We start from the raw sequence: 72,089 nt of genomic DNA, 5'->3' as shown, positions 1-72,089 counted from the left end.
GGCGGCTTGTGTTATTTTGACAGCCGAGAGCTGTCACTCGTGCGCATGCGCGAGTCCGGAGTTTTGACAGCTGTCAAAACTCCCTCGTGTTCCGCTGTCAGCGTTTTACCTCATGTACCGTTTGTTAATTGTTTAACCATTGACGTTAACATATTAACTGCCCCCCCATAACTGTGTTCTGTATACATATAATACACTACGTATTTTAAAACTGGGTTCGTGTGTCTATGGTTGTATGCCCGCAACTGTATCTGTGTGACTTCAGAAAGCATGCGGAACAGCATGTGTTCCCTCACACGTAACCCAGCTAGGTCAGAGTAGAGTTAAAAATTGCTTTCCCCTCTCTGGAGTAATTTCATGCCAGTGTTTGATTTATAATCATTGCATTAACCACTTCAGAATTTCTTTGAATGGGAATGAGAAGGAGGGCAGATAGTACTTGACTTATAGCTGTAATGGAACCTGCCCATTACCGGCATAGGTCATGACAGTTGTAAAGGAGCGGGTCATATGAGCAGACCCAGTTTTATGACCTTTTTTGTGGTGGTCATAAAGCAAACCTATTGTTCACTATGGGCTGAAAAGGTAATCAACAGGTAATCCTCAATTTACAATCATTCATTTAGTGACCATTCAAAGTTACAACAGTACTGAAAATGGTGACTTATGACCATTTTTTACACTTAAGATCATTGCAGCATCTCCATGGTCATGTGATCAAAATTCGGATGCTTGGCAACTGGTTCATATTTAGGACAGTTGTATTGTCCCGAGATCATGTGAACAAACCCCTTTTGCGTTCTTCTGACAAGCAAAGTCAATGGGGAAGCCAGCTTCACTTAACCATGAACTTAACAACTTAAGTGATTCATTTAACATCTGTGGCAAGGAGGTCAAAAAAATGGGGCAAAATTCACTTAACAACTGTCTCACTTAGCAACAGAAATTTGTGGCTCAGTTGTGGTCATAAGTCAAGGACTAACTTTAATTGGGGGAAATAGTATTAAGTACTAGATTAAATTAGATTAGATAACCTTTATTGTCTTTTTTCCTGTGGGCACATCAGCACACATTAAGAATGAAACTTAGTTGCTTGCTCTCAGAGTGTACACATACATAACACACATTTAAAACATACTATATGCAACATATGTATAGACCTACACCCTTACATATAAGTAACATATAAATATTAATCACTGTCCATTTTGAATACGTAATGGAAGGAGGAAGCTTTAGAGTTGACAAGATTAATACTGTATGGAACTAAGCTGTGACTGAATCTGGATGTTCTGCTTCGGATACCACGGAGCCTCCTCCCAGAAGGTAACAAGGAAAACAGGTTGTGAAGAGGGAGTGTAGCATCCCAGACAATCTTGTGGACCCTGCTCAAGCAACACTTATAGGCTATGTCCTGGATGGAAGGGAGGGAACTGCCAATGATCTTTTTGGCCATCCTCACCATTCTCTGCACCGCCTTCCTGTCCGAAGCAGGGATGCTTCTAAACCAGACTGTGATGCTGTATGACAGGATGCTCTTGATTGTCCCTCTGTAGAAAGTGGTAAGGACAGGGGAAGGAAGATGTGCTTTTCTCATGCACTGCAGAAAATGCAGGTGCTGCTGTGCCCGCTTCACCAGTGTCTCACTGTTGAGTGACCAAGCCAGCCTACTTTTTAACTGGACACCCACACCTTGTTAACCATCTCCACAGGTAAATCATTAATGCACAGAGTAGAGTGGCTGTGCCTGCCTTTTCTAAAATCAACAATGATCTCTTTGGTTTTTCCAATGTTTAAAACTAGGCTGTTTTCCTTACACCAGTTCACCAAATTCTCAACCTCCTTGCGGTAAGCACCCTCATTGTCATCGTGAATAAGGCCCACTACTAGACATAGGACTGGGGTTAAAGGGCATCTAGAAGAACATGATAAGATTTCTTATGTTATCCCTACTCTCTGTCTATGAAGATGAGGCATTCTTGGTCAAAAATGTTGTGATACCATCTTCTACCACCTCCGATGATAGGATGTGAGACCTCACCAAAGTCAGTGCTGTTTTCTGTGAGACCAAGAATACTGTAAATGTGGTTAGAGATAACATAAGAAATGTGGACAAAGGTGCTATTGGATGCTTTGGCCCTATCATATTGTACATCAAACTCATTCTACATGTAACCTTAGCTGTGGCTTTTTCCCCCCTCTAAACCCAGCATAAATAAAACATGAATGGAGAGCCTACAATAAACCATTATCAGCAACTATTTGTTTCCCGAGCAGAAACTGTTAGCTGGGGAGAGCTAAGTAAGGGACTGGAAACAGTCTGGAAATATCAAATTTATAACCTCTCTGTATGGGCCAAAGATGTCACTAATGCTGTAAATTGAATTCATTGACCATAAAGAGAATAATTGCTTCTGGAGCCACCAAATTATTCAAAGGCGATAAACCTTTTATAAGGTGCATGGTTTTGCACACACAAAATCACATCTGCATCAGAGGAAAGCATACAAACAGGAGGCAAATGTGTTTGCTATCATCACACGCATTTGCACCGCTGTACTTTCTTTTTTAAGAAGTGGCTATAGGCGGAAAGTTGTGTTCAGCTATGGAAGCCCAAAATTAGGAATCTGCCCCCCCCCAACTTTTTAATCCTGTCCATATAATTGCCTTTCCTTCTCCTGTCTCTTCACCCTGTCTCATCCCAGCTTAAATCCTAGTAACTACTCCATATACAGTACCTCAAGAGAGCTTGTGATTTTTAATCAAAGTCATTGGTCTTTAGCTTTTTGATTCTGACTAACAAAATTTGGAAAAGATGCACCAAGCTCCTTCTAATTTAAGTGCAATAGGTATGAAAATATTTAAATTTTTGGCAGTGCAATTGTAACTTTGTTTTGCATGCAAACTAGTAGCATGTAAACTAGTACACTAGTAGCAATTTACTGAGATGTTGCAATTGTGCAATATAATTGAACTGGAATTTTTGGGGTGTGTGCAGGTCTAAGCTGAAACTCTTCCTTTTGTAAACAAACTCACATTGCTAAATGGCTAGTTTTGAATTTAGAGAATAGGCTTTTTTGAAAGTTTGTGAGCTGTTTTCTTCTGTCTTTCAGATTTAATGTGATTTATTGCAAACATTATATTGGTATATTTTGTTGTTGTTAGCTGCGAAGTTGTGTCCGACCCATCACGACCCTATGGACAATGTTCCTCCAGGCCTTCCTGTCCTCTACCATCTTCTGGAGTCCATTTAAGCTCACGCCTACTGCTTCAGTGACTCCATCCAGCCACCTCATTCTCTGTCATCCCATTCTTCTCTTGCCCTCAATCTTTCCCAGCATTAGCCTCTTCTCCAGTGAGCCCTTCCTTCTCATTAGGTGGCCAAAGTATTTGAGTGTTAGATTCAGGATCTGGCCTTCTAAAGAGCAGTCAGGGTTGATCTCCTCTAGGACTGACCGGTTTGATCACCTTGTAGTCCAAGGGACTCGCAGGAGTCTTCTCCAGCACCAGAGTTCAAAGGCCTCAATTCTTTGGCGCTCAGCCTTTTTTATGGTCCAACTTTCACTGCCATACATTGCAACTGGGAAGACCATAGCCTTGACTATACGCACTTTTGTTGACAGGGTGATGTCTCTGCTTTTCAGTGTGCTGTCTAGATTTGCCATGGCTTTCCTCCCCAGGAGCAAGCATATTTTAATTTCTTGGCTACAGTCCCCATCTGCAGTGATTTTGGAGCCCAGGAAAATAAAATCTGTTACTACCTCCATTTCTTCCCCATCTATTTGCCAGGAATTGAGAGGGCCGGATGCCATGATCTTGGTTTTTTTAATGTTAAGTTTCAACCCAAGTTTTGCACTCTCCTTCTTTACCCGCAACAAGAGGCTCTTTAGTTCCTCCTCACCTTCTGCCATTAGAGTGGTATCATCTGCATATCTTAGGTTGTTGATATTTCTTCCGGCAATCTTAATTCCAACTTTTGATTCATCTAGCCCTGCCTTTTTCATGATGTGCTCTGCATATAAGTTAAATAGGCAAGGCGACAGTATACAGCCTTGCCGGACTCCTTTCCCAATTTTGAACCAATCAGTGGTTCTGTGTCCAGTTCTCATTGTTGCTTCTTGGCCCACTTATAGGTTTCTCAAGAGACAAATAAGATAGTCTGGTATGCCCATCTCTTTAAGAACTTGCCACAGTTTGTTATGATCCACACAATCAAAGGCTTTAGCATAGTCAATAAAGCAGAAGTAGATGTTTTTCTGGAACTCTCTAGCTTTCTCCATGATCCAGCATATGTTGGCAATTTGATCTCTAGTTCATTTGCTTTTTTGAAATCCTGCCTGTACTTCTGGTAGTTCTTGAGCCACATACTGCTGGAGTGTAGCTTGTAGGATTTTAAGCATAACTTTACTAGCATGAGAAATGAGTGCAATGGTGCAATAGTTTGAACATTCTTTGGAACTGCCTTTTTTTGGAATTGGAATGTAAACTGATTTTTTCCAATCCTGTGGCCACTGTTGAGTTTTCCAAATTTGATGGCAAATTGAGTGTAGCACTTTTACTGCATCGTATTTTAAGATTTTGAATAGCTCAGCTGGAATACTGTCACCTCCACTAGCTTTGTTGTTGCTCAGTTTTTCTAAGGCCCACTTCACTTCACATTCTAGGATGTCTGGCTCAAGGTCAGTGACCACCTCATTGTGATTATCAGGGACGTTAAGCTCATTCTTGTATAGTTCTTCTGTGTAATTTTACCATCTCTTCTTAATCTCGTCTGCCTCTGTTAGGTCCCTGCCGTTTTGGTCCTTTATCATGCCCATTTTTGCATTAAACATTCCCTTCATCTCTCCAATTTTCTTGAAAAGATCTCTGGTCCTCCCTATTCTATTGTTTTCTTTTATTTCTTTGCACTGTTCATTTAAGAAGGCATTCTTATCTCTTCTAGCTATTCTCTGGAATTCTGCATTCAATTGGGCGTATCTTTCTTTTTCTCCCTTGCCTTTCACTTCCCTCCTTTCCTCAGCTATTTGCAAAGCTTCCTCAGACAACCATTTTGCTTTCTTGCATTTCTTTTTCATTGGGATGATTTTAGTTGCTACCTCTTGTACAATGTTGCGAACCTCTGTCCATAGTTCTTCAGGCACTCTGTCTATCAGATCTAATTCCTTAAATCTATTTGTAACCTCTACTGTATATTCAACAGGGATATGATTTAATTCATACCTGAGTGGCCTAGTGCTTTTCCCTACTTTCTTCAGGTTAAGCCTAAACTTTGCAAGGAGAAGCTCATGGTCTGAGCCACAGTCAGCTCCTGGTCTTGTTTTTACTGACTGTATGGAGCTTCTCCATCTTTGGCTGCAGAGCATATAGTCAATCTGATTTCTGTGTGACCGTCTGGTGATGTCCATGTGTAAAGCCGTCTCTTGGGTTGTTGGAAAAGAGTGTTTGCTATCACCATCGTATTCTCTTGACAAAATTCTATCATCCTGTGCCCTGCTTCATTTTGTACTCCAAGGCCAAACTTGCCTGTTATTCCGGTTATCTTTTGGCTTCCTACTTTAGCATTCCAATCCCCCATGATGATAAAGACATCATTTTTTGGTGTTAGTTCTATAAGGTGCTGTAGGGCTTCATAGAACTGGTCAATTTCATCCTCTTCAACATTGGTGGTTGACTTGGACTACTGTGATATTGAATGGTTTGCCTTGGATTCGAACTGAGATCATTCTGTCATTTTGAGGATTGTATCCCAGTATTGCTTTTCCTACTCTTATTGACTATGAAGGCTACTCCATTTCTTCTGAGGGATTCTTGCCCGCAGTAGTATACCTGATGGTCATCTGAATTAAATTCACCCATTCCTGTCCATTTTAGTTCGCTGATACCTAAGATGTCGATGTTCAGTCTTGTCATCTCTTGTTTGACCACGTCCAGCTTTCCTTGATTCATGGATCTTACATTCCAGGTTCCTATGGAAAAAAAATCTTTACAGCATCGGACTTTCCTTTCATCACCAGACACATCCACAGCTGAGCGTCCTTTCAGCTTTGGCCCAGTCGCTTCATTCTTTCTGGCGCTACTAGTACTAGCCCTCTGCTCTTCCCCAGTAGCATATTGGACGCCTTCCGACCTGAGGGGCTCATCTTCCAGCGTCATATCGTTTTGCCTTTTGGTACTGTCCATAGGGTTTTCATGGCAAAGATACTGGAGTGGGTTGCCATTTCCTTCTCCAGTGGATCACGTTTTGTCAGAACTCTCTGCTATGACCTGTCCGTCTTGGGTCGCCGTGCATGGCATAGTTCATAGCTTCATTGAATTACGCAAGCCCCTTCGCCACAACAAGGCAGTAATCCATGAAGGGGTTGGTATATTTAGGCAAGTACAAAAACTCATTTATTTGTAGAATGTTAAAAGAAACTATAGTTCATTAACCAAATGACAGGCTCGTTTCATTGTAAAGAATATGAGTTTCACTTTGGTTTATCTGTGCATTATGTTTTTTTAAAATATGGTTTATTGAATAAAACACAATTGGCTTAGTTACACAGCACTCTAAACCAAGCCTAGAGAAGCCACCTTATGGCTTAGCATGATGTATGAACCTTGTCGTACATAAATATATGCATTTGCAAAAAGCAATTTAAAACATGTTCTGCCACCATAACCTTTAACAGCTTTTAATAATACTGCTGCCTGTTGTGTGTTAATTGCTCTTAGGGGCTCTGATTACATTTTGAGAATGCCAAGTCAATAATACATTTACATTTCAATACTTTGTTGTTATAAAGCACCTTTGGTTCAATATAAGCAGAAACCATGAAAGGTTTCTCCTGCTATAGGCAAAAAAAAAAAATCTTGTGAAGAAAGCACACAGCTGTCTTTGTTAAAATTCACATTCCAGAAAGAAGGCAATGATCACAGTCAGGATTAAGTAGGCTAAATACGAAATGGAAGAGATAAATCATCCCAGTGCACTAAAACTTGCAATGTGTAACTCTTCTGTTTCTTAGCTCCTTCTCTGGAGCAACATTGCATGTTGCCTAGCCTTCTGTCTCCTGAGGCATGTGGTTGCCTGTCTTTTGCCAATCAATTTTTTTCACTAGTCTCCATCCTTTATGTACCAAACTGATTCTAATAATCTGCAGAAAGTGTTGCCCTGTGGATAAAATGGCCCTCATGACCTCTGTTCCCTAGAGGCGCTACTTATTTCTGATAGGAAAGGCCTACTTCATTTATAATCTTCATTTCTGCCTGGTTCCCACTTTAGCCATATTGGCACTTCCTTGTGTGAATTTATTCAGCCCTTGCTTGTTACTCATTATTACATGAGTAGTTTATTATTTATGGTTTGTAGCATTGTACAATGGTTCTCAAGTTTTTGGTATCTTTGGTATCTTTCAAGGAAGTTTTCCAAATTCTCACATTTGTTCCCTAAATGTGTGTGCATTTGGTACCTTTTTTCACTCATTTTAATATCATCCATTGGGGAACTTTTACAGACCTCTCTGCAAACCCCTTAAAGACTGGGTATTAAACTTGTTCGCACCACGACGTATCACATTTTTTTTCCCTTTGGGGAGCTGGGGTGGGCGTGGCCTGCGTGTGATGCATCCCGCCCATGGGCCACCGGTTTGACACCCTTGCCTTAAAACCTCATTCGGCACTCTGGGTGTGTTGTCACGCCCGATTAGAAACATCAAGTTAAGTGGACCGTGGCAGTTTCCAACAACGATTTAATGAACAATGTCTAAACAAATCCTCTCTGAAACTTGACTGTATGACATTGTCAACTGCTGCATTGTCCATAGTTCATGAAACTGTGTGGTTCTAACATAGGAAAATTATCATAGTAGAAAGAGTGCTCTGATTTGGAACTGTTCCGCTATAATGGAATCGATCACGACATTGTAGTTTCCTTGAGTTGCATTAAGAGAATTGCATTTACAACACCCAGAGGGATTTCTTTAATAAACAAATTTCTTTAATTGGCGTGTTTGGAAGTATGCACATGACAAAATAACCACAATCATGTTCACTCTACCAGTTTGTTTGGTTTGAAATGAACATTGCTAAGTAAGGATCTTTAAACTCCATGGTGACACAGCATTTGATTCTACTCCATCAATGTTCAGAAGATTGTATTGGGTTTAACAAATTATCACTGCAATAACACTTTAGCCCTGGAGTTTCAAAATGATCCGTTCTCTCCAAATGCCATTTAAAAATATATCAAGCTGTTAGGAGTCATCTCATGCAAAGCCTCAAGTAAAGGACACAAGAATGGCCTTGAAGGCCAGTGGCAAGATCTGTTACCAAGGCAACGATCTGATAAGTGCAACTTCAGTCCATTCCCCAAACCTAACTTAATCTACATACCTCAGACAGGCCCTCCTTAATTCCCCTGAAGATAAAGTGAAGGAGGAGGGAAACACATTGGTTTTACACCTATATGGTATTGGTTTATTAGTTTAGTCTACTTTACAGGGTGACACTTAATTTGTATGCTGATGAAATATTTTTTTCTATATTATCTGAGTCAGGAAAGGTTATGCAAACCCTGGACTGGGATCTGAACATTGTAATGGATTGGAGGAACATCATAAACTGAGACTGGATCCCAGTAAGATAGAGACATAGGCAATTCCCTGGGGTATGGATTTGGAAGTTTCAGATGAAGTTTCGTTTGAAGGAACAGATGCAAGACCAAAGATGTTCCTATATCCAACATTACTTATGGAAGTACCAACAGTTCCTTTTTCTGCCTCTAGTTGGTTTTCCACCTGGAGCTATGGGATAGCCAATGTAGTACAGCAGTTAAGGTATTTACCTTTAAGGATTTCACATATCCAGTGAGAGATTATTCCACGAGGGCTTTCCCAAGACCAAAATCCTTCAATTTCTTCTTCATTTCAGATAGAAGGTATGGCATCACTTTATTTGTATCTGTTCAGTTAAGTATTTAGCTCATTTCCTTTTCTGGTATAGTGCTGGATTTGAGTTGGAGGGGGTTTTATTTATTTATTTATTAAAATTGTTCACTTCAGTTTAGTTGTATATTACTCTTCATTGTTCTCCCACCTTTAAGAGATTTTTTGTGATATTAGAGGTATTTTGAATTAATAAAAATAAATGAATTGTAAACCATAGTAGAAATTGGTCCTAAATTATTCTAAGCTTACCCTCTTTCAGAGCCCTGGCGACGCAGTGATCAAAATGCAGTATTGCAAGCAAACTCTGCCCACAGCCTGGAATTCGATCCTGACGGGGCTCAAGTTTGACTCAGCCTTGCATCCTTCCAAGGTTGGCAAAATGAGGTCCCAGATTGTTGAGGGCAAAATGCAAGTAATGCTTCTTCATTGTAAACTGCCCGGTGAATGCTATAAAGTGCTATAGGGTGATATATAAGTCTAACTGCTATTGCTATTGCTATTGTTATATAGAATCAACATTTCCAATTTTCCCTAAACATTTATTGCTTTGGATCTAAAACCTTTGTTTTTTATATATATTGCTTAATATAAAGAGAAGCATGTTTTGAGATGGGCAGCTATAGCAATCAAATAAAAATTACAGTATTAATGTAACACTGTCCTTAATCTTTCAGAAAAAAGTCAGCATAAAAAATACCTACTTATGAGGAACACAAATGTCATAATGATATAAACTGTTAATCATTTATTTAAGATTCCCTGATACTTTTCAATACATCTAATATAAGCAGAGAAAAGCACCGTTCTTTACTTCAGAGCTTCTTTAGCATAGCAGTTATTATGCTTTGGAATGGAAAATGAATAATCATGAAAGGGCTATTGCTTCCTTTAAATACAAACGATTAGTCTGTTGCCCCAAATCTGTAAACATTCCTCAACTTATTGTGGAAAGGTTTTTTAAAAAAATCTAAGCCAGTGTATTGCAATGTATGGCAGTGAAAGTTGGACCATAAGAAAGGCTGAGCGCCAAAGAATTGAAGCCTTTGAACTCTGGTGCTGGAGAAGACTCCTGCGAGTCCCTTGGACTGCAAGGCGATCAAACCGGTCAGTCCTAGAGGAGATCAACCCTGACTGCTCTTTAGAAGGCCAGATCCTGAAGCTAAAACTCAAATACTTTGGCCACCTAATGAGAAGGAAGGACTCACTGGAGAAGAGCCTAATGCTGGGAAAGATTGAGGGCAATAGAAGAAGGGGACGACAGAGAATGAGGTGGCTGGATGGAGTCACTGAAGCAGTAGGCGTGAGCTTAAATGGACTCCAGCAGATGGTAGAGGACAGGAAGGCCTGGAGGAACGTTGTCCATAGGGTCGCGATGGGTCGGACACGACTTCGCAGCTAACAATAACAACAACAAAATCTGGTGCTGTGGCTGGCAATCATTTTTGTGCAAAAAAACCTTGTTTTGGTCTTAGGTAGTTTTCTTGTCAGGTTGCTTCTCTTGTTTTTGCTTTTAAATGCGGAGAATTTTAATTTTTTTAATAAAAATATGTATGTTTTGCACTGTACTCCCACCTAGAAAAGGTATTCATTCAATTGATCAAATACCAGCATTTATATTTATTTACATTAGACCACACTTCAGTCTCACTTTCATGAAAAAATACATTAGCAAGGTTACATGCAATAGCCTCTCTCTAACTCACGTCTCTAACATTGTGCTTAGTAGTGTTCAAACGCTGTTTCCCTCCACCACCCACCCCAGACACTTTTATAATCACAAAAAGTTTCCACTGAGTTTTCTTCTGGCTTTGATCTATTTAACTTTAGCAGCTCCTTGAAAATTCTGAAGATATTTGTGGCAAGGAAATCATGTTCATCATATTCCCCTCCCGGTTTCAGCTTCTGATCTGCAGCATTTTGGAAGCACAGCCATTATAATTGTGGTCGACTTCTCTGGCTTTTGCTGGCAGAAATGTTACTTTTTGCAGGCAGAGGCACAGCGAATCCAGTTCAAGCTAATTCATAGCCTACAAAAGTCTCCAGTTATTTTATTAATAAGTTAAATTAACCTTAATAAGTGTTGAGGTTAGGCAAATTTCCACTTATTTTACAGGGTTATTGCCTTATCTACCTACAATTTATTTTTTACCATTTAGAAACCGCCAACTCCAGATGAGTTTGGGAAATGTAACAATTTTTAAGACTTGCTGGAGGGAGGATGCCTCAAAGGAGGTGTTGATTCTTGACAAGATTTGGCGGAGGCAAGGTTGAGGAGGGCAGTGCCAAAACAGTTTTCTTGGCAAGATTTTCAGAATTGTTTTGCCCTTGTATTCTTCCTAGGGCTGAGAGAGAATGACTGGACCAAGGCTACTAGATCAAAAATTACCAGGCTGGTCTTTATGTCTAAGGCAGGACTAGAACTCACGATCTCCCAGTTTCTAGGCTGATGCCTTAACCACACCAAACGTACAATTTTAAAAAAAAACCTCTGGATCATAAGCACCCAAAAAGAAACTAACTATAAAATGCTCTACAGGGGATCAACCATCACTTTATCCCAACGCCTGAAAGATCAGCCAAATTTCCAGTGATTTTCAGATCTGTATCTGGGTGGGGAGCCACATGGAACTTAGGCAACAGAAATGGTGATCCAGAGAGTGCAAGGCGGAATTGTCATTTTTCCTGCATTTCCTGCCAAATTCATTACCAACATGTATTCCACAATTAGGGATCTAAAAGAAATGTACTAGTGATTTCTGTGGGAGCAGATTGGGGGCATCCAGTGTAGTGTGGCCCAGACAGTATGGTTGAATTGAGTCTGCTAGGTCTATCAAATTAGCATCCTATTTGTGTATAAAAGTTTTGTCTAGAAGAGACATCTTGAGGTAAAGATTGCCCACTCAACCCATGAGGAAACAATTCAGCATTATGGACTGAACAAAGCTAGGTGGGATAATGTTACATGAGCCGCCCATATTAGCATTTGTAATATTAATATTTTATTGATTAGCCATAAGGTCATATCAGAATATAAAATACACTGCAACAATAAGCCAGTTTGATCTAGTGATTCAGGCTAGAAACTGGGAGACTGGGAGTTTCAGTTCCACCTTAGCCATGAAAGGAAGCTGGGTGGCTTCGGGCCAATCATCGGGAGACTGGGAGTTTTAGTACCGCCTTAGGCATGAAAGCCAGCTGGGTAACTTTGGGCCAGTCCCTCACTCAGCAGCCCAATCTCCCTCGCTGGGTTGTTGTTATGAGGAAAATAGGAAGAGGGAGCACTGGATATGTTTGACACCTTGAGTTATTTATAAAGATAATAAAAGCAGAATATAAATAAAATAAATATGAAAAAATAAATAGAATAAAATACAGTCAAAGGCAGAACTAACAGGAAAGTTAGCATTTGTAGAATCCTCTACAAAGGACAATTGTTATTGCAACACTTGGCAATTTTCTGTTCAGAATAGGAACTCCTAAGCAGAAAGGCTATGGTCTTCCCAGTTGCAATCTATGGCAGTGAAAGTTGGACCATAAGAAAAGCTGAGTGCCAAAGAATTGAGGCCTTTGAACTATGGTGCTGGAGAAGACTCCTGCGAGTCCCTTGGACTGCAAGGTGATCAAACTGGTCAGTCCTGGAGGAGATCCAACCCTGACTGCTCTTTAGAAGGCCAGATCCTGAAGTTGAAACTCAAATACTTTGGCCACCTAATGAGAAGGAAGGACTCAGTGGAGAAGAGCCTAATGCTGGGAAAGACTGAGGGCAAGAGAAGAAGGGGACGACAGAGAATGAGGTGGCTGGATGGAGTCACTGAAGCAGTAGGCGTGAGCTTAAATGGACACCAGAAGATGGTAGAGGACAAGAAGGCCTGGAGGAACGTTGTCCATACGGTCGCGATGGGTCGGACACGACTTCGCAGCTAACAACAACAAAGCACAAAAAGATTTCAAAATATTTAAGGCTTGCATTTTGGCACTATAGATTTGACTCACCAATAGGGATATGAAACACTCTGGCTTTCTTAGCCCTCATACTTGCTTGCTTGATCAAGGCTAATCCTGCAACATATAATAAAACTCTTTCCTGAAGAAGCATTAAAATCCAGCACAGGGAAGGGGTCTGTGTGTGCCTGAATTAAATCCCTTGAGCACACATTGTAATAAAAGGTTGTCTTGGCTTGCAGTTCTGGAGGAATGTCTAAAAACAAATTGGAATGGCTAAGGAATGCCCTGAGCATTCCTCTTCCACCCAGCCTCATTGCTTGATGGGAAAAGCAAGCACCAGTTGATCTCTTTAATACCTTGTGGGGTGGGATTTGTCAAGTGTAGGCGGGTGCTGTGAGGGCCGGATTCAGCCACCTCTCAAGTCTGCTTCAGCATCAAAACCTCAGTGTGTCTTTTCTTACATATCACTCTAAAATCTATTGCCTTTTCCTAATTAAATGTTATCATTCACTTTGTAGGGGAAAATAATCTTTTAAATATTTCATTTGTTGACTACTGTGGTAATATAAAAGTAGAATAAAATTTAATCATTAAGGCATCAGTCTAAAAAGCAGGAGCCCATCAGTTCTGGTCCACTTTAGGCATGAAAGCCAGCTGGGTGACTCTGGGTCAATCACCAGGAGACGGTGAGTTCTAGTCCCGCCTTAGGCATGAAAGTCATCTCAGTGACTCTTGACCACTCTCTCAACCCAACCCGCCTGGCAGGGTGGTTGTTGAGGGGAAAATAGGAGGAAGAAGGAGTATCAGGTATATTTGCCATCTTGACTTACTTATAAAGTAAAGAAACTGGATTTAAAATATAAATAAATGCTAAGCAAGCTTCTCCTTAATTTGGTGCAAACACAAAAGTATCCTTATTGAATTAAATGGTCTTCTGCTGATCAATCAATTAAAAGTTCTATTTGATTAATCTACCAGTTAAATCATTTATGTTGGAAGAGCTGTTTTACTTGATATTTCCAGGTACGATTCCCCAGCCTTATCCAAGAAATAAAGTTCATCAGACTTTGACTATGAGAGAAATAATTATACTGTGAATTTTGTCCATGTAATTAACCCACAATGCTAATAAAACAGTGCCTGCATTAGCTTTCAGGACTTGACCAAAAAGATAATTGAAGTATAAGTTTATTCTATGTGGCCTGTTCATGGCTGTGTAGATACAAACCAGATGCTTTACAGCACTTGGTTGCAGCCATAAAATAGCCCACGCAATCTGCAATCATGTAACAAAGCTGTTACCAGATAACCTTGTATATCTGGAAAAAGTGAAGAGAAAAGCCAGAAGGCAAAGATCACATCCAGTCTCACCAAGAGGCAAGAGAACAAATTCTTTTTTTTACCCTCAAAGACAAAGGACTTTACTTGGATTTTCTGTGACCAAGAGGTTATCAATAATAACCAATGTTCGAGGGAAATAAACAATAACCACGAGAGTTAAGGAGTCATCCAGGAGTCTTGGCAGGCAGTTTGAAAGACAAAAAAAAATCCTTAATTTTATATTGTATTTCTTGAACTGGTATATTAGCTGATCTAGTATTTCTTGTTAATCCAGTCAAATCATTGTGGGATGCTGCAAACAGTTGTAAATGCATCTGTGTTACTAAGCACCCAAAATTCTGTCACAAGACTCAGAGAGGCTTTCATTGGAACTTCAAGTTAGGGCAGGGGTGGGCAGCCTTGGCTCTTTTATGACTGGTGGACTTCAACTCCCAGAATTCCTGAGCCAGCATAGCTCAGCTTGGAAACTTCTCCCTTTCCCCTCAGCATGGCTATTTATTTATTTATTTATTTATTTATTTATTTATTTATTTATTTATTTATTTATTTATTTATTTATTTGGTTTATATACCGCCCTATTCCCAAAGGACTCAGGGCGGTTTACAAGGCAAAATTTAAAAACAATCCAATATAAAATTAAAATAAATTAAATTAAGTCTAGCCACAAAAATTAAATCACAATTTAAAAACATTAAACCCCTCAGTCCAGACCAGATAGCTCAAAGAGCCAGGTTTTTAGCTCCTGGCGAAATGAACGAAGGTCAGGGGCAGTCCGGAGTTCCATTGGCAGTTGATTCCATAGGGCAGACGCGCCCACAGAGAACGCCTTCCCCCTGTGGATTGCCCATCGGCAATCCTTGACCGGCGGTACCCTGAGGAGGCCCTCCCTGTGGGAGCGCACACGATGATGGGAAATTGACGCTGGCAGCATCAATGGAAGTTGAAGTCCACGAGCCATAAAAGAGCCAAGGTTGCCTAGTTTTTCTTTTGGTAACTATTGCATTCCTTCCCAAAGATAATCTCTGTGGTTCTCTACAGTTGCATATTAAAGCAGAGTCACCAGAATCATGACACCTACAATTAAAATTTTATTTTATTTAAGTTTTTAGTGTGTTCTATCGGCCTGATTTTATGATGGAAAACACCAAGTCACTTGAAATTGTGGCAGTGTGTAAATGCAATCCATCCATCCATCCATGTGAGAGCAGGCAGGCAAGCAAGGGTTTCCCATAATAATCAGTCAACATGGCCAGCCGTAGTAGTGAGAAAATGTCTTTAAGATGAAAAGGGATTATCTTCCCCTCAGGCCTGACAGCATCATTCAGCTCCATTAGAACTGACATTAGAGAAGATCAAGGGTCAAGGCTCCAGGTTTTACTCCCCACTGAGCAATTATGAATTCTGAGGCTTTCACAGAAATTGCTCTCAAATATTTGTATTTCTCTCTAGTCTTTAGATGTTGAAAGTCCCAAGGCCAGGCATGGTAAGCTTTGCACTGACACGCACCCGGTTCTCCAGTGTTGTCTTAAGTTGGCTGCCCAGACAGAGCGGTAACTTTACAGCAGTGTTCAGTAAAATGCAGAGGTTTATTGTATACTGGAGGATTTTTGGAAGCTGGTACAACATTCTTGTGACTGAAGCACCCTCTTGAACTGTGCAAGTTGCAGCTTTGATGACTCAGCAGGGAGTTTCCTTAGCTAGATATAGTCATGCCATAAACAGGTTTACCACTGTCTTGGATGGGTGTGGCATTACAAAAGCTTTTCTTGGCTTGGAACAGGGTGGAGGACTTGCAGTTGCAAGGAAAGCAGTTTTCTATATTTCTCTTGTTTGGTGTGATAGAGACTTGCTGGAATATTTTTTGCAAAAATACCTTCTACTTTTGAAGTGCAAACATTAAATTACATCTCTTGAGGAGTGTCTTTTAACAATGCCTATTTCACTGTTGTTCATACGAAATGAGGATGCGAATGGATTTTATTTGTAAGTTTCTGGCTGTCCTCTATTTACCACAAAACAATCTATATTTATTCCTGACTACCATAAAAGTGGAGAGGAGGGGGGGGAGGTGAGGAAGAGGAGGAAGAGGGAGGGATCGAAACTCTGGACAGTGATGATCTTCCCTGTATTACCAACCCAAAATTGTCAATTCTCTTCCCAATACGCCTCTCCTTTTTCAGTGTCTCTATATGCATGTTTGCATATACACTTCCTAGAAGCCATATTTTAAACATCAGGAAGAGGAAGTAACAGACTGAAATTAGATACCATAAAATAAGTTGTTCATTTATAAACTTGGCCCCTCCTGTACATAAATGATTCTCTTATGCACTAGTTAACACTCTACATATGTCATATATTCCTTTGCCTTTGTCTGGCCGGAATTTCTGATAGTCTACATAGTTGCTGCTCACTATGCAGAACACAATGTAGAACAGTGTAACACTAAATATATGGATTGGACTCCTATTGTTTTATATGGGAAGCCCATTTAATTCAGTGCGGCATATCCATCAGAATTGGGTGGCCAATAAATTTTAAACAAATAAATGTAGAGATCTTATTGCTTTGTGGGCTCATTTCCTAGACGTTTCTTTGCAACAGGCATCTTTTCCACATCAGAAGCATTTCAGAAAAACAAAACATTCTGCTGTTCTTTTGTTTACTAAGTTTGTCTCAAGTGGATCTTTAGGTGAATCTCACAAGAGATAAGTGCTCCTTGGTATAATCCCTGCAAAATCTCTACATAGGTATGTGCAGCACCGAGCAGCATCAGGCATTATTCCGCTGATAGAGGCATTATTTCAGTGGAATAAGCAATGCCCTGGGCACGCCACTGCCCTCCTTTAGAGGGGAAGGTTTTAGTGTCATTTTCAGATTGTTAGGAAGTTAAGCTGAGGCAAATAATATCCCTGTAATCGTGAAAAACAGTTGTAAGTCACTGTTTTCAGTGCCCTTGTAACTTTCAACGGTCATTAAACAAACTGTTGTAAGTTGAAGACTACCTGTAAAGAGATTTCTGGGAAGAGAGGTGTCAAGAACGCAGAACGTTCGTGCATGCATCTATTTTTTCTTAACAGCATTTCTGACTTGGAGGTTGAATGTAAAAAAGCCTGGCTCACTCAAGAAGCTGCCACTTGGCCTTACGCTCTACATCACTCACGGTCTCTGAAGCTAGCAGGCCTATTCTTAACCTTTCCTGAGCCTGTGAGTCAGGAAAGATGCTGAATCAGATGAAAAGCAACTTGTTTCATTAACCTTTTATCCTCACCTAGGGAGTTCTGACAATGGAATAATGAAACAGAGCTTTGTGTGCATGCAATTAAGTTATGCCTGCAAATACACATGCCTTGGTGAAAAACGTTTCTTAGGCAACAATAACTACTGGCAGTGGTCCAATCTCGGAATATCAAGCATCTGTGGAAGCCAGCAGATACAACTGTTCTCAGGCATAAACAACTGGCTAACTATGTGACCAACCATAATAGTAGCATTATTAATATTCGTGGCAGGGAACTCCAAATCATTGTCATAAATCAAACAAATTCATTCACAGAACATCCTTATTCTCCTTCATAAAACAGTGTAATTTGTTGGGGAGTAACTTCTGCTACCAAATCCTAGTACTTTAACTTAATTTATCTATTTATTATGATCTATTAATATGTCTAGAGCCTTCCAGAAATCTAATGGACTCCAGGTACTTGCAGAGCTTAGTGTAAACATATACAATATAAAAATCAGTATTGCTTGAAATTAAGTAATTACTTAAAATAATAAAATCCAAACGTTAATTTCCAAATATTCAAAACAGTGAACTAAAATTACTCACTATGGCGACACTGTCTATAATTAAGGGCCAAAAGTTCTCTGGAAGTCATAATTTCACTTGCCAGGAGTATGGGGCCCAAAATCAGCATAACAGCATGTCCTCCAACTCCTAGCCCTTGCAAAGGGTCCATAAGGTATTATGGTCTGCATCATCAGTTTGACACCTCTGAAAGATCTAGGCCAGGGGTGTCAAACTGCCAGCTGGTTGCATCATGCAGAAGCTGCACCCACGCCAGCTCCGGCAATGCAAAAAAAAAAAAAAAGTCACGATATGTCGTGACACGTCACGTGGCAAGTTTGACACCTGTGATCTAGGATAAAAATGGTTGCACCTTTGCATCTTCTTCCTTCTCATCACAAAACAGCTGTAATTTGACTTCTGCTTTTTGCATTTTCTTTAACAGCTTTCCAACTCATGTCCACTAAAATGATATGCTCTAATGGTATCCCAAACAAGGTAATTCAATCTGGTTTGGTTCTTGTTTTGGAAACAGAAAAGTCTCTTTTGGCATTTGAATCATTGTAAAATGAAAAAAGGAAAACAACCTTTTAAATTAATATAAAATATATTAGGGGAATTTTGAATATAATCCAATCCCTTGAGACACTGGCCCAGAAGATCAACAAGGGAATGGCTAGCAGTATACCATTTATTAAAAGAACTCTGGCTTTTTATCAGAAACTTATATGGCGATTTTTCTTCCATGTGTTTTTGAACTTCAGAGAAACTGTATCAATACTGACATAATACTGGATAAAATAAAATATTTAATTACAAAATATTATAATGTAAACATGTAAGTTGTTAATCAATATGTAAATTGTTAGTGTTTAAGCTCTGAGGTATTGAAGACCTTGTATTTAATGCCTCAGTGCAAAAATGCAACATGTCATTTTAAAAATTAAGATTTTTCTTGTTTTGTTTTAACTAACTCATCAGTGGACTTTGTGATTACAATCTCTGCTACAACTCACCCATCCTCAAACATTTAAATGTGTAAGATTTACTCACATTTGAATACCACTGAACTTTATACTCATATTCATGGTCACAGGAACCTCAGGTGAGTTGAGATTATTACAGTAAAAACCAACCCTTGCTCACTTATGTTGCCAAAGCCTCCAGCATTCTGGCTTATCTTCTATCCTTAAAGGACTCTATAGTCACACACTTTAAATTAAAAGACTCATTTTCTAAAACACCTTATTTTTTGCAAAGCCCAGTGATCATCAAATGGTGTAATTATAGAAGCAGAAAAAATTCTATGCTTGTGAGACCTTCTAAAACCAGGACTTTTTAAGAAGCTGATAGCAGCAACAGCATCTCTAGTTCATTAAGACAGAGATCTTGGGTCATCCATTACAAGTGGCATACGTGTCTTATGACTGTGGGGTTGTAGAAGATAAAACAACTCTGCCTTTCATTACATAAAATACACAAATAGGGAAAAGGCAACGAGAATAATTAAATATGTTGCACCATGTCTAGATTTAATAAAACAATTGTCTAAGCCTAAGAATCTTGTTTGGAGATGAGTTGAAAGTTACTTCCTTTTTGCACGTGGATTTCTTTCTTAACTTCCTATTTTCCTAACACTAGTTTAGTGGTGATTTGTAAAACGACCAATTGTGCTTAACTTGTTTGAAACTTGAAAGCCATGTTTTGAGGCATTAGGAGTTTAGTTCCCAACGTGGCAACTATGGCTAGAGAACATCAGGAAATAGGGAATATACATGAAAGAAGAGATAAAATGGCAAGCCCATGACAATTTCCTGAGCACCTGTCAGTATTTACATAAAATATTAAGGCATATTTTTAATGATTTATGGAAGAAGTCATGGTGGCTTGATTCGTAAGATAAAACTAATCCATAATTGGTGGGTTTGCATATGATGTACATGTGGTTGCTATTGAAAATTAGAGCTAAGCAGAGAATAATTCTGCACTTCCAATACAAAAAATAATATATTATGTACAATGTTACAAATTTCCTTTAGAGAAGAAAAAACTGAAAAGCAAATAGACTGTGTGATAAGTAACAAATGATTTATTATAAAAAAGGGAGAGATATTGTGAAATAAGTGGTCTTGTTGTGACTGGAGTTCAAATATTTTCTTTGGCTTGTTATGCCATTTTTTTATTTTTAAAATATGCAGCATCGAAATGAATTTGAGCAAATCTCAAATTTAATGTACAAATACATAAAAACCCAATTCCAAAACTTCCATCCAGCCAATGTTTTGGAATGATTATTATATACATATATGGCAGTGCTCTGCAATAACATTACCATTAAGCTTTATGAAAGCTGCCCATCAGCCTAATTTGTTAGATATTTACAACACTGAAGGGTTTTTAAAAGACCCCCTACCCAGGCTTCACTTGTTTTTATACAAAAAATTCCCAAACTTTTGCATAATTCCTCGAAACTTGTTTTCGTTTGGATGCAATGGGTGGTATAAACCAGGACTGTAACTAACCACCTGATTGCTCCTTCCATAACTATTATGGGTGGTCTTGCTATTTCCTTCTGGCAAATGACCGCCGGCTTTGGTTGTGTTGCTCATTGGGTGAGCTGAGTTTTCCATTTTGCAGAATGGTTCAAAGCGACTGTAAACCCGCCTTTCACCGAAGCGAGGCCTTATTAGCTCCTCGTGAGGCTTTGCGCTGGGCAGGCGAGAGCTTGGGCCCCCCATCCTTTGCGGAGGGATTGCTGGAGGAGCAGGCGCGGCTCCTCGCTCACGATTTGCATTCGCATGCAGCTCTCTGACATCTTGGTACTGAATTTGTTCTGTGTTAAATCTGGGGGCAGACGGGTCGCCAGGAGGCACTTCTAACAGGATGCTTTCCAAGGGTTTCACAGTAGGGCCTCTTTTAGCATTTTCATCGGATGGCGCTTTTGGAGGTTTGGGAGACTTTGGGGACCTGGGAGATTTGGGAGGCTTGGGAGACTTAGGCCTGATGGCAATGTCTTCTTTACTCTTATGGAGGCTTCCTTGTGAATTTGATGAGGAGGTTCTTTTCCTTCTTGGAGAACAATCCGTCTTTGTTTCAGAGGTTTTGGGCTTTTGATTTTCGTCACATTCTGATGTCAAAGTGTCAGAACTGCTACACATTCTATAAAAAGCAGGAGTTTTGTTTTTGGACAAATTTTCCTTCTTTTCTGGTGTAAGATTCAACAAAGATCTTAATTTCTGTGATCCCTTTTTCAGGAAATTTGGGGAATTCTTATTTTCTTTCTTTGACGAGGCATCTTTATTAGGTTCTTCTTTGCTAGATTCAACTAAGGCAGCTACATAAACAGCCTTGGCAGTGGGTGAGCCTTTTGGTTCGACTTCATGGTTTTTATCCTTATCTGACACATGATTTTCCACACTGTGTAAGCTTTTCGAGTTTTTACAGATGTCCTCTAGAGGTGGCTTTGGATGCTTAAATCTATTCCTATTTAATGTACTGTAGACATAACTGGATGCCTCTTTGCTGTGTCCCTGACCCATAATCGAATTTGAATGATCAAAGATAGGAAAACTTCGCCTTTTCAATATATTTTCATTTTCATGATTCTTTCGAAATTCTCCTGGCTTGCTTCTGTTTAGAGATGAATACAGATAAGGAGGTTTCTCCTCAGCAACAGGTAGTGCTGCGCTTGGTTTTATATCTTCTGAAATCTGCAAGTTATGATTTTTTACTACATCAGGCTCCAGTGGGATGTTAGGGCTTGGTTCGGCTTTAGTGTCATCAGTTTCATCTCTCTCTTTAAGGATATGATTGGGGGTTGCTTTAGGTGTTTCGCTGCCCTCTGAACCAATGATCGTTGAATTGGAAGAACTTGCACAGCTGTTTACTTCTTTCTGTTCTGGCAGCGTGGGCTTGAAAACAAATGAGGAGCGAAGCCGAGAATGGGCATAAAGGGCATGGGCCTTGATGTTATCTGCTGCATCGTAACTCTCAGGCCTATCTCCTACCCCTGAACCGTTTGAATCCACAGGGAAATCTGACTGATCATTTAAATATGATTCAATGCGCCAGTTACGTAGAAAAGATTTTGTGGTGCGCTCAAGGGTCGGCATTCTCTGCTGGAGAAAACGGATATGACTGTCAGTGCCATTGAAAGATCTCCGTACAATTGAGTTCCTGTCTGCAATATTGAGCTTTGGCTGTGGAAATCGGTCAGCTAAGCTCTGTTGTGGCACCTTGTGATTGGTATGGCTTCCGTGCAATGAAGACACAATACTGAGACTATCAGATGGTACTCTCCAAAGGTTGGAAGGATTATTTGCTCGATTAGTTGTTCTATTGAGCATCAAATAAGGAGTCCTTTCTGGCTTCTCCCCTGCATAACTGTGCCTTTTCCAATGTTCGTTTACTTCATTGGGCTGATATTGTTGTATTCTATTCTGCATATGGAAACCTGGTGCAAATTGGGGTTTGTGAAGTAGATGATTTCTAGGATTGAAGTGGTCATTTTCATTTATTCCATATCTAGCAGTACCTCGTGTCTTCAGAACGGTGGGATCAAAATTATGAACTTTGTCTTGCCACCCGGAAAGGTTACGCTGACTAGAAATGGAAGCTAAAGAAGAACGTGAGTGCTGGTAGGCTTCATTTTCCCAGAGGGCTCGGCAGCTATTCATTCTAACTAATTCTGGAGCAAATGAACTGGGAACAGAAGAACGGGCATACAGTGTCCTAAATTCTTCATCAAAGGATTCAACAAGCTGTCCTGTGATTATCTGGACCATACTGAGATTGGCTTTTTCAAATGACCACATAAAGCTGAAAGTTAAAAAAAAGATAATTAATCATTTAAATCAGGAATAGATAAAAACTTTTGTGATATATTTGTGACACGGTTTTGTTTTGTAACTACTACTACATTCAGAAGTCAAAATCTCCAAAGTTATGAAAGAACCAAAAACAGCAATCTGAAAGTCTCCTTGGGAAAAAGATATTCCTGATAGAACGAGAGGCTAAAATATAGTTCAGATGTTAACACGAAAAAAATCATGTTGATAAAAATATGGAATGTACAATGGATATAAAAACAAACAAACAAATAAATAAATAAATAAATAAATATAATGATCATTCAGAGATAATGTATTTCAAGTACTCTAAAGCAGGGCTTTTCAACCTTTTCACAGATTGTACCATTTTTAGGACATGACAATATTTGAGTACCACCAGTGCTTAGCGAGATGTCAAAAACTTGATGACTATAAAAAAAAGGGGGGGATTTTGAGTTTTACTGATTAGATTCATTTGTTGTTATAGAAATGGCTAGTTTATAAAATTATGGAAAAGTAAAAAGTTGAGGTTCAATGTTAATGCTTCCGTCTACTGCAACAGAGGAAGTCTCTTCCTTTCCCCCCTTTTTCCTCCCCACTGTGTCCTAGTATTTGCTTTTGTATTTTTGTATTTTATTCTATAATCTAATAAACTATTACAAACTGTAGAAAAAAAGGAAAAAAAGTACCAGTTTTAATTTCTTCGGTGGCTGTTCCTTTGCTGAATCACTTTCCCTTTGCATTGACAAATGTATGATAAATTTATCCAAGCTTATTAATATGCACCACTACCAGCTAGCTGAGGGGTCTTCAAACTTGGCACTTTGAAGACTTGTGGCTGGTTGAAGAATTGTGGGAGTTGAAGTCCACAGGTTTAAAGTTGCTAAATTTGTAGACTCCTGAGCTAGCTGGTCGGCCCTTCTTCCTCTCTGACTTCTGAGCTCTTTCCAGTGTAGTAAAAATGCACACACACACACACACACACCAATCCCTTCCCTGTACCCTTAAAGACACAGGAATGAAGTGCAAAGCAAGAAAGGCTCACAAAATAAAGAAAACACATAAACTCCAGGGTTTTTTTTCTTCCTTTAAGCTGTCTCAGGCTTGTCACAATGTTGCAATCAGAGACTGAAAGGTTCTGGCAATTGAAAAGCTTTCCCTTTAAATTAAGCCTGTTTACCTTCAAAGAAAACTTTCTAAAAGCCACAGACAGACTCAAGATAAGGGGGTAAAATTAATTACATTTGTTTAAAGGGATTAAACCTTTCCCTGTTGTCTTTTTCCCCCCCTTTCCTTTCCTGCCCAAACCACCTCCTTTTATAGCCTCTCCTCTCCCACCCGCTTTTTTTCAGTTCACCTCCAGCTCTGAGCTGCTTCCCGCAGGGCCAATCAGCTGGAGCCCTGCCCGCTCCTGGGGCTTCTGCGAGCCCAGAGAACCCTGCAGCTGCAGCTGCCTCTCCCTCAGACTTGGGTCGCTTTGGCTCATTCCCCTCCCCTGCTGCACTTCTCTAGGAAGTGTACCGCCTGCCACGTGGCAAAGTACCGCAGGTGGTACCTGCACCACAGGTTGAAAAGCCCTGCTCTAAAATATGTATCAGGAATACGTGGAATAGATAATTATAATTATCACCCAAACTTTAATTATGTTTCCCAAAAGGAAACTATTATTTTTAAACCATTGGCATTTTGTTAGGGTACATCTAGCCAAACGGACCCTTGCTGCAATTAATTTGCCTGCATTATTTAACCTAAGGGTCTAAATTGCTCCAACATTACTTCTATAATTTAGTTGTGAGACAGAATTCTAAAAATAATTGCTTTAGCCTAACTACTTACCGGTAATATAGTTAGCACTGGAAACCAAAAATCATCATTTTTTCACAATCCAGCTCTGATTAGGCAATATAGATAGATAACCTTTATTACCATTTTTTACTATGGGCACAATGGCAGACATTAAAAATGAAATTTAGTTGCTTGCTGTCAAAGTGTATACATACATAACACACATTTAAACATACTATATACAACATATGCACTCAGTATGACTTGCACGGAAGCCTAACAACAGCATCTCTTTATTACTAATTAAATGTCAAATTATACACAAGCCTAAAAAAGGGAGCTCCTGTATTAGACGTTCACTCCTTAAATCAGGGGTGTCAAACTCAATTTCATTGAGGGCCGCATCAGCATTGTGGTTGCCCTCAAGGGGCCGGGTGGGTGTGGCCAGGGTGGGTGTGGCCTACTGGGTGGGCGTGGCCAGAGTGTGTATGGCCTACTGGGTGGGCGTGGCCAGCTCTACATCGTTTGCATCAAGGGTGCCTGTGGGGGCCTGGGCAGGAGTGGGAAAGATCTGAGGGTCTCTGGGCCAGGGCCAAGGCAGTGGAGGCCGTTCCCTCACTGTTTCCAGGATGGCTTCGCGGGCCACATGAAACCACTTCGCGGGCCGGATCCGGCCCCCGGGCCTTGTGTTTGACATGTCTGCCTTAAATAAAGCCTGAAAAAATACATTTTAGCTATTTTAACCTTAGGCTGATAGCCTGAAATCTGAAGCACTATTTGCACATCAGTTTTTGAAACTTGCCTAGCCTTAATACTATATGGAAAAAACTTAAATCTTGTTCACTTTCTCTTCTCTGCAACAGCATGGGGAGGTCATAAAAGTCAAGATGAGAGTCGTGACACAGAAACTGAAGTTCCACCAGTTTGTACATTGTGGAACATAATACAGGAAGGATAAGATTTTGATCACATGTCTGTGACAGCTATAGTGACTTATAAATCCCCCAGATGCTTTTGTGCCTCTGCCATATAGAAATGTTTCAAAAACAACAGCAAATTAAGAATGACAGATCTGAAAAAATACATGGCTCCCCATCTCTACCCAGAGTGGTTAACAACATATGAAAATACATTAAGAGCATGTTTTAATTATTCCCATTTCTACAAAGTATTATCAAAGGATCCTTGTATGGTATTACAGAAATAATAAATTTCTTTGAGCTGCATTATAGATGGAATAAACGTGTCTTTGGCCTTGAGCTAAGGCAATGGAAGGGATATAAAAGCAGCCTTGAAATACCTGGAACAACATTACATAGAAAGTTAAAACCTGTTCAGTTTCAGAATGTGGGACATGAAACAATGAAATTAAATAACAGGAAGGTTTGTTTTTTACTGTTTTTCTTTTATCTTTTTATTCCTTTTTCTCATTAGACTAGGATCCTGAGGGGGAAGGGACAGTTTCTTTTTGATTAATCTGTACAATCTTCTGGGAATCACTCCAAAGACCGGACTTCAGTGAAAACACACACTCCCACCCCAGTAGGATGACTTTGCGCCAGTCCTTTCTCTCAGCCCTAGGAATAAGGTAACGGCAAACTGCCTCCAAAAATGTTGCTAAAATAACTGCAGGGACATGTTCAAGCAGTTGCCAGAGGCCAACTCAAAGGTACCATATATATTATTCATTTATAGTTTGCTCCTTATGCATATGAACTTCCTTCTTCCAAATAGTTCCAGACGACAAGTACAGGATTAAACAAATCAGCTGCGGACATCAAATGCTGAGCCACCATTAAAGAAAAATAGATAATGCACTTGATCAGTTCTGCCATTGGAAAGTGGAATATCCCAGGACAGCCATTCTGAACTTTCTAAACAATGCTTGCTTATTAGATTCACAGGCATTGTTATCACTTACCATCTGTGAACCTATTAAACAGAAATATTATATCAGGCAAAAATAATACTTGCCTTAAAATACACAGTAAACGTCACAGCTGTGTAAAAAATTGAAATACGTGTGGAAAAACATGTCAGAATTTGATTTTAATTCTTCGGTCTCACCACACACAGCCCCAACTACCCTACGTCTTAAGGACAGGGTGGGTATAGGCCAGTGGTAGCCAAGGTTGCCTACCCCTGGTATAGGCATATGGATGATACTACTAGATTGGGGTGAGAGGGTAAAAAGGGTAGGGTTTGTGTTGTGACACTGCACTGCTAATTTCATCAATCTGACCTCCAACAGAAGAGGATATTGGTAGCTCAGGGTTGAACTGTGAGTCCTTGGTACTCTCTGAGCTTGGCTGTTTTCTTGCATTTCATTACCCAACTAGGTAACTTCCTCACCAACACTGAGAGGGCAAGCCATCTGTATATAAACAGAGAGTAACATCCATTCCCTTCTAGCTCTTAGGGTACTTGTTGGGTAATGAAACTTCTGCAAGAAAACAACCCAGCTCAGAGAGCACCAAGGAACTCACAATCTGACTTCCCTTCCCCTCCCCCAAGAAAAGCCAAGGGTTCACACATTACAGTCTTTAAAGTCCTGAAACTTACATCCCAGATAAATCCTGTCCTTATCCTCAACATGCTACACTATAGCTTGGGTAGCTTTTAACGGACAGAAGTGGTATTGTCCTCAAGCAGAATAACAGAAAGAAATATAGTATTTTCATTTATACTGAAAACAGATAAGTGTATAGATTCTTACCTATAGGTACCATACATAACTTTCTTACAGTCAACAAGAAGAAACTTTTGCTCCATTTTTCCATGAAATTTTGCCCCTGACTTGGAGAAATAATCTTGCCCTTTTACAGTACGTACTCTCATGTTCTGCAAAAGAAGGCAAAACATAACATAAAAAACTAGAATGTTGTATTACTGAAGTTGCATCTCAATGCAAAGTGTATTTACTTAGAAGTAACTCCCCAGAGGCTTAATACTAAGCAGGTATACATAAAATTGTATTTTACGAGTACATTACATTACACTTACAGTAGACATGTATTTTCTTTTCCTAAGACATCTTTAAATGAGTTCAGTAAAAGTGTATTGCCTAGTGAGCGAGTTTAGGAACACAGATTATTTTAAGTTCTTATTACAAATTATTTTAATGCTTAACCAGCAGTGTGTGCATGCAGAAAATGGTTTCCATATATAATCTTTCAGATAGATGTGAGAAATCTAGCAGCCACGGCGTTACCCAGTAACACTGGTAACATAGATCAACTATGATTCCTTCTAACCCTAACTTTTATTTAATTTTCCATCTGCGAGGAATGAGGCTTATTCAGTTAAGATGGATATAAAGATATAAATAATCCACATTCCAAGGCCATCATAGGTCATCAAAAAGTACCATCAACGCCATCTCAGTGCGTCCATCTTGAAACCTGACTGAAAAGAATCTAAATAATCTGCTTCTTTCAGACTCCTCCAGGACCCTGACCTGCAGAGCCTCCAGGCATGGGGACAAGACTTAGACAGCACCACTTGGGTAGCCCAAGATGCCTAATTGGGTTTCATGTTGATACTTGACCCCAAAGTGACAAATAACCTCCTATAGTGGTTTCATGTAGATGTGAAACAGAATGCTAGAGCATCGAGCCTTGTAGTACCCCATAACTGAGGAACTGTTAGCTCAATCTCACTTATACCCTTTTAACACCAACTGAAATTGGCCACAAAGATGACAAAAATTCCTGAAAGAGCAAATATTATGGACATTCTTCAAAGCAGGTGGAACGTCCCCTCACTCAAAGAAGCATTCACCATCACAGGCATCTACCTACATGTCATCTTCTGGGAGGACCTAGTCAATCTAGAGAAATAAAAATCTGGAACACAGGGGGCAGAACTCCAAGCCGCAAGTTCCCTGTCCCAAGAACTGACAGGCTCAAGTTCTTCCCAGCTAACCAAGCAAGATCGTATCTCAGGCAATTCCATGGGTTCTGAACAGCCAGAGCCAATTCTGAGTGACTTTGTCCAACAGTTCAAATTCTCATAGTGGCCTTGCAAAGGTTGCCCTGGCTCCTCCTTACCTAGGAGGTATCAGGTCGCCTTAAAGAAGGCTACTAGTCAATGATCTGCAGGTGCAATAAGAATGGAAATATAAATACATGCTGGTGCTTTTATTGTCACAAAATACTCCTTAATAAAGGCTCCTATGTGTGCTTGGTTGAATTTATTCTTTGTTTTCCTCCAGGAACACTTTGAGCTTCTCTTGTGCTGTTTTATCTCTAGGACTTCCTTCGAAAACCACAAAGCCCTACATTAGGCATGTCAAACTGCTGGCCCGCCATGAAGTAAAGCTTCAGGACTAACTTCAAGTTCTCTCTCTGAAACTGATCTGGGTCCATCAAGTGCCTGGGGTAGACTGATTTAATAACTCCCAAATAGCCACAGAGAACTCCAAGGAAACTCTCTCCCATCAAAACTTGGACTGCATTCTGGAAACTCAGAAATCAAATGTGCCCAATGATCTCAATCGCAGCTTCCATTAAGACCTTGCATCACAGATTCAATGGCCACCACATAGTAGTTTATCCTGTGGATATCCTAGAATCCAATGGCTGTAGAATGGCAACACCAGTGGATATTTTTGTTTACCATACCATAAAAATATTGGTTTCTGCCACTTCTTCCCCATATATGATAATAAAACAATAACAACGGTAGCCCAGAGAGAGGACATTTTATCACTCTTTCTACTTCTCTACCAATTTAATATACTCATTCCGACTCACTAAGACAGTGTGGTATAATCCTTTGACTATCGGACAATTCACACATATGAAGCTAGCATATATATTCCAGCTATAGCTATTTTGTGAAGATTTTCAGAGATTGTTGGTCCTTTTTAGCGCATTTTTGGTATTTGTTATAATTTATATATGTATTTATGTATATAAAGTGGTATTTGTTAGAATTTATTTTAATAGTTCTCAAGCTCCTTTGTGATACCTTGAATAAAAATAACCATAATAATATAAAAATGAACAATCACAACAAAGACAACAAAAGCCAAACAACAAAACTAATTGTATGTTTTGTGGGAGAAATGTATATTTGATCCTTCCAAATGGCAGTTTAGAAAAAAAAATGAACTTACACCTCCTCAGGAAGTTGATTCCCTAACTTTCTGGGCATTTCATTAAAGCCTTCCATTAGCCAGTGAAAACTCTAACTCTGAATAGCAAAGCAACAAAACTGACTTGCAATAGAGTATAAACGATGGAAGAGCTCATAGTAGAAGAATTTACATTTCAGTATATGATGGACTTTTTAAAAAGTTCCATAATCTGATAGGTTTGCTCAGCCATCACTCACCACATGTGAGACTACCTATCCACTGAAGGAACACTCCAAATAGAATATAAATTATCTTCTGTGTATCATTTTTAATCATCTTCTTACCATACTTTGGAAAACAACAACTGAGACCACTACACATTTGATATGTAACATGAACTGGAATATTTCCTTTTGGAATGTTTTGCAGATACTGCTATTAAATAATATAATTACATAACACAGAATATGTGTGATCAACTTTAGGTTGGCATAAAATAATGAGCTGTAACTGAAAATGCAAAATATTAACATTGGTACCCTACGCAACCTCATTGACATCAATAAAATGTACTTTAGAAATGTGATTATTTTTATTACTACTAAAAGTAATAGTAGCAGCAGTAGTGTACACAGTATTGCTCTTCCTTCCTAGTGGTGCATAGGATCAGACTGTAACCTTGTCACTGGGAAAAAATACTAGAAATTAATAATAGTACAGTAATGTAAAAGAATTTCCAGTAGTAATCATCTCACCATTATAATCTATAATCAATAATAAAACATCTCATGTATGTATGACCCATTCATTATTAAGCAACTAGTGCACAGTTAAAGCTAGCATGTCAGTACTTGCCAAAATATTTGGATTGTCAGATTCATCAGCTTAATTGGAAAACATTTTGAAAACGAACTGTTTTAGAACTTTTTTTAGAAAGAAAAATCATATTGAAGCACTCCCCCGCAAAAAAATCTTAGTCCCGTGGTAGTTGTTAACAAGCTTTGTTCCCATTATTTCTTTCCACCCACTTTTCTCTTTGTTACATGGCTTTGGTTTTTCATTGTTTTCTAGTTCACAGCAGACCATAATTTGTAGTATCTTGAGGGCAAGGAAAGGTTTGCTTTTTTCAGTAAGCAAACTTTCACCCAAAATTTTAAGGTTATCCAGCATTTCAGATTCAATCTTGCATCAGAGCGTGGAGGAACGAAACATTACACCTGTCCACATTGCCTTTAAGTAACAAGTTTGTGTTATCATGGAACAATGCCATGCTTTATGATATTGCAGAAAGGTGCTACGCATGTCCTCCCACATGCCCTAAAGCATCTTTTAAAGATCAAAATAAGCTCATGCAGCCTACCAAACAGTACACATTCAGCTGAAAAAAGTGAGAAAGCTGGACCAGGAGTGGAGGAAAGAAAAGATGGGAGAAGAAAGTAGTTACTGCTTTAGAAAACAAAAACAAAAGAAACTACTTCACAAGTGTTTTGAGCTAGAGTTTGTAATTACGGCATAAACATGAAATATGCCTCTTTTAACCTTCTAATAATCTGTATACTATAAAGCAACAGAGCATAAAACTTTTCATTCGTTTGTTTGAATTCCCAATATATTAAACATTACATTTCTAGACTTACCCTGAGCCTTTGAACTTGGCAACCTTGTTTCTCTGTCATCTTAAGAAAATGGCTGAAGTTTGATTCATCTAGTAGCAGATAGACTGAAATTCCCCTGGTGGATGCTTCTACAATTTCTTTGAAAATATCTACATCTGTAAATATATCCATAACTATAGCAATAACCTAAAGGAAAGAAAGAGAAAGTTGTACCATTTTACATGTTAACCATAACTAATATTAAAATATTACAATTTCTTGTAACACACCATTCTGATACTGCACACAGGGTGTTACTATTTATAATGCACATAGGATTATACTATTTATTTATTAGTATGAGGCCTATTACATATATGCTTGTAAATATTTCCTAGGTGCTTCACACAAAAATAAGCAATAAACTACAAAAAAATTAAATTAATCAGATATTATATAAAGGGATTTAAACCCGAGCTCATTGATTTGTTACTAAAAGCTTTGTTTTATGGTTAAAATCTGTCTGTTGCCATTGTAATCTTAGGATTTTCATCTGCAAGTACATTTTTTGCATACTTAGAGGTATCTCTTCATAGTTTAGATTTTAAAATAAGCCAGATAACCTTCACAAATGAAGGTGAATATACATGTCTCAGGATAATGTTGCAGGATCCAATCTGGGTCGGTCACATAGCATATTTGACGGTGACACATTTAATGTGGTTTTGAAATTTAATGTGGTTCTGCATTTATTAAAACATAAGCTATTCACATATATACAGAGTTGAAAAATATATCTATGATTAATTGCAGATGTTGCAGATGAACACAATACTTTGGCTTTGTCCATTAATTCTTGTACTGAATTATCCCATAGTTTTTGTCTGATACCATGAATTGCGAATGACATACCCCTATAGAATAAATAATTAGGAACAATGCCAATCTGACTAATCGTTTCAGTCACCTGTTTAAGCCACATACCTATAAAGGATTCATGTGGGATTTCCTGAAGCAGTCCTTCCTTGTTCTTAGAAACATATTATTTGTAACCAAAACTTAATAGCGCTTAACCAAACTTTTGTTATCAAAAGGGCACTGCCCAGTTTCCAAGAGATTAACTGAATTTGGACTACTGCTTGGGGCACTTCAAAAACATCTTTAAAAATTCACCTGCAAGCGTAAATGTGATCCAAATGGGAACTCCATATCAAATTTGAGATGTAATTCTGGCATTAAAAACTATTATTGCTGCAGGAACATTTTCTTTCTTTTGAGTAAAAATACTGAAGCGAGGCCATCATAGTAGATTTTGCTTTCAAACGTTTTGCCTTACAATGATGTTGCCAAGTTAGAGCATGGTTAAATAAAATGCCAAATAACTAAAATTCTCAAGTTGTCTGATTATACGATCTTGAATTTTCCAAACAGACCTTTTCACTTTTTTTCCAAAAACCAAAATCTTATTTTTATCATAATTAATTTGCAATAGGTTTTCTTGACAATACAATATTTCAAGTCCAATTTAATAGATTAAAGAACGGCATCATTCATAAATAGTAATGCATAAATTTTCCTTTTAGCTAATAATGGACAAAGTCCCTCAACCTGACTTAGTGTGATCTTCAGTTCATCAAGGCAAAAGTTAAATGATGTAGAGGCCAGGATGCAACCTTCTCACTCTGTTATTTCATTGAAATGCCAGCTAAGGGAAACTTTTATGTTTTATCTAAATTGCATTATACTATCTTAATATGGTACCCTCATTAGATATGTAAAATGCCTGTCAGGAACCAAATTCTTTAGTCCAAAGTTTGGTTCTGTTAACAAATCAAATAACCTGAAGTTTAAAGCAGTTAAAACATGCATAAATAAAACTACCAAGCGTTTTTATGCCTCACACATTTTAAAAGTGCAAACATAAAAGTATCTAATTAATGAAAAGTGGAACTGAAATAAGTTTTTAAAACCTGCTTAAATATCTGCCACAACCAACTTTAAATTGGCCTATTATTAAATAATCACTTTCTTCTTTATGCAGGAGAGCAACTTGAGTTAATTTCTGAAGTCTTGCATCAAAACATTAAGGGTATTTTTTTAAATCACTGAGAACTAATTCTAGCAAGCACCTGACTTCATTATCATTAATTTGGCACCCAAACTGATGTTCATGTACACGATTGCAGTGTAAGCTAGCCAGCTGACAAGGATAATATACTTAGTAATTAAGAATAATATAGACTAAGACTAACATTACTATAATTGTTTATTTTGAAGTATCAGAAGGCTCTTTAGATTAACAGTTAAGACAAAGTATCTTGATGAAGTCATGCAATTCCATGATTTTTGTTATGTGGTTGGTAGTAGTAAATGAATGAAGCATTTTATGAAAGCAGGAAATTGCTGCAAAAATAGCATTATTTTAAATTATGGAATCATAGAATGCTAGGATTCAAAGGGTCTCTGAAAATCTTCCAGTTTAACTTCATATCTATTACAGAAATCCTGGATCACAAAGACAAATTTCTGTCAAGAAAAATCTACTATTTCCTGAATAAGTCTGTTTTACTGTAGAATAGCAGTTTATATTATAGGTTTTTACCTTGATATTCACCCAAAATTTGCATCCTTCTTATCTGACCCTATTTTTTTTAACAACTCTGCCTTATGTTTCATACGATAGCCCCCCAGGTACTTGAAGAGAACAGTCATATCTCCTTCCAATCTTCTCACTTTCAGCCCTCTAATTGTATCTTGCATATTTTTCCTTCCAGGGTCCCTACCATGTGGTTAAGAGACTGGAGCATGTTCAGAGGAGAGAAAGCAGAAAGCAACGCTTTTTTTATTTGTGGAACTCTGTTCTAGGTCACGGGTCGGCAACCCGCGGCTCTTTCAGCCGTCTCCTGCGGCTCCCAGTCGCCCAGTGCGCGCGCACCTCTCCGAATGGGCAGAGGTATGCGCGCACCACTCCGAACGGGAGGTGCGCGCGCACCTCTCCAAAGGTTTGGAGAGCTGCGCGCGCACCTCTCTCGCACCTCCGCCCGAACACCCGTTTGGAGACCTGCTGGTGTTCAGGCGGAGGTGCGGTTTGGAGACCTGCTGGTGCCGGTTTCAGCTTTCTAAACTGGCGCTAGCAGGTCTCCAAACCGCTGTTCAGGCGGAGCTGTGCGCCCACAGCTCTCCAAACCTTTGGAGAGGTGCGTGCGCAGCTCCGCCCGAACACCCGTGTCGAGACCTGCTGGTGTTCGAGCGGCGTTACGGTTTGGAGACCTGCTGGTGTCAGTTTCAGCTTTCTAAACCGGCGCCAGCAGGTCTCCAAACCGCTGTTCGGGTGGAGCTGCGCGCGCACCTCTCCAAAGGTTTGGAGAGCTGCGGGCGCAGGACACCTGCGCACGTAGCTCTCCAAACCTTTGGAGAGGTGCGCGCGCAGCTCCGCTCGAACACCCGTGTCGAGACCTGCTGGTGTTTGAGCGGAGGTGCGGTTTGGAGACCTGCTGGTGCCGGTCTCCAAACGGGTGTTGGGGCGGCAGTTTGGAGGTCCCGGGGGTGGCTCCGGCGACGCCCGGGATGAAGGCGGCACTGCAACCCAGCGCCCGTCACCACGGAGACCCGTCGCTGCTGGCGTGCAGGTGCGTCCACATAAAAAAAGTGGAACCACGCGCGTGTATACGCGCATGCACAGAAAACAATGTTTTGCGCATGCGCAAAGCATTTTGTTTTATGCGCATGCACGTGCGTGGATGCACGCACACGGCTCCCTTTTTTTATGTCTGATGGAACCGGTTCCCAGTGGCTCTTTTGCTTTTTCAGGTTACCGACCCCTGTTCTAGGTGTAGCCTGATCAACACAAAACAGACAGGAATGTTGATATGTACATTACTCTTTAACTGAAACCACTCCTTATCCTAGATCCTGAGATTACAAAATTCAAGTAGATGACACAACATTGCAAATTACAGCACAAAACATTACTGAGAATCAGTTATGCTTGCAAAAGAGGAACAAACGTGCTGATCAGGTGCATTTTTAGGGATGAGTGAGTAAAAGAGTTGGCAAGTAATAGCCGTCCAAATATTTCAATATTACCTGGACAACCACACACTGCTCATCTCTTATCTTACCTTCATTTTCTCATACTAAAGACAAAAACCTATTATTTTGCAATATTTTATATCTCATTTAGTTTAATGGATATATTTACCAGGAAATCTTATTTAACTAAATGATTCCTGTTTTACTTATGACTGGGATTAGTTAGATTTCTGACACGGACTCAAATAAAAAATTAGTCAGCTACTCAAAACAGCTAGGTAGGATGGAGGCGATTATCTTAGGAAGAAAGTTTGGATATTATAACAGAATATTGATTTAAAGCAATTGTAATTGTGGACTAGATAGCTAATGATGTTGCTTTATCATCTACCCATGAGTAGACTGTGGAGTCCTAGGTGCTCTCTGAGCTTAGTTGCTTGCTTGTAGATGTTTCATTACCTGAACAGGTAACATCATCAGTGTGTGAGAGAGTGCTTATAGGCAGTAGCTTGCCCTGCTAGGGTTGGTGGAAGTGAATTTTCTCCTTTGTAGCTCCTTGATTAGGATATTGTTTTCCACATGATTGCTTGTCTGATGTTAATTCTTTCTTCTCTGGGTGTTGGACAAGATATGTTCTAGTCTGTTTCCTTCTTAGCTTCTTAATCGTCTCCTTTGAATGGTGTGTAAACAAGGTTTACACATTGTGTCCATTGATGGTTGTTTTGTCTGAATGTCACACTTCTAAGAATTCTCTAGCATTTATCTTGGTCTAGGATGCTCACACTTTTCCAGTGGAAACTATGATCGAGGCTGTCCAATTGTGAGACTCAAGAGTTTCCATTGGGTCTTCGGACTGCTATTTGGTGTTCATGTTAATGCTCTTCTACTCTTTTGCCTGTCTGTCCTACATAGTGAGTATTACAGTCCTTGCAATACATGTTGCAGATGACTTGTACTTCTTATTGGGTTATTACTCTGTTTCCCCGAAAATACAGCCTACCTGGAAAATGAGACCTAGCTTGATTTTTGGGGTTGGGCCTAATATAAGCCCTACCGCCAAAAAATAAGCCCTACTTAAGACCCTGCCCACTCCGTCCCACAGTAGGTTATTGGGCAGGCCAGATCGCATGCTTCCCTTAACCTTACCTGCTGCTGGTGCTGCTGCTGTGAAGTGGCCTGAACGTTAAGAGAGCCGGTGACTGAGGCAAGCAGAGGGTGTCTCCTTTCTATCCCTGTCATGGACTGGGGAATCCAGGAGGCAGGCGAGGGTGGGGACTGGCCAGGGCCTCAACGAGCAGCTTCTTTCTTTCACCCTCACCCCGAAGCAGCCTCTGGAGGCCTGCACTACCCCACAGGCTTTCTTCCTCTGCGGAAGGGCGGGAATGAAAGTTGGGCATCCTGAGACATCCTACTCTGGGAGGTGACTCAGGTTTCCCTCAGTCGGTGAGGAAGGTTTTGTAAACTGCCTTTTCATTTACATGCATCATCAATATTGTAATCCGTCCCTTTATTTAAAAAAAATGATTTGTATTTACCACGATTAGCCTCCTTGATCGCCAATGGGAAGGCGTGGTGTGAATTCTGCACATGAGCCATGGAGATACACACACTCGCCCCCTCACAGCTTATGTCACTTCCTCGCTCGGGGTACACCACTGCTTTGCAGGCGTGTCCAACTTCCCATTGGCGATCAAGGAGGCTAATTGTGGCAAATACAAATCATTTTTTTTTGAAAAATAAAGGGACGGATTACAATATTGAAATGGAACCCAAAAAGGAAATTATTTGAATAGAAAATACATTAAAAATGATGAGAAATGAATCTGCTGTCTCACAGGTTTAAATTTGAATCATAATAGCAGGCTCCAACCTTTTATGAAGGTTCTTCAAGTGTAAATTTTCTATTGGCACAAGCAACTGTACAATTTGTCAGAAAAAAGATGGCAGAAATAGAATTATTGAGTTACGTTTTTAAAATGTGGTGTCAGAATAATATTCTGGTGTGTAGAGTTCTACTCAGATGTATGTAAGAAATCTGTTTTATTCATAAATTTGACAACATTTATAAGTGAATATTCTATAGTGCATTAATGCAATGATCGTAGAATGTATTTTAAAGCTTCAAAGAAACTTTAAAAAAATATTATATATGAGGGATCTAGGAAAGTTGCATTTTTTTTAGCACACGATCAGCATAATCATCAAACAGCACATTAATCAAGAAGCTTTGAAATATGGTAGGGTTTTTTTTATTTGCTCCATTATATGCTAGCAATAGCTGTCCTTGGGAAGTTGTGTGCTTTGTATCAAGTCAGAAAGCCAGTTTGGTGTAGTGGTTAAAGATGCTAGGCTAGAAACCAGGAGACCTTACATTCTAATTCTACCTTATGCATGAAGCCATCAGGGTAATTTTGGGCCAGTCAGTTGCTCTCTCTAAGTCAAGAAAATTACAGGGGCTTGTCCAGACAGTTGCCAGGAGTCAAGATTGGCTTGAAGGCACAAACACTCACACAAAAGATGAGCAATAAGAAAATTAGAGTGCTAATAAGACAAACCCAAGTAATTCACAGGGATTGAATCAGTATTCACTGATCACTCAATATCAGCCATGAGTCAAACTGTTAAGCTGCTAACTTTGTGCTTTTAACTATCCATGAGAAACAAGATAACACTTGAAATTATGCAGGAATGAAAACAGTGTCTGGCTTTTCAGTATGAGGATTAACTTGTAAATGCATTGTGGAACATTTGTTTGGTTTTTACCATCTTATCCTATCCTATCCTATCCTATCCTATCCTATCCTATCCTATCCTATCCTATCCTATCCTATCCTATTTTTTCAGCCACTCCGCTGTGTTTCATTAGGAATCCCATAGTAAAAGTTCCTCAGACAATGAAAAAAATGGAGGAAGAAAAAAACCCAAAAGGGAATGTGCTGTATGACATCTTGGCTGTAATTCTTTGTAAGAAATTCCAGCATCCTATGCTAAATATCAAAAATTGAAGATATTTCTCCTTCAAGTAAAGATTAAGATGCCGCGATGCACTTTATCGGCAGAAAAGTACTGAAGAGAAGGCTAACTCCTCTTGCTTTGAAAATAAAATGGTTAAAGCCAACTAAAGATGTTGCATTTCACTTCATCTTGTCTATAAGACATCATAGAATAATATCTTCTATAAATTTGTAGTCTATTTTCCTTTACACATGGTTTGAAAAGTAGATGCAGAGTGGTGATGTAGAACCATGTTACCTTTATGCTTCTCCAAAGTATGTCATTGGCCAAGCCAACTGATCAGAATCCTCATTTCATTGTGGATAGCATTGGGCAGCATATAAATTTAATATTGTAATTATTAATTAATAAATAAATACATTTTCTGCATGTGTATCTATCTTGATTCTCTATCAATGAAGACGTGAAGGAAAGTATATTTCTCTGGCCTTGGCTTAGTGCTATCAGTTCCAGATTTGTCATTTATACCATGATGTGACTACACAAAGACACACACACACACACACACACACACACACGTTATTCCTACTTAAGTTAATAAATATAATTTGTTTTATTTAGCCTAAGTGAGAATGATATCTAAAAGTTAAAAAGGAGATCTAGGATTGCTTGGAAAATGTAAAAGTATGCTTTTAAAAAGTATTAGTAGTGTATAAGAATCTTGAGCCTCAGCATATTTAAACTAGAAAGAATCACATCACTGTAAAACAAATGCCTCTTAAAGCTACATAGCATCAATATTTATTTTTTTGTCATTGACTATCACAAATATTTTACCATTATTTCATTTTCACACAATTTTCATTGCCTTAAAGGTAAAGGTTCCCCCGCACATGCGTGCTAGTCATTTCCAACTCTAGAGGCGGGTGCTCATCTCCGTTTCAAAGCCGAAGAGCCAGCGCTTGTCCGAGGACGTCTCCGTGGTCATGTGGCCGGCATGACTAGACGCCAAAGGCGCACGGAACGCTGTTACCTTCCCACCATAGTGGTCCCTATTTTTCTACTTGCATTTTTACGTGCTTTCGAACTGCTAGGTTGGCAGAAGCTGGGACGAGTAACAGGCGCTCAGTCTGTTACGCGGCACTCGGGATTCGACCTGCCAAACTGCTGACCTTCTGATCGACAAGCTCAGCATCCTAACGCACTGAGCCACTGCGTCCCTTTTATTGCCTTTCTGGTATTTGGGTTCTAACTATTTAAAAAAGCTGAGGATAACCTAAAATAAATGCATTAGGCATGGATGGCGGCGCCTGGAATGGCTGCGGCTGCATTGGCTCGTGAAGGCAAATAGTTTGGGGAGGGATAGTAAGGGCTATAGGCCACATGATCAGGAAGATTTTAATGTGTTTGAGCAACATGGTGGAACTAAGGTAACATACGACATACGACCGACAACCTTTGCTGGCATGGTGAGTTTCTAGTTGTTTTGGAACTGTTGGTGAGACTATTAAAAGTCGTTGGCACTGTTTGAATTTGTTCTACCAGCAGCAAGATCTGACTGCTGGCCCAGTGATGGATTGTATTGCAAATCAGGGCTGTTTCCAGAGGAGGCAGAGGAGGAGAGGACCTGGAGCTTATGGAGCAAAGGAACTGGATGAGGCTGTCGGCAGGCCCAGGCCTGGTGGTGGCGGCAGCGTGCTCCAGGGGCGAAAAGAAGCAAGGCCTCTTTAAGGAAAAGGTGGAAGAGTCAGGATCAGAAAAAGGAAAGAAGGCGAGGTTGTCAGAATACAAGCGAATTTGAGGGCTAATCCACATGGAGCCCCATTTCCATCTGTCCTGTGTGCCATCGTTCACTCCCTAGAGACTAAAATGGACAATGTGAAATTTGAGTGGGCCACGAACAAGGAGTATGTTCTGAACCAGCCCTCTTCTAACAAACCCCTTATCAGAAAGAAGAGACTGGAGAGCGTCCAAGGCTAAAAGGCTTCTGCCAAGATTTAATTACGCAGTTAACAAAAACACTAGAGCTTGTCTTCTCAAGCGGAAAAGTTGCTTTCAGCAACCAGCCCCTCCCCAAACACTCCTTTTATAGAGAGCTCAGGGCGTGGTCTCCCTGTGCCTCCTCCCGAGGAGTCCCATAGCCTTTCTTTGTTTGTTCCTGCTCGACTGCCTCCTGCGTCGGGCGTCCTTGAACAGGGCCAGCTGTGGGTCATCATCCTCCGCACTCTCGGGCTCACGCAGCTGAGAAGAGGTCCCCGGCTGAGGACTCTGCAAAGCCTCCAAACCATCATCAGCCGGTTCGTCTCCCTCCTCCCCCTCATCTGAGTCCTCCGATACGTCGGAGCCGGCTGTCGGACCCACAGGCTGGCCCTGAGTCACAACAGAGTATATATCGGAGGTGGTGACCCTTTGAGAGCTGTATGCAACGAAATTTCATTTTGATGTATGCCGATTGGTGTACATTCAAAGTGACAATAAAGTTATCATTATTATCATTATCTTTGTTAAAACAATAATTAGCATTGAGCACTGAAAGCTCTGATAAAAGTACAGTTTTCATTACAAAAAACCCTCTGTAACAAATGCATCAACCCAACTGGGGAGAATTCTTCAGATTGCTACAACTCAAAACACCTGTTCCCTTTTCCTCTAGGACAGGGCTTTTCAACCAGTGGTATGGATACCACCTGTGGTACATTGGCACCTGGCAGGTGGTATGCGACCATCCTAGAAAAGTGGTAGCGGGGGAAGGAAATGAGCTGAACCAGTGGCAGCACCGCACAAGCCTGAGCGAGAGATGGCTAGAGCTGCAGGATTGTCAGGGCTCAACAGAAGAGCCAGGATCAGCGCCAGGCTCCAGCTGGAGCTCGGCACTGATCCTGGCACTTCTGAGCCCAGAAGAAGCGCTGATCAGCTGGAATGTTGCAGCCCCAGGGTCTTGTGATTTACAGATGCCTGGCAACTGATTCATATTTATGACAGTCACAGTGTCCCAGGGTCATGTGAAGTGACCAAAACCTGCTGCAACCACCCAACAGACGGGGGGAATAAAAACCAAACACCTCCCCCCCACCCCTGCTGCCAATCCTCAACAGAAATGCTCACAACAATGAAAACCTCGGACAGGAGGAAGAGCGCTGCCGGGCGGGCCAGCAGGTGTCTTGCTCAGCTGCGGCTTGGGGGGCAGTTTTTTCAGTGCCATTGTAACTTCGAACAGTCACTAAGCGAACTTTTGTAAGTCGAGGACTACCTGTACTTCATCACTTTTTTCCTTTTTTTTTTGGTCATCAATTTTTTGACACCTTGCTAGGCGACTGGTGGTACTCGGATGTTGCCATATCCTAAAAATGGTACAATGGGTGAAAAGGTTCAAAAACCCTGCTGTAGGAAGCAGAAAGTACATCTTCAAACGAATTTCTGGAGCTGTGATATTTTCAGAGTAGGAAGAGGCTTTTTAGATTCCAAGCTGTTAAAGCCTGAAAACAAATAAAAAGCTAATCTGTTTGCAGTTTGCAAACTGTGTTGAAGAGCAAAGCATATTGTATTACAATAATCTCGGTATGATTTCTACTTCATCCTGACAGGAGACAATCCACTTTCCTAGAAAGTCAGAGAATTGGCACAGAAGCTGAAAATCAGCAATGGAATTCTTGGCCACCACTACCACCTGATCATCCAGGAACAATGTTAGACTGGAGAATCGGATAATATGGCACAGAGATGCAAGACCATCTACTGCCATTCTGTCTCACCATACCGTTTAAATTGGAAGACAATGAGGCTGTTGCAAACAGTCCTGCTTTCAAAATCTCTTATCCTGAGCAACATGTTCTTTACCCAAGTGGAGAAGGAGATATAATATTCCCTAAGCCAAGTATTTTGTATTGTTAAACAAGATGTGTCATTACTCTTAGAGCAAATAGTTTTGGGGAGAAATGCTGAATCATTTCCAGTTTCTCCTTATTCACTCTCTACGGGAACTTAACTGGCCCATAAAATCGACCCACAAAAAAAGAAGAGGAAATCCTACGTCTTCTGAAAATGAACACGTGCAATGTGCATAAAAGCTTTTAATATCATTCACTTCATTTACAGACATATATTATGTATATAAATAAAAAGGGATTATAGTAAAGGTAAACTACAGTATTTATGAAAAGTAAAAAAGAACACCACTAAGAGAAAATCGAATTCTGCAACTTAGAAGCATGACATTTTTATGTATAACTCAGCACGTCTTTATACAGGTAATCCTCAAGTCACAAACGTAATGGAGCCTGCCAATTACATTCATAACCTGAGGATTTGTAGGGGTGAATCACATAACTTGAATGTGATCACTCCCTGCTTTTGCCCACGCATTCAAAAATCAAATGTGCGGGCCGTTAAGTACACGAGGTATCTCGGGGGGGGGGGGGGAAAGCCACAGGGGGGGACTTGTGCTTCTGACCACCCAAGGCCTCCCCTGAACCACTATTTCATGCTACTCGCTCCCACCCATCCTACCTGACCGGGTCACTTACTTTACGAAGATCTCGATGATCAAGGGAGCTGTCTCTTCTCCAGCCTTTCCGCCACGGTTTCACCTCGAGCAAAGGCTTGCCGAGGCCTGCAGGGATGGGAGATTGCGTCCCTATAGGCTCCGGTTGTCTTTGCAAAAAGCCTTTGTTGCTGAAAACAGAGGGCAGAAAGGGCGTGTGTGTCCCTCAGGGACACCGTTTTTGGTGGCAAAGGCCAGCCTCTGTCACTGAGAATGGAGCCCAGGGCTGCAAAGGCCAGCCTTTGCCACCATAAACAGAGGCCTGGAGGGACCCGCGCACCCCTCCCGGCCTCCATTCTCGGCGGCAAAGTCTTTTTGCAAAGATGGCAAAAGTCTTTGCAAATGAAGGGAAGGCTTTGGTGCTTCAGGCCTTCTCTCTATTTGACAAGCCTTTTGCCACAGATCTCATCCAGGCATCTGTTTGCAGAGAACAGAGGTCTAAAGTACCATGACATCACACGAGATCAGTAGCGTGCAATCTCGCACAATCTCGCAGTACTTTAGGCCTCTATCCTCTGCAGATGCACCAAAGGTCTGACGCATTGAAGCTGGCCAAGAAACCGAAGGCTCGTTAGATCTTTGCAAGGTGAATAGGCAGGATGAATGTTGCAGTGCCTCTGTGGTCATTTGTAAGGGTGAACGACTGCCGATGTGCTGCAACCTTCATAACTTCAGGACTGTCAATAAGTACTTGGGGAGGGAGGGTTATGTTGTAACTTCAAATGGTAACTAAGCGAACTGTCATAACTCACCAAGATTACATGTACAGCTTTCAGAATGCATTCAGTGCCAGAGGCCCAAATTATCTTTAAAAAAGAAAACTGTGATTTAAAATTCCAAGGCACCATTAAATGTTATATAGAATTATTCCACACATAAAACAAAAGGTTGAGATTCCAGAATTAACAAACGAAAAGAATGAGTTCATTTCTGAATTCATTTAAATCATCACTGACTTTCTTCCCAAGGACTCCAGCAATTTCAATTTCATAATCAGTATCTCCCAAAGGTTAATTAAAACTCTCTTTTTCACGTTAGGCTGCATTTCATTGTTCCATCTGTAGGCTTTGAAATTTATTGCAAGGTGAACTTTCCAAAACTGTACATAAAATTAATTTGCTCTCAAAGGAACTCTTAAGAACACCATTATGCTTTATAAAATACTAGACATATCATAAAATACCCTAAATTTGACAATCCATTCATAGGCACAACCCTCCCTCATACACAAACACACACACTTCCTTGCACTTTGAGAAACTCATTCAACCGGAGATTTAGAAAAAGTATGTAGAAATCCCCTGACATAAAGAAGGAAGAAGAAGAAGGAAGGAAGAGAAGGGAAAGGTTAGGAAATTCAGAAACAGAAAGAGAGGAAGGGAGCTAATTATTTCATCACAGGGAAGAAATGAGTGGGAAATCACTTTAGAAGGCCTTGGGAATAAAATAGTACGTAGTTTGAGAAAAGAGTTTTGTGGGTCTGAGAGAAAATTATTTGGATGTGTTATTTCTATTTGGAAGAAATACATTAGAGGAATTATTTTCAGAACCCAATAATTTTAGAATAATGTATTTAGAACTGGTAAAAATAAGACTTGTGTCTTCATGGCAAGAAATGATAGGCTTAAAGAAATGTATTTCTAGCTTCACTGACATATCTTTTCTTTTAAAAATGGGATTTTGTTGCAATTGTAAATATTTTGTTTGCTTATGCCCCAGGATTGGTATTGTGTGCCAGTGCTTCCATGCTTAAAAATTCACATGTAGCCAGAGACTACCAAAACATAGAAGATTCATGGTGAAGATCCATTAAAAAATTCTCAAACACTCTAAAAACAAGACCAAGATATTATTCAACATTAAACTGAAGCATAGATGTCTCTAATCTGTGAGCCTAGTGACAGAAGTACTTCATGGGAACCATGACATGTGACCAGTTTAACTAAAACATTTAATACATCTTTGAATATATCATGCACTGCTTCAAATAAAAATATATAGCATCCTAGCAACAGTACAACAATTCTTCCTAACACAGCACTAATTAGCATTCGCATTAACTCTCCCAATCAGCTCTTTTGTGCTTTTGAAAATTTTAAGAGTGGGGATGGAACATTTTATTATGAGGTTTTATATTTCCTTTCCTGCCTTATTTCAATATTTTTCTATTAAAAATCACAAATGAATTTAGCCAAATTTCATTGTGTGATTTCAAGATGTTGGGGATTGCCTTTAATCTGTGACTCCAGTTTGGTCATTCCTGTCTAATACGAAGAACAATGACTTTTTTTAGAACTGTCAGAATTGCAACTATAGAATTAAAACTCTCAATTATACACTACATTTCCAAAAAAAAGGCATGTGTGTTAAACGTTAACACAAATTTAATGTCACATGTAGAATGGGCATCAGTTGCGCCAGTGGTTACAAATCTTTAACCAGTCAGGTGATGGCCAAAAGCAAACACTGCTGAACCTGGATTAAATTTAGTTTCATTCTATTTAGTGCCTAAGAGATTTTGTCATATAATTGTTCAGTTCAATAGCAAATAACTTAATCCCTGTAACCACACAGCTAATTTACTTGCCTGTTTTATGCAAATATGGGATGTAATGTAAATATCTCATTTGTGAACTTCTGAAAAAGTAAAGTTGGCAGTGATTCCATTTCACTGCCAATTTTATTTTTCCAGGTTTTCTGACTTACATCACCTGATGATGGAGTGAACTATCAAATATTAGAAAAGCATATAAGCATGAACAAGCTAAAATTCTAGCAAAGGGAAGAGTGTCACATTACATAGTATCAGAAGTACTGGTCTATAACCATTTTCTGGTTATTTAAAATAAGGAAAACATGTTTGGAGCGCGGATCTCATAGGGTCAATGGGACTATGCGGGGGATTTGCTGCAGTCAGTCAGATGTTCAAATTGGATATGGCATTTTTGCCCACCTATCGAGCCCTTCCCAAGCATTTGGATAAGGTGTGGATGTTTGATGGCGTTACAGGTATTGTTGCAGGATGTAAGACAGTAATTTGTCAATGCCAATTAAGTGTAAGTGGTGCTCCTATGTTCTGGGATTGCACCCAAGGTGCCTATCAATATTAGTACTACCTTTGTTCTTTTTTTGCCACAGTTGTCAAATATTTATTTATTTTTTATTTATTTTAATCCCATTTATATCCCACCCTTCTCCGAAGACTCAGGGCGGCTTACAATCTAAAGCACAATGTGCTTAGCAATAGCCTTCATTCTATGTATATGCCTGCTTATTAGGGCTTTCGCCCCCCCCCCCCCCCCGCAGCATTATTACAAAGTCAGCTTATTGCCCCCAACAATCTGGGTCCTCATTTTACCTACCTCGGAAGGATGGAAGGCTGAGTCAACCTTGAGCCTGGTGGGACTCGAACCTGCACTAATTGCAGGCAGCTGGTGTTACTTAAGGAGGCATTAGCCCACTGCTCCATCAAGGCTCTTCTATCCTCTTCTTGTTGGGCTTGATCTTTAATAACAGTTCATTATGTCTTTGTTTTCTATCTGCAACATTTACAATGTATAGACACCTTTCCTTCCCATAGTTCTGTAGCTGCTGGCCCTGGCTGCTCAGCCAACAGTCCCATTTTACACCAGATGTCCAGGAATTCCCACACTTAGCGTGATCCTTAGTAGATTTGTTGACCTGGACAATGACCAAATATATTTCTGTAACTTACATCTCACCATTTTTTGTGGGAGACACACTCTTCATCTGGCTCCTCTGTTGTGATCTGTCCAGTATGGCTGAATCTCTGGCATAGCTCTCATCTTCCTCAGACCGCACAAGCCCCACACAGTCAGCCAGATGTTTAGACTGGCTTGGGCATTTTTGTCTGCCTATCATGTCCTTCCCAAGGACCTGGGATGATGATGATGATTAGAGATTTAAACAATTTTTAGGTCTATTCTAAATATACCAAATAATTACTGAATTGGCAGACATCCAACAACCTTTTATCTTGCACCTGACTGTTTTTAAGAAAATACAGAATACATTTCTTAAATATCCTTTCAATAATGACCTGTTACCAAACTTAAGAAGCTACCACAAATGGTTTCCTTTCTTTAACAAATATGAATATAGAACACCTCATATAGCCAGAAGGAAGAGGAGATTGAATACTCAAAATGATAAACACTTTGTGTTCTACCATTTTATGAACATAACTCACAAAATGGTAGAAGCTGGCTTAGAAAAACAGAAGTATAAAATTGCATTTGCTGAAAATGCAGCTACTGTTTGAAATCATCCAGGACCCGCGATGCCTGTAGTTAAATGTTAGAATACTTGTTCCAAACTCTTTAAGTTCAATAACTCATAGCTTTAACTCCCACATAGCATAAACTCTCTTTATATGATTTCTCTGAGATTTCATTCTCACCTTCTAGAGAACTGAAATGGCTGAGGCTGCAATTAGCAATCAGTATACAAAAGCTAAGATTCCAAAGTAGGAATCATACTTTTTTGGCATACAGATAGTCCTTGATTTACAATCACAATTGGGACCAGAATTACCATTGCTAAGCAAAGTGGTTGTTAAGTGAGTCATGCCTAATTTTATGACCTTTTTGCCAGAGTTGTTAAATGAGTCACTGCAATTGTTAAGTTAATCACGCAGTCCTAAAGCATACCTGGCTTCCCCCTTGACTTTGCTTATCGGAAGCCTGCTGGGAAGGTAACAAATGACAATCACATGATCCTGGGACTCTGAAATCATCATAAATAAATGTTGGTTTCCAAGCACCAGAATTTTAATCACATGACAGTGGAATGTTGCGATAGTCATAAATGCAAGGACCACTTTTACCAGTGCTGCTGTAACTTCAAACAATTAGTAAACAAATGGATTAGGACAGACATGTCAAACACAAGGCCCGGGGGCCGGATCCGGCCCGCTAAGTGGTTTCATGTGGCCCGTGAAGCCATCCTGGAAATAGTGAGGGAACGGCCCCCACCCACTGCCTTGGCCCTGGCCCAGAGACCCTCCTTCTGCCAGAGACCCTCAGATCTGTCCCACTCCTGCCCAGGCCCCCATAGGCACCCTTGAAGCGAACGATGTAGTTGGCCACGCCCACCCAGCAGGCCATACGCACTCTAGCCATGCCCACCCAGTAGGCCACGCCCACCCTGGCCATACCCACCTGGCCCCCTGAGGGCAACCACAATGCTGATGCGGCCCTCAATGAAATTGAGTTTGACACCCCTGGATTAGGACTACTTTTATAACAACAAATGTGTAAGAGCTGGCAGATAAGTATAATAAAGATATTTACAATTCTCAAGATTTTTTACTGCTGACTTGTTATTACAGTCAGGATGGTTAAGTTATTTCAATGAAATGAATTTCCCCCAGAATAAAACGTGCCATTCACAAGATGACTTTAGATGGTATTAAACGCCAATTTACAAAATGTTATCTTGCAGAATGCTCCCTATTTCTCTTGCTTACCTTTTTTTTCTTTTTCTATGCAAGACAACACCCTTTATAAAAGGACTGGGTTACAACCATGTTATATTTTTATTTTCTAAAAAGCATATGGGTGCTGTTCAGAGATACAAGTACTCTTAGAAATAGAGGCTGACACTTCATAATTCATTTTCTACTTTTTAGATTAAAAGTATGTCTTAAAATGCAAGAAGTCAGATATGAAAAGGCCCCTGACAGAATCAAGGAAGTAATCTTTAGCAATACAGCAGCCATTGGTAGAAAGCAGTAAACTTCAAATAAACAAACAAAAATCAACAAGGCAGAAAATACAAATTAAAAACCTGCTAAAAATCAAATCAATAACATATCCAATTTTCATTGCTTCTGAATTTTATTTGAAATGAGTGTTCATTTAACACTAAATGAACAAGAGGCATTTCTGTCCATATCAACACTATATTTTCATGCCAGAGAAGTTTGGACTCCAAAAGCAGAGATATGTTGTTTATTTTATTTTATTTTATTTTAGTTGCTTGCTTGCATGCTTGCTTGCAATGGAATCAGCTTACTTTATATCCTTGATGATAAAAATCTAATTCTTATTTGCAATTAATGGGATTACCAATTAGTTGGGAAGAAAAAAAAAACCTAGTCCAGCCTGCTTTTCTAACTGCAGCCTGAAGTGCAGAAGACAAAAATCACCAGAAACAGCTTTCCACAGAGCTGATACTAATATTATCACTTGCCTATGAAGTAATTGAAGGTCCAGTTAAAGGGAACAGCAAAGCAATTTTAGTACCATGTACTTTCATCATGAACAATGCATCTGAAACAAATTGTTTCAGATACTGTTTCAGATACTGTTTCATCAGTTATACCTATTTTAAATACAAGAAGCTTAAGATTTCATAATGATGTTCTTATATTATTTTGGATTTCAAAGATAATATATGTGCTTATGAGGAATGTGTGATGATGACACCCGCTTTATCACTTTCACGTGGGCAGAACTCCAAGACAAAGGCTGAAAAACAGACTTTATAATCAATACAAATATTACCTATAAGCAGCACTGTATTTTTCTCTTTACACACCTGGTAACTCACAAGCAATTCTTCCTTTATAAATATTTATAGATAGATAGATAGAAAGATAGACAGACAGTGGTTTTTAGTCTGAAGGGCTATTTATGTGATAGTACAGTATATGAGGCCATCCTTTCCTAAATGCATGTGTGCCTGTGTGTGTGTGTGTGTGCGGCCTCATATACTACCACATAAGTAGCCCTTCAGATTAAAAAGTAAGTACAAAACTTCAGTCAGAATTAAAATTTCTTAGTTCAAATCATGGTAAGGTGAATTTCACCATTCCCATCCTATTTACATGTAACTTGGGGAAATGAGAGCAATTAGGAATTTGCTGTTAGAAAAATGAAGTAGTCCTTTCCCACCACCGATAAACCTTTTCTTGCTATTCTATTATCATTATCATTCTTCAATTAGGATAAAAACAAATGGCAGACCCTGTATTTTTAATCCATGCACGGGAAGTCACAGCATGTTCAATTGAGGGCTAAATCAGTCTACAGGCCATATGACTTTAGTTCTGAAATTTCAAGCCATTATGTACTGCACTATTGGTTACAAAAGTTGCTATGGATAATCAAATATGTACCAAGCCACCTGTTGAGGATAAAGCTGTTCTAAATGTAATGGTTTTTTGGAATATTTTTAACATGCTGTGCCATTCTGGTTCATAATAATTTATTTTTATTACATTCAACTTTGTAAAAACGAATTACCACTTATGCCAACAAAAATTCTCTTTACTCCTCTATTGTATCCCTAAATCTAAAACTAATTCAGAAGGATCTGCAACTTTCCAAAACAAATTTCATGGCAGGCTAGAAGGAAAAGAGAACTTTTTATCATTGACAATTATGCTTTTTATCAGGAAGCATTACTGGACAAAACTCCACTTGTGTAATCTTTTTGAATATATTGTTCTTGTTTTATGTCAAATATCTTCCACATATTTTAGAATCAGTATGTCAATACTGTCATAGCAACAGATGGTATACAAATAGTGTAATGTTTTCAAATTCTCCTTAAATGTATTTTCAACACAACTAACAAATGGAATACATATCTCCTAAAATTCAGATTTCTACTATGTCCTTCATTACAAATAATAACCCTACCCTATGAGGAAGTTTTAAATGTTTTAAATAAAATAAGTAATGTACATATGCAGTGTTAACTTTATAAATGTTAATTATAAATGTCAGACAATTATTAAGTCATCTACATTCTGGAAAAAAGTGAGAATGAAGAATGTAGAATAATTATTGAACAAGATTAACAATTGTACGGCATTGTCCTAATTCTATCAACTTTGTTACACCAATGAAATTTCACTCATTTATAAACTCTCTGACAATAAAAGATCTGAAAAAGCACAGATTTTATTTATACAGCATTCACTAACTTGGAACTCCAAAAAGCTGTAAATCAGAATATATGATAATTGGTTGGGTTTTGTAAATATCACACTCACACAAATGTCTGAAAGCTGATCAATACTTTTTCAAATTAGCTCAATTTACAAATTGATCTACGATAATGCCATATCAAGTTATTTCTACCACTCTGTGTTGTAATGTTTGGAATACACTGAGCAAGCTTTTGAACAATTATTTAAAATAATTGCACTGATGCAACTGTTCTTTTAAATTATATGGCACTAAATAATATTAATGATTTAATTACGAGTTCCATGTGAGAACAAAAGTGCTCATAAAGTTCCATTTATTTTCCATGAAAAATCTATGTATCATATGCAAATAAATCCCTGTAAATTCAGTTTCCTTCATTGAAACAAATGGAGATATTTTGGCAAGTAACTTAAAGTAAATACATATGTATAAAACAATATAGAAGAAAGGCATGTACCCCAAGTTCTAAAATATTACATGTGGGGCAAATGGGGGAAGCAACAGTTGTGGCTTAAACCTGGCTTACCTAAGGAAACTGAATCACTTCAAAGATATAACATAATTTTATTGGGCATACAAACAATACAGTGTACACTGGACACCCAGCAATGTAGTGGCAACTTGTTGGCAGCCCTGAGCAAAGCAGAATCATTTTTACATGCCCTTGGTCTACAACACTGCAAATGCAAGACCAAAAAATGGTAGCAACATCTGAATTACAACATGCTGTTGGAATGCTTTGATAAACTTATCTGGGTGACCTTCTTGTTATTTATCCCTTCCTACTAGGTCAACATGTCAATTATATTGTCTCCGAGATAGTCAAGAGAATATAAACAATTTATTTATTATGTCTTAAGTTTAAAACGTCTGTTGTCAAACTCTAGCTATTTCTCCATACTGTGGACTTTATCTACAGGTGAAACTCGAAAAATTAGAATATCGTGCAAAAGTTCATTTATTTCAGTAATGCAACTTAAAAGGGGAAACTAATATATGAGATAGACTCAAGCAAGATAGTTCAAGCCGTGATTTGTCATAATTGTGATGATTATGGCGTACAGCTCATGAAAACCCCAAATCCACAATCTCAGAAAATTAGAATATTGTGAAAAGGTGCAATATTCCAGGCTCAAAGTGTCCCACTCTAATCAGCTAATTAAGCCATAACACCTGCAAAGGGTTCCTGAGCCTTTAAATGGTCTCTCAGTCTGGTTCAGTAGGAAGACTGCTGACCTGACAGTTGTGCAGAAAACCATCACTGACACCCTCCATAAGGAGGGAAAGCCTCAAAAGGTAATTGCAAAAGAAGTTGGATGTTCCCAAAGTGCTGTATCAAAGCACATTAATAGAAAGTTATGTGGAAGGCAAAAGTGTGGAAGAAAAAGGTGCACAAGCAGCAGGGATGACCGCAGTCTGGAGACGATTGTCAGGAAAAGGCCATTCAAAAGTGTTGGGGACTTTCACAAGGAGTGGACTGAGGCTGGAGTCAGTGCATCAAGAGCCACCACACACAGACGGATCCTGGACATGGGCTTCAAATGTCGTATTCCTCTTGTCAAGCCGCTCCTGAACAACAAACAACGTCAGAAGCGTCTTACCTGGGCTAAAGAAAAACAGACCTGGTCTGTTGCTCAGTGTTCCAAAGTCCTCTTTTGCATCTCATTTGGAAACCAAGGACCCAGAGTCTGAAGGAAGAATGGAGAGGCACACACTGCAAGATGCTTGAAGTCCAGTGTGAAGTTTCCACAGTCTGTGTTGATTTGGGGAGCCATGTCATCTGCTGGTGTTGGTCCACTGTGGTTCATTAACTCCAGGGTCAACGCAGCCGTCTACCAGGAGATTTTGGAGCACTTCATGCTTCCTTCCGCAGACAAGCTTTATGGGGATGCTGACTTCATTTTCCAGCAGGACTTGGCACCTGCCCACACTGCCAAAAGCACCAAAACCTGGTTCAATGAACGTGGGATTACTGTGCTTGATTGGCCAGCAAACTCGCCTGACCTGAACCTCATGGGGCATTGCCAAGAGAAAGATGAGAGACATGAGACCCAACAATGCAGAAGAGCTGACTGAAGGCCACTATTGAAGCATCCTGGTCTTCCATAACACCTCAGCAGTGCCACAGGCTGATAGCTTCCATGCCACGCCGCATTGAGGCAGTAATTGCTGCAAAAGGGGCCCAAACCAAGTACTGAGTACATATGCATGCTTATACTTTTCAGAGGTCCGATATTGTTCTATGTACACTCCTTGTTTTATTGATTGCATGTAATATTCTAATTTTCTGAGATTGTGGATTTGGGGTTTTCATGAGCTGTACGCCATAATCATCACAATTATGACAAATCACAGCTTGAACTATCTTGCTTTGCATGTAATGAGTCTATCTCATATATTAGTTTCCCCTTTTAAGTTGCATTACTGAAATCAATGAACTTTTGCACGATATTCTAATTTTTCGAGTTTCACCTGTAGTTTATATCAATAGCTATAATTAGCCACGCAATGAAACAAAGGTTAGATCTTTCTCCCTTATGTCAACCACATTCCCATTTCTACAGTTACTTTTAAAAAAAGAAAATGTGGGTTTGACTCAGAATATTTTTTCTTTCTTTCTATTTTTCCAGCTACTTCTTTAACTTTACCTTTCCAAAGATTCTCAGAATTTTGGAGACATTTGTAAGTTGCTTGAAAGAATATGAGGCAACTGAGTAGACCAAAAAAAAATCATTTTTAATTTTGATAAACTTTGGTTGAATAATAGATACTGATTTGAATCAAAATCAAAGTCATATACTCATGATCAATATATATTTTATTTTTTAATAGAAAGAGGAAATAATTTACCTTTCTTGCTTCTTTGATCATCTTTCTAATAGTTTCTTTTATTGTAAAGGGTTGTATTCGTGGTGGGTGGAAAAGCAGTTCAATATTTGTACCACCAGAAATTCCAGGCATTACATAAGGCCAGCCCAAGTCAAGATTAGGTGCTTCCACATCTGATTCCATAGGCCAGTATGTTCCTGAGGAAGAGGCATCATCTACACTGTTGTCAATAGCGTAAACTGTGTTTGGGGGGATTTTCTGAACAGTGTTTAATATATAATTAATCTCATTTTCTGCCAGGAACTCAGAACATCTTTCCTTAGCAAGAAATTCTTGGTAAGCCTCTGAACCACTTTCAATTAACACATCAATGGCAAGTCTGTAACATTCCTTGTAGTGTGGCTCAAGGTAGTTGTCGGATCGGCATTCATCATGTAAAGATGACAGCAAAGATGAGGTTTCCATTTTCAGAGTTATTTTGGATCAAAGACTTCTTAAATCTCCATCCATACACTATGGAATATACCTAAAAGAAAAAGAGGAATTCAGAACAGTTAAAATTTGTGTAAGCAAATGCAAAGCAAGTTTAATATGATTCAAATTAGAATGTATATTTCATGTGGGTTGGGATTTATCACTATTTTTAACAAATAAGAAGGTATTTTATTAAGCATATTTTAAAGTGATCAGAAATTAAATTAGCTTTAGAAACACTAATGCAGACAAAATGTTTTCAGTACAATGAGCAATCATATATTATGCAACAGCCTATTTGCATTTCTCAATATTTTTTAACATATGCATTTGGTACAGTAAACTCAGCAATCTAAATATCTATTTTTTTATTTTTTATATATTTCCTTTATTATTCTTGTAAATAACTCAGGGCAGCAAATACCTAATACACCTACATGCTTTAATCACTAGACCAAACTGGTTTTCATGCCAGACAAAGTATATAATCTCTCAAAGTATACAATCTCTCAGAAATCTTATGTATTTATTTCTAGCCATCCAGTCCAAGTGGCACTCACCCTAGGTACCAGTCTCTTAGATTAGGTTGGAGGAGCAGAAAGTCTAGCAATGGCTAAAAAAGCAGGTGTCAACTCTTCGAGATAGACTAGACAAGCACAATTCATGAGTACTATCACTAATAGGTTTTTAGTAACAGAATTTTGCAAGCTTGAAAGCATTTATCTCCTCACTTACTTATACTTTTCAGAAAACTACGGAGGGTCCCTCTGATGTTCCCTACGCCCTCGTTCCTTCTGTGGGCTGAGATATCTTTTGCTGTCTAGGCTGCAGCTTTTCCTTTTGTTTCCCAAGGTCATTCTCATATCTCAATACAGCAGGTTTCCAAATTTATAAGCCATAAAAAGATTTGTTTAGCTTTGACCAAGCACCTAATAATTTATATTAAATGAACTATGGCTTACCTAAATATATAGACCCAAACAATTGTTGTTTAACAAATAATAATTAGGCTAGCCAGTAGTAGCAGCACTGTTATTAGATGCAGATGAGCACTGAGTCAGATCAACTTTAAATAATGATGCAGACTCAATGATTACCAAACAATCTACACTAAATACTTCTGAGTAACCTTGAGTTATGTCTTCCATTTCAAAAACAGACCTACATGTTGGTAGAGCTTAACTGATTGGTCATTAATAGAACAGAAAAATCTCAAGCTCTCTGTTTTAGATAGCCCATTTGTTTCAGTGACACAATCCAAAGTCAAATCCTTTTTTAAAAGGGATCATTATTGACGTTAAGACAATTTTGAAGAATCTGACATATTCTGAGAATTTACTTTTCCTAATAAAGGTATTGTATCATGAGCCTGGTGGGCTGTTCTTGGTTATAGAATCACATTTCTAAATACATGAATTGCCAGTTATAAATGTTATCTGATGTCTGGGACTGCAGCAGTGCTTTAACACTGCCAAAAATCCTGTGAATATGAAAGAATGTGTCTGTATCATAAAGACAGTCAGTTTGAGCTTGACTCTTTTTTTCTTTATTGAAAAGTTTTAACATACATTTTTTTCTTTAAAAATCCCCCCTCCCCCTCCCTTCTCCCTCCCCCCCTACCTCTCCCCCCTCCCCCCTCCCCCCCCGGACTTCCCAGAGCTAAATACAAGGTATATATAAAAAAAACAATCATAAACAACCATATACTAACAACCATAAACTCTAAAATCCATCACTCTCTAGCTTATATAGGATAAAACAAACCTTAGTAATACAGTATTAAATATATATAGAAAAACCAAAATAGAAAAAGAAAAAAAAGAAAGAAGACTTATTCAAGAAACGCATATTAGGGTTGTGGATCAAAAGTATTTATCGAACTCAAGGTTGGGTACGCAATTTGTCGCTTCTGCAATGAATAAGAAAAATGGAGTGGTTGTTTATGTTAAAAGTGCTCTAACAGCAAACTTAATCGAAGCAGATAAGCATGGAAGATACGTTATGATAGAGTTGCTGCTAGAAGGTAAAAAGACGCTTTTAGTTGGATTATATGCTCCTAATCAACAACAAGCTGACTTTTTTAGTTTACTTCATACAAAGCTTACCCAGTTGGATTATAAATCTTTTATTTTTATGGGGGACTGGAATGGTGTTTTGGATGTACAGATGGACAAGGCTGGAGCTTTTAAGCGCATTCCAAGTCATGCTAGACTGCCTAAATCTTTTTTTGAAATGAAGGATGACTTGGAACTGCGAGATATTTGGCGCGAGAGACATTTGCAGGAAAAGGATTATACTTTTTATTCCGACAGACATCAATCTTTTTCCAGGATCGATTTTATTTTGTTGACTAATGATTTTTTTTAAGGACTAAAAAGGTGAAGATTTGTGCAAGAACTATTTCTGATCATAGTCCAGTTTGGCTAGAGATTGATAAGGAGAATAGAGACAGGCGCTCGTGGCGCATAAATGAGAATTTGTTTAGAAATCAGAGAAATGTGGAAGAATGTAAACAGCGGATGAAGGATTTTTTTGAAATTAATATGAATAAGGGCACTTCTATGGACATGGTTTGGGATGCTAGCAAGGCCTATATGAGAGGGGTGTTGATATATATGAACAATAAACATAGACGTGCTGTGGAAGCTAGGAGGAAAGAACTGGAGAATGAAATAAAGGAAAAAGAAAAGGCTTTGATTTTGAATTCAGAGGATGTGAAGACTAAGGAGGCTATTAAACTGTTAAGAGGACAATTTGATAAATTAATGGCTGACCAAGTGGCAACCAATTTGCGGTTTGCCAGGCATAATACTTTTTGCAACGCTAACAAACCAGGTAGATGGTTAGCTTATAGATTGAGGAAAAAACAAAGGGCTTCTAATATAGACAAAATTGAGAATAAGGGAAGGGTTGTGTTTCAACAGGATCTTATCAAGGATGCTTTTGTGGATTTTTATTCTAAATTATATGCTAAGGAGAAGATTAATGAAAAAGATATTGATATATATTTGGAGAATGCTAGCATCCCGGTTCTTACGCAAGTACAAAAAGAGGAGATTAATCAATTAATTACAGAAGAAGAAATTTTTACAGCAATTAAGGAATTGAAGGTGGATAAAGCACCAGGTACGGATGGTTTGTCTGCGGCTTACTACAAAAATTTACAATTAGAGATGATGAAACCGTTAAAGGAACTGTTCCAGACAATCCTTGGGGGGGAAAGGTGCCACCGTCTTGGAGAACAGCTTTTATTTCTTTGATTCCGAAGGAAGACCAAGATGCTACTCAAGTTAAAAATTATAGACCGATATCGCTTTTAAATACAGATTACAAGATATTTATTAAGGTTTTGGCTAATAGACTGATGAGGGTTCTGCAACAGGTGATTCATGGGGACCAAACGGGGTTTATTAGTGGTAGGCAAATGAAAAATAATGTGAGGCATATAGTTGATGTGTTAGAGTTTTTGGAAAGGCACAACCAGATCCCTGCGGCGCTAATTTTTCTAGATGCTGAAAAAGCTTTTGATCAATTGAATGGGCAATTCTTGATGAAAGTTTTAGACAAAATGGATTTTGGGGAAAATTTTTTACAACCGATTAGGGCATTATATCAAAAACAAACTGCCCGAATTATAGTTAATAATAGTCTGACAGAAGCATGTAATATTGAGAAGGGCACAAGGCAAGGGTGTCCGTTATCGCCCTTGTTATTTGTGTTAACATTAGAGATATTATTGGTTAAAATACGGAATTCGGAAAAAATTAAGGGGATACAAATTAGAGATCAGGATTATAGATTGAGAGCATTTGCAGATGATCTGGTTGTTACAGTGACCCAGCCAGACAATTCTGTTGTGGACCTGATGGAGATAATAACACAATACGGGAAGGTTTCTGGATTTAAAGTTAATATACAGAAAACCAAAATTTTGGCCAAAAATATGACAGTTTCGCAAAAGTCTCTCTTAGAAGGATTAACTGGATTTGAGATTGTTAAAAGGGTTAAATATTTGGGGGTGCTTTTGTCGCCCTCTAATACAAAGTTATATAAAAATAATTATGAAAAATTATGGGGGAAAATTCAAAAAGAATTGGAGAGTTGGGAAAAATTGCAATTGTCTTTGTTGGGACGGATCGCAGCAGTGAAAATGAATGTCCTGCCTAAATTTTTATTTTTATTTCAAATGATACCGATTCTTAAGAAAGATTCTAATTTGGAGGAATGGCAGCGAGGTATCAACAAATTTGTTTGGGCAGGGAAAAGGCCACGAGTTAAACTTAAGATTATGCAGGATACTCGTGAGAAAGGTGGTCTTAAAATGCCTAATCTTAAACTATATTATGAAGCTGCTGCGTTAGTAGGAATAAGTGATTGGATTAATTTGACACAAGAGAGATTATTAAATCTTGAGGGCCACGACTTGTTGTTTGGCTGGCATGCATATTTGTTGTATGACAAGAAGGTAGACAACGTGTTTAGAGTGCATATTTTAAGACAGGCATTGTTGAGAGTTTGGAAGAAGTATAGACATAAGCTAGATTGTAAGATACCACTGTGGGCAATTCCAAAACACGCAATAGAAAATATACATGCTGGATTCAAACATGATGTGACTACGTACAAGGAGATCCTAAGCTTGGAAAGAAATGTTTGGTGTTTGAAATCATATAGCCTCTTGCGAGAAGAGAAGGTTGTTCAAAATTGGTTTCAATATACTCAGTTACGGGCCAGGTGGAAAGAAGACCAGAAAAATGGTTTTACAATGACTGATGAGAATTTGATAAAGCAAATCAGAAATCAGGGACCAGCACATATTAAACGGATATATCTTGCGTTGATAGAGATTGATTCAGAAACAGAACTTGTTAAGGATTGTATGATAAAATGGGCCCAAAACATCCAGGAAGTTATTACAATGGACACGTGGGAAAAGATTTGGGTGAGGAATGTAAAATTTACACAAGCTCAAAATCTAAGAGAGAATTTTTACAAAATGTTTTATAGATGGCATTTAGATCCTAAAAAGCTTGCAAGTATGTATCCGAATTATCAGCCTAAATGTTGGAGGTGCGGTGATGAAGACGCAACATATTTTCACATATGGTGGACTTGTAAAAAGGTTAAAGCCTTTTGGATAAAAGTCTGGTGGAACATGCAGAAGATTTTTAAACAGAGGATAAAGTTTTGCCCGCAACTTTTTTTGTTGGGAATAATTACAGATGCTACAGTTGTGGACACTAAGTTGATGTTGAATTTAATTACGGCAGCAAGACTTTTGATAGGTCAGTATTGGAAGAAAGAGGAACTGCCGACCATAGAAGAGTGGACCTTAAAGGTTTCCGACCTGGCTGAGATGGCGAAGATTTCGGCCTATTTGAAAGATCACTCGCAAGAACGCTATATTATGGAATGGAGAAAATGGATTGAGTTTATCCAGAACAAGTATAGGGTTAAGAAATTTCATGTAGCATTTGAATAAGTTTGAGCTTGACTCTTGATGATTGTGTCCTGAGAAGTGGTCTGGGCCTGTCTTCTTCAAGAATGCTTTTTCAACTTCATAGCCTAATAGTCCTGAAGTGTTTTGTGGTTCCATCACACAAGTATTAGGCAGGCCTGCTTTGGCTTAGCTTCCAAACCCATCTTGGAATTTCTATGTGGTTCCCTCATCCAAGTGTTAAACAAGCCTGATCTGGCTTAGCTTCCAAGTCCAGACAGGTTCTGCTAGGTGTTGTAACTGGTTGCAAAAGTTTAACTGGGTAGCTTCTTTACATTACATCTATTGAAATGTAGATGTGAAATTCAACCTATGCCTTTCCCTCTTCAAACTCTTTTCTTTCTCAAATCTTTTATATGGAAATATTATAAATATTATATCAGTATGTTCAAACCTGAACCCTCCAATGTCTTTGGACCTCAACTCACAGATCCCAAATTCCTTAGCTAGCATGCTCTTCATATTGTAGTCCCAAACTGGGAGAAAACTGGGCTTTAAAAAGGCATGCAACTTATCTCCAGTATACAAAACCTGAGTGCTCATTTTATTAGCTGATTTAATCCATTTTCTGCTTGCATACCCCATCAACCTAAATCACTTCCATGACCAATTAAAAGACCAACCCTTAGGAATTACTCTTCTCCCTCACATTGGAAGAGACATTAAATCAGTAAGCTGTTAATAGGTTTAGACCCTTGAAAGCAACACCCCTTTAAAATCTACAGGTTTATTTTTAATCAAAATTTGTTCATTATGAAAGAGTCCTATGACTGAAAAACAGTGTTGCCATTAAAATCACCCTAAAACTATTTAGTCAAAGAATAAGTAACCTCACCAGGTATTTCAAATTTCAACTGGCCTCAGCCCAATTAGTTCATCCAAAAGCAAGGGATTATGGCAATATTTGACAAGACATCTGGATGGTGCTAGATCAGGGGTGTCAAACTCAATTTCATTGAGGGACGCATCAGCATTGCGGTTGCCCTCAGGGGGCCGGGTGGGTGTGGCCCGGGTGGGTGTGGCCTACTGGGTGGGCGTGGCCAGAGTGCACATTGCCTACTGGGCGGGTGTGGCCAGCTCTACAGGGTTTGCATCAACGGTGCCTATGGGGGCCTGGGCAGGAGTGGGAAAGATCTGAGGGTCTCTGGCAGAAGGTCTCTGGGCCAGGGCCAAGGCAGCGGGGGCCGTTCCCTCACTGTTTCCAGGATGGCTTCGCAGGCCACATGAAACCACTTCACGGGCCGGATCCGGCCCCCGGGCCTTGTGTTTGACATGTCTGTGCTAGATCAAGGAAGAGATAGTAATTTAATTTAATTTAATTTAATAATTTAATTTGTATACCGCCCTTCTCCCGAAGGACTCAGGGCGGTGAACAGGGCAATGCACAATAAAAATAGAATACAAAAATTAAAAAGCCATTAAACATTATGCCCATAAATTAATACATATAAAAATTAAAACTATTTATAAAAACCCAACCCCATCCTGTCAGACCAGGCCAGAAAAAGAAGGTTTTGAGATCGCGCCGGAAGGAGCGAAGGTTGGGGGGCATCCGGAGCTCAACCGGTAAGCGGTTCCAAAGGTCTGGCGCGCCCACAGAGAACGCTCTCCCCCTGGGGGTCACCAATCGGCATTCTTTGATCAGCGGCACCCTGAGGAGGCCCTCTCTGTGGGAGCACACTGGACGGAGGGAAGTTGACGCCGGCCGCAGGTGTTCCCGTAGGTAATCCGGACCCATGACATGAAGGGCTTTGTAAGTCATCACTAACACCTTGAACCTCACCGGGAGAGCAACCGGTAGCCAATGCAGCTCACGGAGCAAAGGTGTAATATGGGAGTATCGGGAAACTCCCAAGACAACTCGCGCGGCTGCATTCTGTACCAGCTGGAGTCTACGGGTGGACCTCAAGGGCAGCCCCATGTAGAGAGCATTACAGTAGTCTAGACGAGAGGTCACGAGCGCATGAGTGACTGTGCGCAAGGCATCACGGTCTAGATAGGGCCGCAACTGGCGCACCAGGCGAACCTGGGCAAAGGCCCCCCTAGTCACAGCTCCAATATGCTCTTCCAAAGAGAGCTGTGAATCTAGAAGGACCCCCAAGTTGCGAGCCCTATCTACGGGGGGTAATAGCTCACCCCCCATGGCCAATGATGGAATAATCGGAATTTCCTTGGATGCCGGCACGAACAGCCACTCAGTCTTGTCAGGGTTGAGTCGAAGCCTGTTCCTCCCCATCCAGACCCGGACCGCCTCCAGGCAATGGGACATCACATCGAGGGCATCACTGGGGTGGTTTGGAGTCAAAATAAAAAGCTGGGTATCATCAGCATATTGGTGATACCCAACTCCAAAACCACGAATGATCTCACCCAGCGCCTTCATATAGATGTTGAACAGGAGAGGCGAGAGAACCGATCCCTGAGGACCTCCACAAATGAGAGGTCTCAAGGTCGATCTCTGCCCCCCTGGCAACACCGACTGCGAACGTCCCAGAAGGTAAGAGGAGAACCACTGGAGAACTGTGCCTCCCACTCCTAACCCTCTGAGACTTCGCAGCAGGATACCATGGTCGATGGTATCAAAAGCCGCTGAGAGGTCTAAAAGGACTAGGACAGAGGAGCAACCTCTGTCCCGAGCCCGCCAGAGATCATTCACCAGCGCGACCAATGCCGTCTCCGTGCTGTACCCGGGCCTGAAACCCGATTGGTACGGGTCTAGGTAGTCAGCTTCATCCAAGAACAAAGGGAGCTGCTGTGCCACCACGCTCTCAACAACCTTCGCCAAAAAGCGAAGGTTGGAGACCGGACGATAGTTGTTTAAAATTGCTGGGTCCAAGGCAGGCTTCTTGAGGAGGGGTCTCACCACCGCCTCCTTCAAGGCAGCGGGAAAACTACCCTGACTCAAAGAGGCAGTAATCACTGCCTGGAGCCAGCCTCGTGTCCCATCCCGGGCTGCATAAGTCAGCCAGGAGGGGCACGGGTCCAACAAACACGTGGTGGAGCTCAGCTTGTGGTAGTAAATATGGAGCTTCTGCATGCACAAGCTGGTTTGCTGGGTATTGGAAACTGCTATTTTCACTATATATTTCCATGTAGCAAAATAATCTATGTGCAGTTTCCAAAAGATAGCGCTTTATTGAACTGAAATTTAAAACAGATTTATCAAACAGTTGTCTATTTGCAGACCTAAATTTTATTATAGTAACTTCACTAACTTTGAATTTGAATTCCATAAATGATGGAATGTTTTATTTATCCTAGTCAAAACCAACAGCAGCATGACAAGTATATACTGTTGTATCTCTACAACTGAAAGCAATACCTGTCATCCTGTTATTTCAAAATAGCACAAAATATTATAAAATGGAGACAAGTGAACATTTGATAGCTTTGATAAACTATATTCCCAGTAAGTAAAGTCAAGAAATAAAAAAAATCTTATTAAATGTGTGTAAATAGTTACTGACAGAGCTGCATATATATCTTTTAACAGATTCTCCGAAATTTAAATGTTGAATGATAAAGTATTAAAGGTATACAAGTAAAAACATGAATTAACAGATTTCAGATAGTTCGTGTTAAATCTTTTAATTCATGTTTTTACTTGTATACAATGAACAGTTCTTACCCCTTGTCCCTCAGTTTATACATTCTAACTGTTTCCACGTTACTGATATTGTTATTTTATATTATTGTAATGTGGTGGTGGGGAAATTGTGCTACAGGGCAGGCAAGAGAAGGCATTTCTCTAAGGAACCATTACATGACACAACTTTAATGAGGAGACTCCCCTCACCACATGCAACTTTGTGGGATGAGCAATGCTAACCAGAGAGAGGCAGTCCAATAAACAACCTATCTCTATGTCTTGTAGGGCTTTGTAGGTGATAACCAACACTGTGAATTGTACCCAGAAGCCAATACAGCTCAGAGAGTAGTGGTATTATATAGATTATGAAAATGGCCCTATTACTACCTGCACCGATGCATTTAGACCAAGTGCTACATCCTGGTTTGAAACCTGGGGTCCTGATTTCCTGCAAAGCTCTTTAAAGCTGCAACCAATTTTCTTCTCAATAATTTTCCCTTAAAAAGGAAGGTTAGAGAGTAGAGGGACATTGTCCCATTGCACTGTATTCAGCAATGACCTCTTAAAGAGGTTGAACCAATTGTTTCTTACATACTAGTACTATATGCCTTCTTTCATAAGCTGCATTAGAGGTTTGAACAATAAAATTGGCTTTGACTGATTTTCTTTAATGCTTGATTACCTTCTTTTATACAGTATGTTGAATGAAAATTTTTCTCATTCCATAACAGAATTCTCCTTTTCAAGGAATATTATCTTGATGTAATTATTTGTATAAATATTAGAAAACTTTTATATTTAATTATCATTTATTAAAACAATAAAAATTGTATTAAGGTTGGTAAAAGAGAACACTAAGGGGAAAAGAGGAAATCAAGTAGAGTTATCATGTGGATTATAGAGTTTAGAATTTAATTGTTACTGAATGTTTTTAAATGTAAACCCAGACAATGCACTGTCTACCAAATATTAAGGTGATTATGTTGAAAAAATTAATAAAACATACTTAAAAAAAGAATTGTCCTTTTCAAAAATCCTCAAAAGTTTAATTTCAAGTAAACTATGAATAGTTTGATAAATTGGTTACAAATCAGTCGGTATTCGATTCTTAAATTAGGCTTTCAAATCTGGACTTCAAAATCAAGATGTCAGCAATTATATATGGAAAACCTTAATACTTTACCACTTATCCAAGGTTTATCCATATTTTTGCAGTCAACATCTACTACCCTTAACTTAAAACCTCACTTTTTTAGCAAATATAATTTTGATTTCTTTAACAATCTTGTTTTAGCACACCCATATTTAATATACTTTAAAATTAAGTTTTTTCAAAGTATAAAATCTGATCAAGGCAATGAGTTTAAAATCTGTTCTCCTATTGTCCTCCTACAAATCCTAAAATTATTCACTTTTCAGCTAACCATGGGTTCTTGTGTCTGTCAAGCTAGAAGATATGATTTACTGTTATGTGTAGATCCAAATTAAATTAATTTCAAATGATATGATAGCCAACAGGAATACTGAAATATCAATTAACACAGTATAGATAGTCCTCGACTTACGACAATTGAACAATTGTCCAGGAGAATGTTACAATGGTAATAAGTGTGAAAAACAGTCATAAGTCACTTTTTTCAGTGCCGTTGTAACTTTAAACAGTCACAAAATGAACTCTTGTAATTCAAAGACTACCTGTACTCACCTAGACAGTGATACTAAATTTAACTATTGCAAAAAGAAGTGGCAGAAGGAAACATTACCCCCCAAAGGGGAGATAGGTAGCTCATTAGGTGGAAGCAGCAAGGGGAACAGAAATGTTTGCTTTCTATAGGTGCTAGAATTATTTCAAATATTTATAACTTTTCTTCAGTTAAAAAAAAGGCTTACTGAAAGTCTGTGGATTTATTGTCTGCTTGGCGCCAATTCTACTTACTGGGTAGACCCTAACTGCCTTCTTATCTACTGAACAAACAACACTGAGCTACAGTTGCAAGAAAAAGTACCGTATGTGAACCCTTTGGGATTACGTGGAGTTTTGCATGAATTGGCCATAAAATGCGCTCTAAATGTCATGTAAGTCACAAAAATAGAAAAACACAGTCTGCTTAAAATAATACTACAGAAACATTAGCTGTTGTCATGTTTTAATTGAACATAAGATGGAAACAAACAGTGCAGTACATTCTGGTCCTGGAGGCTCTACTCTCGGTCACTTATGCCCTAGTCACCTACCAAATGGACTACTGTAATGCACTCTACATGTGGCTACTGTTGAAGATATTCAGAAGATTCAGCTGGTACAAAACATGGTGGTTCAGAAGGCAGTTATTTGTGCCCCAAGGATTATTAATTGAGTTTTTTTATCTGCCCATCTCACATGCATGCAACTATGGGCAGCATGGATAATTAAAAAATAAACAGTATACGGTAATTTATACATTAAAACAGAAAAAAACTATAAAGGACAGGGAAGTATGCAATCAAACCTATACCAGCTATTATTAATGGGCCATTATCTACTCTGTCAGCTACTATGGTTACCAGTTATTTCGACTCCAAAACAAGGTACTGTATTTGACGTTTAAAAACCTACATTAATGGAAGCAGATTATTTGAGGGACCACCTCACCCAATTATATTGAACCATCTCTCAGGTCTAGAAGGCAGGACATATTGAGGGTCCCATAAGCCACGGAACTACATTTGGCAGGATCAGGAAGAGTCTTTTCTTTTACGGCACTCTTTTGGAACATCATTCCTCCTCCCCCCCCCAGGTGAAGATGGCCTCAGCCCTGTTAGCCTTGTCAAAGGCCCTCAAAATTTGGCTTTGTCATGATAGCGTGGAGCCCATTAAATAACTAGGATAAGTTTGATTGCATTCTTCCTTGTCTTTTGTTATTACAGTTTTTCTTTTTCAGTTTTAATGTATAAGTTATATCATTTAGTTTTGTTTTAATTGTCCATACTCCCCCTAGTCACATGCGAGATGGGCAGATATAAAAATTCAAAAAAAAAATCTAGAGCAAAATGATCACTAATAAAGTTCAGAAATGCTTCAGATTTGATTCCAAACAAGTGCTTAATACCGTACAAGGGTATGAACAGTTCACAACTTTTTAAAGCAAAGGCATATTTTTCCTGTATTACTCCGCAGCTGCATAATCCTAAGAGAAATAATCCTAAGAAAAGAGAAAAAGTTTTCAGAAAAGATTTACTTTAAAAGATTGCAGCAAACAGTTGCTGTGCTCTCATTCCAACTAACCTAATGAACAGACCTAATTACTAATAAGGTGTTGTTTTTATAACTGTGGCATTTAAGCACGATGATAATATATACTTTATTTTAAATTTATATCTTTAGCATGCTTAAGGCAGCTAACAGATATCACTGTCATTATAATTCAAGGCAATTAAAATCCAATTAGACTAATCACTAGAATTAGTGATTAATCACTTCAAGACCTTGAAGTCACTTCAAGACCTTTAAGTACAGGTAGTCCTCAACTAATGACTGTAATGAAGCATGGAATTTCCATTGTAATTCATGCCAGTCAAAAGATGTAGCACTCATATATGACTGACCCAATTTTACCAACATTTTTTGCTATCGTTGTTAAGCAAATATGGTGGTCATTAAGAAAGTCAGTCTATTTCTATGGACATTTTTTGTTGGAAACTGCTGGAAAGGCCTGTTTCTGGCAAAAAAAGTTGTAAATTACATCATATGCAAAATACTGCAAATGGCTGTAGAAATGCGATGAGATATCAGAACCCTGGAACCAGATCATAAGTACCTTTCGGGGGTGTCTATTATAACTTCAAACAGTCACTAAGCAACTGGTCCTTAAGCAAGGACTATCTGTTTGCATACATGGGTAAGTGGTAGATTTAATAAAAGAGATTCCAATGAATCTCAACAAGGGCTTTCAAAATTTCCTTTAACCTTAATTCATATATAGAAAAGTTACTTACTTGAAGATAATCTGTAAATGCAACTCCATCTCTTAATCTGGCTCTCGTATTATGATCTTAAAATTTTCTGCTTATCATTCAAATATTATTACAAGTGAATAAACTGAATTTTAAAAAGTATGTGATAGTGCACATCACATTGCTTTAATGTAACAATAGTTTGGAGTGCAGTTTTTGTGAATTACTTGAAAAGAAAAACTCTGTATTTTTATGAGGACCCAGATTGTTGGGGGTAATTAAGCTGACTTTGTAATAATGCCGCTTGGGGTGTGTGTGAAAGCCCTAACAAGCAGGCATATACATAGAATGAAGGCTACTGCTAAGCTTGTAAGCCACCCTGAGTCTTCCGAGAAGGGCGGGATATAAATGTAATAAAAATAAAAAAAATATCTCTGAATATCAGCATAATATTAGTGTAACATGTTGCATGTTGGGCTCTCCATGAAGATCACTGAAGGTTCCAGCTGCTAATGAATCCAGTCAAGGGTTTTTTTTCTCATACAACACTAAGGCACTGTATAAGTTAGTTTAGTTTAGCCTCAATTTTGAACCAACCTATTCTGCCTTAACATAGGGCAGACATGTCAAACACAAGGCCCGGGGGCCAGATCCGGCCCACGAAGTGGTTTCATGCGGCCCGCGAAGCCATCCTGGAAACAGTGAGGGAACAGCCCCCACTGCCTTGGCCCTGGCCCAGAGACCCTCCTTCTGCCAGAGACCCTCAGATCTGTCCCACTCCTGCCCAGGCCCCCATAGGCACCCTTGATGCAAACCCTGTAGAGCTGGCCACGCCCACCCAGTAGGCCATAAGCACTTTAGCCACGCCCACCCAGTAGGCCACGCTCACCCAGGCTACACCCACCCGGCCCCCTGAGGGCAACTGCAATGCTGATGCGGCCCTCAATGAAATTGAATTTGACATCCCTGACATAGAGTAATCAAGCTACTATGGTTTGTTAAATTAAAAGTGTTTTTAAAATAACCAATTTTAGAATTTATGTGTGAAGTCAGCAATAATATTTATCAACGATAAAATCACTAATTTACAGTAAGAAATACTATAATTCCTCATAACTTTATATATATTTATGTAGTACTATATAAAATACCATATAAAATCACTTGATAGTGAGATGTGCAGCATACAAATTTAATAAATAATAAAATGCACAAAATATTTGGCTTGGTCTACAAACAACGGTTGCTAGACAGGATGGTTTAAAATTGATCTCAAAGCTTCTGAGACGAAATCTGTAAGACTACATTGTAAATGACCAAAACCTGGCAAGTGAAAAAAGATTTGTAACATAATTACAAAGATGTACACTAGGGAATAAAATAAATGCAGCTAAACCTGAACAATAAAATAATCCATATCTTTCACATTACCTAAGCTGAACTTTGTTAGAATAATGGCTAATTAAAAAGTTTATATCCCACCTGTGACAAAAACTTTTTTTGGCAGTTTTAGGCAATTTATAATACAATTTCTCATGCTTTACAATGAACGGTTCTTTACATTGAACCGTTACCTATATTTCAATCATTGTTTGTGGATGACATGTTTTAAATGAATGCAAATATTAAGCAGTCTGTTGAAACACTTGTGTTCCACAGAAAACCCTTTCCCTTTCATGATTCATTACAATTAAAGATTTCTGTTCTATAAAGATCAACTGTGCATGGCTTTGGCTGGTGATTACTGTATCTTGCTTTGCAATGTGCATTAATCCTGTCATTTATTTTCATCACCCCACACTTCATGAATAGATTATTCAATTAATGGGTGTGAAGCTGGGAGTTTGACAAAGCAGTTCCACATACACACAAATGCATATAGCTATACAGGCCCTTGTATCCATTACATTAAATAGTTACAACAGAAATAAAGAAAAATTCTCTAATTTTTCATAATTTTAGCTATGCAATGCAAATGCATTAATCTTTTGCTAAGGTGTACTTTATCTTTTGATATTTTTCCAATGAACCCCAAGAAAAGCACTGCTTTCAATAAAACGTATTAAAATTTCTATCTCAAACTTTTGTTAAAGTAAGCAAATTGTAAACAGCCTGAATTATTATTATTATTATTATTATTATTATTATTATTATTATTATTATTATTATTATTATTATTATTATTAATTTTATTTGTATACCGCCCTTCTCCCGAAGGACTCAGGGCGGTGAACAGGGCAAACATATAAAAGTACAAAAATACAAAAATTAAGAAAGAATTAAACGAGATGCCCAAGCTACAACAATAGGTTAAATACATTTAAAACAATAATAAAATCCAAACCCATCCCCCATCAGGCCAGGCCGGCTTGTTCGAACAAACAAGTCTTCAGATCGCATCGGAAGGAGCGAAGGTCGGGCGTCGTCCGGAGCTCAACCGGCAACCAATTCAATAAATCCGGGGCGCCCACAGAGAAGGACCTCCCCCGGGGGGCCACCAGACGACATTCTCTGACCGGTGGCACCCTGAGGAGGCCCTCTCTGTGGGAACGCACAAGGCGGAGGGAAGTTGACGCCGGCAGCAGGTGATCCCTAAGGTACTCCGGACCCATGCCATGTAGGGCCTTGAACACCATTACCAGAACCTTGAATCTCACCCGGAAGACAACTGGGAGCCAATGCAGCTCACGGAGCAGAGGTGTGACATGGGAGTACCGGGAAACTCCCAACACAACTCTCGCGGCTGCATTCTGTACCAGTTGGAGCCTCCGAGTGGTCCTCAAGGGCAGCCCCATGTAGAGAGCGTTGCAGTAGTCTAAACGAGAGGTCACGAGTGCATAAGTGACCGTATGCAGGGCATCCCAGTCTAGATAGGGCCGCAACTAGTGCACCAGGCGAACCTGGGCGAAGGCCCGCCTAGTCACAATTATTATGTGCTCTTCCAAAGAAAGCTGTGAATCTAGGAGGACTCCCAAGTTGCAAGCCCTATTTTATGGGGGGGGGGTAATAGCTCACCCCCCCATAGAAAGAAATAGAATATTCTGAATATCCCGAGATGCCGGTACGCACAGCCACTCAATCTTGTCGGGGTTGAGTTGAAGCCTGTTCCTCCCCATCCAGACCCGAACCGCTTCCAGGCAACGGGACATCACGTCGAGGGCATCACTAGGGTGGTTTGGGGTTGAAATAAAAAGCTCCAAAACCACAAATAATCTCACACAGCGGTTTCATGTAGATGTTGAACAGGAGAGGCGAGAGGACCGACCCGAGGAACTCCACAAGTGAGAGGCCTCGAGGTCAACCTCTGCCCCCCTGCCAACACTGACTGCGAACGTCCCAGGAGATAGGAGGAGAACCACTGAAAAACCGTGCCTCCCACTCCCAATCCCGAGACGCCGCAGCAGGATACCATGGTCGATGGTATCGAAAGCCGCTGAGAGGTCTAATAGGACTAGGACAGAGGAATATCCCCTGTATTATTATTACTTGGCTCCAAGAGAGGATATTTGAGATACAGTAAAAAGTTCTTGCCTAGTTTCCTCATTAGTATATAATATTCTAAACTGTGAAGGCCTCAATGGAGTACAGGAGTGTCAAACATGGGCCGGAGGCATCATCGGGAAGCCACGCCCACCCCATTGGCAGCAATGGTGAAAAAGCTCCGATACGCTGCGTGACGTCACGTCACAAGTTTGACATGTCTGGACTAAGATGTCTTTTTTTTTAATCCTGAGTTTTCTTCCCTAAGTAGTAAATATGCTGCTTGAGAGAAAAAAGTACCTTGATCCGTTTATTTCTTTCATAATCTTTAAGGAATGTTTTAGCTTCTCATAGTATAAATACCGGTATCTAGGTTATATCATTTAAAGATATATAAATAAAACAGCTACAAAAGATACAAGAATAAAATGGAGCAATTTCTAGAAGTGTTAATTCAAGGTGGCCAAAATGTAGAAAACAGAGAAAATGTAATTATCATCTTGTACAGCCCAACTTGTCAGGGTTCTATACTCACCACCAGAACTCATCAACTTAACTAACTTGCAATCTTTCCTAGCACACCCAAAAAGTAAAATAATGTTGATCATAAATTGAAATACCTCATCTTATCTTGAAATGATTTTAAAATAATGGTTTTAAATGACAAGTACTTTGGAAATAGTGCTGCATTGGGAGTACATTCAATGCTTAGATTTCTATTCCATTTAATATTCACGTTTTAACTTTAATGTCTGGGGTTTTAATGTTTAAATCCTGTAATCGTTTTATTCTATTATTTATGATATTGCAAGCCACCCGGAGTTGCTTGATAAGAGATGGGTGAGATCCTTTCATACATTAAAGCTCAGGGGCAGATGCATGACTCAAACCTTACTGTGCTCCTATCACGTGATGAGTCTAATTTTGAAAGCAAAAAGGAAGCCTAGTTGAAGAGCGCTATAGTACCGTCTTATTTAGGTATCTCCCTTATCTTTGAATTTTCCTTAGTCAGACTTGGATTGGGGGAGGGGGGAAGAGGAGAGAATCCTAGTGGGGTAAAAGAGCCGCAAGGAGAGAAAAGGAGCTTTTAAAACCCTCCCTTCCCAATATGAAATTGGAAGCAAAACCAACTGCTGTCTTTAGAAGGTAAATAAACCTGTACAGAATTTCAACCCCCATGACGGCCTTCGTTCCTTCAAATTTCACCTTCGCATTCGAAACACAGCCAGTTATTCTCGTTTTTTTTTAAAAAAACAACAACACACAATTCAAATATCACAAAGCGGTCCGCAAAATCTCCTCAGGAAAAGTAACAGAAGTTTGTGGAAACGACTATCCTCATAGCTTTTATCTGTTTGTTTGTTTTTTTCCCTCAAACCGTCCGTGGGAGGCGAAGAAAGAGCTGGCCAGATTCTGCCTAAAGTTAATACTCGCGGTTGCCTTCGCTGAGGGAACCTTCCAGTCACACAGAAGTTTTGGCCGGTTTATTTGGCCTCTTAAGGGCTC

At 39.3% G+C, this 72,089-nt stretch overlaps 1 protein-coding gene across 1 annotated transcript; it reads right to left on the bottom strand.

Annotated features, from left to right (window-relative positions):
* Positions 1-20,222: 20,222 nt before the first annotated feature.
* FAM83B (family with sequence similarity 83 member B) lies at positions 20,223-54,657 on the bottom strand. The gene is made up of 4 exons (XM_083348384.1): positions 53,632-54,657; positions 31,336-31,500; positions 27,335-27,459; positions 20,223-22,822 (listed from the first exon to the last, which is right to left on the bottom strand). Exons 1-4 carry the CDS (start codon positions 54,073-54,075, stop codon positions 20,425-20,427), a joined length of 3,132 nt encoding a protein of 1,043 aa, XP_083204510.1. The 5' UTR covers positions 54,076-54,657; the 3' UTR covers positions 20,223-20,424.
* Positions 54,658-72,089: the final 17,432 nt, after the last annotated feature.

This window comes from Vipera ursinii, assembly GCF_947247035.1.
Source record: "Vipera ursinii genome assembly, chromosome: 1".
NCBI classification, from domain to species: domain Eukaryota; kingdom Metazoa; phylum Chordata; class Lepidosauria; order Squamata; family Viperidae; genus Vipera; species Vipera ursinii.
Note: the sequence above shows the minus strand (reverse complement) of the source record. Positions and strands in the feature narration are given on the sequence as shown.

Bases quoted from the DNA above. Each gene is read 5' to 3' on its own strand.
- FAM83B (XM_083348384.1), bottom strand. From the start codon at position 54,075: ATGGAAACCTCATCTTTGCTGTCATCTTTACATGATGAATGCCGATCC. The intron at 27,460-31,335 runs GTAAGTCTAGAA...CTTCTTTTGCAG, and splicing joins GCCAAGTTCAAAGGCTCAGG to AACATGAGAGTACGTACTGT. The intron at 22,823-27,334 runs GTAAGAATCTAT...TTTAACTTTCAG, and splicing joins GTTATGTATGGTACCTATAG to CTTTATGTGGTCATTTGAAA.